Below are 72089 nucleotides of genomic sequence, written 5' to 3'. Positions count from 1 at the left end.
TATCACCACTTATGAGTTATCAGGACATCTGTAACTTGTGAAAATGATTCTCCTATCTCATTCCTAAATATTATGTATTTTCTCTTTATTTTTGAAAACATGTAAATATGCAAATGCACATATTGAGGGATATATTTTTCACATTTACTTAGTTACACCAAGGTGTTAAAATAGGAGTTAAAAAATCCGTTTGTTAAGACATGCCAGTGAAGGCAAAACTAAACATACCACCAAAATTATGTATGTCCTGGCTCCTTCATGGAAAAGGTCACTTTTACCTTTCCAGAAGCATAACAAACTGGCACATGGGGAAATAGAGAAACATCAATAAGGTCAAGTACATTTTTCACTTGTGTACTGAAGGTACAGTAAAAAGTGAGCATAAATTAAACAAAAAATTTGAAAAGGAAAAAATGGGGAATGGAAGCTCAAAAGCGTTAAGCAGATAAAGAAATGGAAATCTGTTTCTGTACAACCACTTCAAGAAGATGAGAGGCACTGTTTTCAAGAGGCGGGTTGGAAAGTCCAGGCTGACTTAAGGTGTGATTAGGCCGGTTGGCATCTGTATTGTGTGCATCACACTTGCTGCCTCACACCTGCCTGGGCCACTTTTAACGGCATTCTTTGCTGCAGTGACCAGTGGTGTACAGCCCTCACATGAAACAGGACTTGGTCTCAGCTGTACCTCTATATCCATGTCTCCGTGGAGTAGGGTGAGGTGGAAATGATGCCACCTGATGCCACATTCTATGGGGAAAACAGAGCAAGAGAGCACAAAAGGGTGCCAGTGTGTGGAGCAGGGTGCTTTGCAATTTTTAGTAAAAGAGCCTATGAAGACGTCACTGGGAAGATGATATAACAACAAAGACGTGAAGGGAGTGAGAGAGTGAGTCTCTCTGGGAAAAGGGCTTTGTGGGAAAGGGAAACAGAGTTCTGAAGCTCTGAGGCCACAGCATGGCTGGACGGTTCCTGAAGAACTCAGGAAGCCAGCATTCCTGGAAGACAGTGAGCCAGAGAGGCAGGGAAGCAGGAGCTGAGGTGGGAGGTGATGATATCGGGACATCAGGAGCCTCCTGGGTCACTCCGAAGATGATGGCTTGTACTGTAATAGGATAGGAACTTCATCGAAAATTTTGAGACAGGAACCTACATGTCTTGGCTGGTGTTGAGACTAGACTGGAGACTGTGGGGGTGAATGTGGAAGCATAGACTTTTTTTAGGAAACTATTGGAATCATTCAGTTGAGAGACCAGAGCAGCTTTGCAAAAGTTGGGAGCAATAGATGCGGGAAGATGAGGTGAGATTCTGGATATATTTGGAAGGTAGAACCAGTAGAATTTTCTAACAGGGAAGACGTGAAGCATGAGGAGACAAATGAAATAATTTCAAGGTTTAATTGAGATTCAGGAGGAAGAAGTGGCTATTAACTGAAACTGGGAAGACTTTGACTTGGTGAGTGTGTTTGGGATCAATTAGGGGGTACAATAAGCTTGACATAGTGATTAGACATCAAAATGGAAATATAAATTAAACAGTAGGCTGCATATATGTGTCTGGAATTCAGGAGAGTGCCTGGGATGAGCTGTGAATTGGGGAGTTATCATCATTTAGATCAGTGATCCCCAACATCTTCAGCAGCAGAGACTGGTTTCATGGAAAACATTTTTTTCATGGACCTGGGGAGGGGGATGGCTTGGGGATGATTCAAGCACATTACATTTATTTCTATTATTATTACAACGACTTCACCTCAGATCATTAGGCATTACATCTCAGAGGTTGGGGATCCCCTAATCTAGATAGTATTTAAAGCCATAAAACTGGAGGAATCCAGGAGGTAGTGTGTGCAGGAGAAAAGAGAAGAGACCTATGGGTTGAGCTGTGGTCACTCCAATGTGTAGAAGTATGGTGAGCTAAGGAGAAGCTTGCGAAGGACCAGAGGGGTGTGGACATTGAGGTAGAGGGTAACAACTTCTAAAGAGAAGACCAGAGTGGAGTCATGGCTGTAAGAGTACTGTGAGGTCAAGGGAAAGATTCTTTTGTTACTATTGGAGAGATGCTAACATGTGTATAAATGGGTTAGAAACTATTTGGTAGAAGGAGAAAATTGGTGATGCAAGAGAAAGGAAAGAATTGCTGGAGCTATGGCCTCAACCAAGCAAGAGGTCATGTGGTTTTGTGTACAGAGGACCTTAAACAGGAACACAGGTTGTGCAAAATGACAGCATAACAGGAAGCAAGCAAGAAAGGATACATGGACACAGATGCCAAGAGGTAGTTAGGTGCAATGATTCAAGCTTTCAAGCTTGTGAGAATTGTTTTTTTCATCATTGCTATTGTCCTATTAAATAGGAAGCGAGGTCAACAGTTGGTGATCAGGAGGAAGTACTGGGTGTAGTATGAGAACCCAGGAGGTTTGAAACGGTCCTCTGGAAGTGTGGGCGAGGGAAAGCATTAGGGAAACGTACTTTGTTTCTGAGTACATTAGGAACCCATTTGACAGTGGGGCATGTCACAGTTGTGTGCCTTTTCCGGTCATATTCAGCTGGGCAGAGGAGCAGAACCACAGAGCGCTGAATTTAAGCAGGATGGGGTTTTGCCAGTCTAAAATGATAAAATGAGAGAAAGGAGGGCACTGAGTGTATACACAAGGGAGGAATTTCATGCTAGCAATGGCATTTTAAATTAAAAACAATTTCAATTTGTGTATTTATTTTTGGCTGCACTAGGTAGGTGTTGCTGCACGTGGACTTTGTCTGGTTGCGGGGTGCAGCTTCTCATTGCAGTGGCTTCTCCTTTTGCAGAGCACAGGCTCTAGGTGCCTGGGCTTCAGTGGTTGCAGTGCCTGGGTTAGTTGCCGTGCCGCATGTGGGATCTTCCTGACCCATGAACCAGACTGGTGTCCCCTGCATTGCAAAGTGGATTCCTAACCACCGGACCACCAAGAAAGGCCTAGCAATGGTTTTATGCTGTAGCTTTTTGTTTTCTTTCTCATCAACTTTAACCTTTCTACTAAGGGTATCATCCCTTACTCATTCAACTTTGGGATTTTTGGAGTCATTTTTGTGTCTTCTTTCCTCTCACTCCCCAAATACAGCCAATCACCAAGCAGCAGCCAGCACATCACTCCCACCCCCACCAATGTCACTGTCACAGAAGATGCATTTAAGAGCTGCTGATGCATAGAAGGCAATGCCAAAGAATGCTCAAACTACAGCACAATTGCACTCATCTCACACGCTAGTAAAGTAATGCTCAAAATTCTCTAAGCCAGGCTTCAGCAATACGTGAACAGTGAACTTTCTGATGTTCGAGCTGGTTTTAAAAAAGGCAGAGGAACAAGAGATCAAATTGCCAACATGTGCTGGATCATGGAAAAAGCAAGAGAGTTCCAGAAAAACATCTATTTCTGCTTTATTGACTATGCCAAAGCCTTTGCTGTGTGGACCACAATAAACTGCGGAAAATTCTGAAAGAAATGGGAATACAGACCACCTGACCTGCCTCTTGAGAAACCTGTATGCAGGTCAGGAAGCAACAGTTAGAACTGGACATGGAACAAAAGACTGGTTCCAAATAGGAAAAGGAGTCGTCAAGGCTGTATATTGTCACCCTGCTTATTTAACTTCTATGCAGAGTACATCATGAGAAACGCTGGGCTGGAAGAAGCACAAGCTGGAATCAAGATTGTCGGGAGAAATATCAATAACCTCAGATATGCAGATGACACCATCCTTATGGCAGAAAGTGAAGAACTAAAAAGCCTCTTGATGAAAGTGAAAGAAGAGAGTGAAACAGTTGGCTTAAAGCTCAACATTCAGAAAACTAAGATCATGGCATCCGGTCCCATTGCTTCATGGGAAATAGATGGGGAAACAGTGGAAACAGTGTCAGACTTTATTTTTTAGGGCTCCAAAATCACTGCAGATGGTGATTGCAGCCATGAAATTAAAAGAGGCTTACTCCTTGGAGGGAAAGTTATGACCAACCTAGATAGCATATTCAAAAGCAGAGACATTACTTTGCCAACAAAGCTCCGTCTAGTCAAGGCTATGGTTTTTTCAGTGGTGATATATGGATTGAAAGTTGGACTGTGAAGAAAGCTGAGTGCCAAAGAATTGATGCTTTTGAAGTGTGGTATTGGAGAAGACTCTTGAGAGTCCCTTGGACTGCAAGGAGATCCAACCAGTCCATCCTAAAGGAGACCAGTCCTGGGTGTTCATTGGAAGGACTGATGCTGAAGCTGAAACTCCAATACTTTGGCCACCTCATTTGAAGAGTTGACTCATTGGAAAAGACTCTGATGCTGGGAGGGATTGGGGGCAGGAGGAGAAGGGGATAATAGAGGATAAGATAGCTGGATGGCATGACCGACTTGATGGACATGAGTCTGAGTGAACTCCAGGAGTTGGTGATGGACAGGGAGGCCTATCATGCTCCAACTCATGGGGTGGCAAAGAGTCAGACACGTCTGAGTGACTAAACTGAACTGAACTGATGCATAGAAGGGACATAACATAAGGTGGGGAAAGCAATCTAGTGTCAGAAGATGGAGGGTCTAGAAATCTGAATTAAAGAATACTATTTTTGATTCAATTCTCCATCCCAGAAGAACCAGGAAAAAGTGAAAGTCTTGATGTGTAATCACAGAAAGGATTCAGGGAAAGAAAAAGTAATAGGTTGTTGCTGCTGTTCAGTCACTAAGTTATGTCCAACTCTTTGCAACCCCATGGACTTCAGCATGCCAGGCTTCCCTGTCCTTCACTATCTCCAAGTTTGCTCAGACTCATGTCCAGTGACTCAATGATGCCACCCAAACATCTCATCCTCTGTCATCCCCTTCTCCTCTTGCCCTTAGTCTTTCCCAGTATCAGGGTCTTTTCCAATGAGTTGCCTCTTTGCATTGGGTGGCCAACGTATCGGAGCTTCACCTTCAGCATCAGTACTTCCAGTGAATATTCAGGGTTGATTTCCTCTAGGATTGACTGGTTTCATCTCCTTGCTATCCAAGGGACTCTCAAGAGTCTTCTCCAGCACCAAGAAGATAAAACCTGTCACTGTTTCCACTTTTCCCCCATCTTTTTGCAATGAAGTGATGGGACTGGATGCCATGATATTCTTTTTTTTTTTTTTTGAATGCTGAGTTTTAAGCAAGTGATAGGTAAGAAGTGCATTTATTTAGGAAGAAATACACTCCGCAGACAGAGTGTGGGCCATCTCAGAAGGTGAGAGACAGAAATTGTTGATTTTTATGGGCTGGGTAATTTCATAGGCAAATGAGTGGGAGGATTATTCCAGTTATTTTGGGGAAGGGGGAGGGATTTCCAGGAATTGGATCACCACTCAATTTTTGAGTTGGCCTCAGAATTGTCATAGTGCTGGTGAGTGTGCCATTTAACACACTAAAGTATTACCATGAAAAAACATTGAAGCTCGAGGTCCACTGGGAGTCAAATATTCTGCCGTCTTGAACCTAGTTGATTCTAAGCAGTTTTTGTCATGTCCTATGGACATCTGGAGAAGGCAATGGCAACCCACTCCAGTACTCTTGCCTGGAAAATCCCATGGATGGAGGAGCCTGGCAGGCTGCAGTCCATGGGGTCGCTAAGAGTCGGGCACAACTGAGTGACTTCACTTCCACTTTTCACTTTCATGCATTGGAGGGGGAAATGGCAATCCACTCCAGGGTTCTTGCCTGGAGAATCCCAGGGACAGTGGAGCCTGGTGGGCTGCCGTCTATGGGGTCTCACAGAGTCGGACACGACTGAAGCGACAGCAGCAGCAGCAGCAGCAGCGTGGACATATCATTCTTTTAAAGGTTGTGCCCTGCCCACCTCTATCCTCTTCTAGCTGCACTGTGCTTTCTGACCTAATCTCAGATATCTGAGTTAAAAAGTAACCTGCTCTTGTGAATAACTTTTGTTAGAACACAGTCACATCCATTTTATTTTACATGCTGTCTATCAGTTTTTACATTTGATCAGCAGTGCTGAATGATTGCAGGAGAAACTGTATGGCCCATGAAGCCTGAGCTCGTTACTATCTGGCCCTTAACAAGGAAAAGTTTGCTAACCTCTAATCTGAAACACAAAGGAGTGTCCTAAGTGGGAGCTTTCAAACTGACCAGTCTTGGCCTTTGTTCTATAACTGAACCTCATAACATGTGATGAAAACCTATAGTATTTGTAGAGTCATATCTACTCAAAGATCAAATTCCTCAGTGAGATTAGGGGGTTATCCCTTACCCCTCATTTCCCATCTCCAGAGATGCTCCTAAGACAAGACAAAACACATGAACTGCACCCAGATTTAAACATTAATTTTGGGATGTTTGCCAGACCAGATGGTTAGAAAAGCTAAATACCATTGATTTATTTCTTACCCTTTATGAGGCAACATTAGAGACAATGGACCTTATCAGAACAAATGAGAATAAACAACAGAATGCAGATCAGAGGAGAATTAAGAACAAATGCTATTGGATTTTATTATGCTATAATTAATTTGGTATGTAGAAAAGCACTAATAATGAGCAAATTGGAAACTGCACCAACAGAGCTTTACTTCACAGCAGCTGGGTAAGGATGGACTTTTCTGTTTCATGAATGTCATTCCTCCTTGTGTAGTACTGTGACCCTAATTTCCAGCACCCTGACAGTGCTCTCCTGAAAAGGCAATTCATCACCCATCAAGTGCCTTTTGAGCACTTAGCACGTAGTAGAGGCTGGCAAACAGAGATGAATAAGATCTGATTGCCACCAGCAAAATGTTGCAGTACAGTGGTGATTTGCACCCAGAACTGCAACAATTGTCTTGGCATTGTTTTAGGGTTTTTAGATCACAAACCCTTTGAGCTTGTGATCAAAACTGCAAATCCTAATTTTAGGGGGGAAAATGTGTCAATGCACATATAAGCAGAATTTTACATGTCATTTCAAGAGATATTTTATTTCCTGAAGGTCATTTATGAAAGTCCATATGGGAGTTTATCCCATGCTTAGAATCCTTGAGGTATATATGGTACAACTGAAAGAGTGAGCTGGTGTGTGTGTATGTGTGTGTGTGCGTGTGTGTTTGCATGTGCAAATGTCTGAGTTTCTTTAGGACATTAAGATGGAAAAATATTTTCTAGGTGGGAGGAACGGCTTATGCCAAAGTAATGAGACATGATAGAGCAGGGGAATTCAGGAAGTCAAGACAGTTTGGTCTGACACGTTCCTAAGCTGGGAGATAAAGCCTTGGGAGAAAAGCTGGAAAAAGACTAGAGACTGGATCACACCAGGTTTTGTATATTGTATGGGCAGACCTGTCACTTTTCCTGAAGGATCGTATGTTACTCAGGGGGACACAACTGAGGGACATGCTGTTTATCACAGAACACATAGAGAACATATTTGCCTCTAGCTGGTTGTTTATTGTGGATTTTCTCTCTTCTTGATTTTTTACTGCTTTCTTTCTTAAAAAAAAAAAAAATAAAGTATATGCCACAAAGGAAGGATCTTGATACATACTATATCATAGAATTTAAACTTTGTGGCAATCTTGCTAGACAAGTTTATCTATTTAACCACAAGGAAACTGAGATCAGAGAGGTAACTAATGTGATCAAGCCCACACAGCTAAACATGGCAGAACTGGTAACAGGACACCCCTTTTTTTTTTTTTCTGACTTCAGGTTCTATCTTTTCCTTCTAGGCTTACGACACTGAGACAGGTAAATTTTGTGTTGTAGGATAATTGATCATTTCTAGGCTAATGCAAAATACTCCCTTAGAATGAGTTAGATTACTAATTAAGCCCATAATTTTTAATTCAGTATTTAACCCAGTAATTTTTTGGGGCCAATAATTTTTGAGGAAATAGAACTTATTTCTATTTTTCACTGACCTTTCACTCTTACATACTCTGACTTTGGTTTTTATTTTGGTTCAGAGGGAGCTGGAGGAAGGCTTGTAGCTGGCGTTGAACTGAACAAGTTGGACAGACTGGTAAAGGCTTGGAAGGGCTAAGACATGGATTACAAAGCCCTGGGAATTCCTCCAAACACAAATTCCAAGCAACGGACAAAATGATTGCACATCATAAAGAGAATTACACATTAAGAAGTTTCTAAAAAATGTTTTTTTACCTTCTCCAGGGGTAGCAAAAATACGTAATGACATAGCCACAAAGCAGAGAGGGCAATGGTGGCCAAAGGACAGGAGAAGCTCTTGATATTCAAACAGAGTCCTCTCCAGCATCAAATGTGAGCTGACCCTTGCTAGCTTTGGTTTTGGTTTTTTTGACATAACAGATTATTTCCAGAGGTCTTTCCAGAACTTCAGCCCAATTAACACAGGAACTCCTATTGGGATTTACCAGTCAATTAAAGATTACAGGTTGTGAGGTGACAGAAAAATAAGGAAATGACAGCGCCTGAGTCCATGTTGGTTGTGGTAAGATTCAGGGAGAGTAGACTTAGACATGGCACTCTGACATTAGATGAAGACAGTTCCAGGGTGTTCGAAATCCAACAGAGAAAGAAAAGTGATTGAAGATGTGAAAGGGAGGAGGCTTCCGTAGATTCATCTGGCTTACTCCGTAACTGTGCTGAGGGCCTGCTCTGAGGAACCAATGAGGTTCCTCACTTGGTGAAATAATTTATAATGAGACATTGAATCATAGTCACAAGAAAGGGGGAAGAAACAGTCAAGGGCATCTCCCCGTGTTGCATAAATGACAGGGAAGCAGCCCTGGAACAGAACGTGTTGAGTGCAGTTTGTGGGCCCTCACAGGAAGAACAGTCTTTAACCCCATCAGCCCAGATCGGGTCAGGTCACAGTTCTGCTTAGGTGAACATTTCTGTGACCTTTCTGGCAGGCTTTCCCCTCAGCTGGATCCCAAGCACAGTCCCATTTCACAGCCTTGCATCATTTTCTCGGAACCGGGCCAGGTAGAGAGGGAACAGCTGGGAAGAGATGATTGTAAAAAGCCCCAAGGATTCTACAGAGGGTCCAGAAATCCCCTTCACTAAGGAAATGTAAGGAGCCTGAGGGCATTTTCATAAAACACGATGACAGTGTGAGAAGAGAGACACAAAATGCAAGCTGATTGGCGTGACCACATTGCAGGGCAAGACATTTGTTAAGAGGCTAAAAGTTTTTTGTATATTTCTTAACATTTGAACACAGACATGTTCACAAAAGCCCAGGAACGGATGATCTTGATTCAACCACAGGACATAAAGTCCCACAGCAAATACATAAACTCCTACTATATTTCATAATTGAAATACATATTTTAAAGACCCTTTCAATTGTTCAATGCCACTGCACACACAATGACTCATTTAAAAAAAGAATGTCACTTTCTACAATGACTCTTTAGTAGATTGCCAGTGGATCTATAACATGAAATGAAATTATTTTAAGAGGATATCTGTTGTTATCATTTATCCTATCGCTCTCAATAGAAAGCCATTATTACTAAAGCATATCTTGAAGAGATATGATGCCATTTCCCCCTGTATTTTGGTTATTTGAATACATTTCATTGCTGTTTCATGACTTATAAGCTGGGTATGATTGTGAAACTTTGAATTGTTGCTGAGCCTGTGTAATTGCAGCTACAAAAAAGAGAAATCATAAGAATCTACCTGACACAGTTGTTTGAGAATTAAGTGGAATTATATATGCAGTGCTTAGCAAAAAGCTGGGACATAGAAAGTGCTCAGTAAGTGCTGGCAATAATAATTTTATCATCACATCATTACTCATTTAAATTCAGGTTAGTCAGAGAATACACCAATTTTGAAATGAGAAATTTTACATTTGAAGATAGCTTATAACTTCTGATTATTAACTTAATGTAATAACACTATTGCCTAATTTGAAAACGTACAAAAAACCCTCCAAATCAGCTTGGTAAGTAAGTAAGTGAAGTTGCTCAGTAGTGTCCAACTCTTTGTGACCCCATGGACTGTAGCCTACCAGGCTCCTCCCTCTATGGGATTCTCCAGGCAAGAGTACTAGGGAGCCATATATACAGAGAGAGAGGTTCTTTAAATTATTTTTAAATTAAAAAAAAATTTAAGTTTAATTTTCAGGCATGATAATGTTTGACTTGTGGCCAATCTAAAAACTTCAATGATTGAAATTTCTTGACAGTTATATTTGCACTAAACATTTGATGTAATCTTTAAATCTAATATGCCAATATAGAGTCTCTGATGTTTTCAGTACAGTTCCATTCAGTCACTCAGTTGTGTCCGACTCTCTGAGACCCCATGGACTGCAGCATGCCAGGCTTCCCTGTCCATTACCAACTCCTGGAGCTTGCTCAAACTCATGACCATACAACCATCTCATCCTCTGTTGTCCCCTTCTCTTCCTGCCTTCAATCTTTCCCAGCATTAGGGTCTTTTTCAATGAGTCAGTTCTTTGCATGGCCAAAGTATTGGGGTTTCAGCTTCAGCATCAGTCCTTCCAATGAATATTTGGGACTGATTCTCTTTAGGATGGACTGGTTAGATCTCCTTGCAGTCCAGGGGATTCTCAAGAGTCTTCTACAACACCACAGTTCAAAAGTATCAATTTTTCAGTGCTCAGCTTTCTTTATTGTCCAACTCTCACATCCATAAGTGACTATTGGAAAAACCATAGCTTTGACTAGCTAGACATTTGTCAGCAAAGTAATGTCTCTGCTTATTAATATATGCTGTCCAGGTTGGTCATAACTTTTCTTCCAAAGAGCAAGTGTCTTTTAATTTCATGGCTGCAGTCACCATCTGCAGTGATTTTGGAGCCCAAAATATTCACTGTTTCCATTGTTTCCCCATCTATTTGCCATGAAGTGATGGGACTAGATGCCATGATCTTAGTTTTTTTAGTGTTGAGTTTTAAGCCAGCTTTTTCACTCTCCTCTTTCACTTTCACCAAGAGGTTCTTCAGTTCCTCTTCGCTTTCAGCCATAAGGATGGTATCATCTACCTATCTGAGGCTATTGATATTTCTCCCAGTAATCTTGATTCCAGCTTGCACTTCATCCAACTCGGCATTTCACATGATGTATTCTGCATAGAAGTTAAGTAAGCAGGGTGACAATATACAGTTTTGACATACTCCTTACCCAATTTGGAACCAGTGAATTGTTTCATGTCTGGTTCTAACTGTTGCTTCTTGACCTGCATACAGATTTCTTGGGAGGCAGATAAGGTCATCTGGTATTCCCATCTCTTGAAGAATTTTCCACATATTTTTGTGATCTACATAGTCAAAGGCTTTGGCATAGTCAATAAAAAAGAAGTCAATGTTTTCTGGAACTCTCTTAGTTTTTTGATGATACAATGGATGTCAGCAATTTGATCTCTAGTTCTTCTGCCTTTTCTAAATTCAATTTGAACATCTAGTTCTCGGTTCACATACTGCTGAAGCCTGGCTTGGAGAATTTTGAGTATTACTTTGCTAGCGTGTGAGATGAGTGCAATTGTGCAGTATAGTTTGAACGTTCTTTGGCATTGCCTTTCTTTGGGATTGGAATGAAAACTGACCTTTTCCAGTCCTGTGGCCACTGGAACACAAATTTGAGTGTTCCAAATTTGCTGGCATACTGAGTGCAGCACTTTAACAATATCATCTTTTAGGACTTGAAATAGCTTAACTGGAATTCCATCACCTCCACTGGCTTTGTTCATAGTGATGCTTCCTAAGGCCCACTTGACTTCCAACTCCAGGATGTTTTGGCTCTAGGTGAGTGATGACTCCATTGTAGTTATCTGGATCATTAAGGTCTTTTTTGCATAGTTCTTCTGTGTATTCTTGCCACCTCTTCTTAATATCTTCTGCTTCTGTTAGGTCCATACTGTTTCTGTCCTTTATTGTGCCCATCTTTGCATGAAATGTTCTCTTGGTGTCTCTAATTTTATTGAAGAAATCTCTGGTCTTTCCCATTCTATAGTTTTCATCTATTTCTTTTCATTGATCACTGAGGAAGGCTTTCTTATCTCTCCTTGCTATTCTTTGGAACTCTGCATTCAGATGCGTATATCCTTTCTTTTCTCCTTTGCCTTTAGCTTCTCTTCTTTTCTCAGCTCTTTGTAAGGCCTCCTCAGACAACTATTTGTCATTTTGCATTTCTTTTTCTTGGGGATTGTCTTGATCACTGCCTCCTATAAGTGTCATGAACCTCCATCCATAGTTCTTCAGACACTCTGTCTATCAGATCTAATCCCTTGAATCTATTTGTCACTTCCACTATAATTGTAAGGGATTTGATTTAGGTCATATCTGTATGGTTTGGTGGTTTTCCCTACTTTCTTCAATTTAAGTCTGCATTTTGCAATAAGGAGTTCATGATCTGAGCCACAGTCAGCTCCTTGTCTTGCTTTTGCTGACTCTGATATTTTAAACTTTGTTTATTCAAAGAAAACATATAAACATTTGTTTACCCATGTGGAATGCTTTAAAAAAATGTGCCACTCAGGGAAAGTTGGGAATGGTGTCTATGAGTCTCAAATCCATCCTGCTTGCTCTAGTTTAGGGCAGTAGATTCTCCAGCTTTATTGAGAAATGTTTAGAGATGAATAAAATGTGTTTTGAAATCAGAAAGAGAAGATGTGCGTCAGTGCTTATCTGCCACAACACAGAGACCTTCCTTCCCTTAAAGGCCAGCCAAGTATTATCTTTTGATCATTATGTACACGCCCCAGTGACATGAATGGGAGTGTCAGGTTGAAATCTTTTCAGACTTGGAGACATCATACACTGGATGTTTTGAACTTCCATAAAAGAATACTTTCCAGGCTTAGAATCAGATGTAATAACAATGCAATAGTTTTTGAAAAGCTTCAAATCTAATTTAATTGAGCTAAGTCCTGACATAATAAAGTTTCCCAGGTTCCTGTGTAGAAATAGAATGCCTTGATGTGGTTCACACTTTCATCTTTCAGAAGTTCTTCCATTCCAGCTTACCATGGCCTCAGTTTCTCTAATAGTAATCTGTCTTAGACATTCTCTGAAGGAAGATTTTAAGACAAAAGTTTCCATGTAGGTACTTGATCCATGGGTCACTGTAAAGCATGAAGCAAGTGATTCCAGAAAGCAAGAAGTGATGGATGGTTGGACAGGAAGGAGGAAAAGGCAATACAGGCACTGAGTTGGCCACAGTCAGTTCTGTGGTCCCTTCTGAAGAGCCTTCTGGTGTGTGTTTCAGAATTAACCAGCTGAATATCAAAAGGAACATCTATTCCTTAGCTTCTACCCTGCATTGGTCAAGGGAAGCCTTATTGATCCTCCCCTGCACTTCAGAATGACACATAAGTATTTACAGACATCCCAAGAAGGTGCAATGAAATCAACAAAATTTAAAACAAAAACCCAGGCAGGGATTGAGAGATATTAACACAGACCTGAGTCAAGTGCTGTCAGGTTGCACTGGTGGGAAGCTGGTTGAAACCTTCAAAGGATGGGCCAACACTGCAATTCTGGAATAGGATGTGGAGAGGATTTGAGGCAGAGCCCAAGAGGTATCTTTCATTCCCTTTAGAGTGCCCCTTTCAAGGTAGTGGCCAAACTTGCAAGGATTTACTGGGCACTTACCCTGAGGAAAACATAATTCAAAAAGACATGTGTACTCCATTGTTCATTGCAGCACTGTATTATAATAGCCAGGACATGGAAGCAACCTAAATGTCCATCAACAGAGGATTGGATAAAGCAGATGTGGTACATATATACAATGCAGTATTACTCACCCACAACAAAGAATGAAATTGCATTATTTGTAGAAATGTAGATGGACCTAGAGACTGCCATACAGAGTGAAGTAAGTCAGAAAGAGAAAACCAAGTATGGGATAGAAACACATATATGTGGAATCGAGAAAAGTGGTATAGATGATTTTATTTGCAAAACAGAAATAGAGAAACAGATGTAGAGGACAAACATATGGACATCAAGAGGGGAAGAGGGAGTGAGATGAATTGGGAGATTGAGACTGACATATATACACTATTGATACTATGTATAAAATATATAACTAATGAGAATCTACTATATAGCTCAAGGAACCCTACTCAGTGCTCTGTGTTGACTTAAATGGGAAGGAAATCCAATAAAGAAGGGATACGTATACACATATAGCTGATTCATTTTGCTGTATGGCAGAAACTAACTCAGTATTGTAGGACAACTATATTCCAATAAAAGTTAATTTTAAAAAAGAGGATTAGCTGAGCGAGCTTCAGGCTTTACTTTTATAACTAGTTCTAAAGCCATAATGGTACTTCTTTCTCCTCTGTGATCCATTGCGAATTTCCCTTAAATTTGGCAAGACAGGCTAGTCATCTGCCTGGTGGAGTGACCCTAGACCTTTATCCTCAGGGTTCAGAGAAACAACCACATTTTGGAGGCCTATGTGCCATCCTCACAAGATGCTATGCCAATTAATACTATTATATTCTAAGTCAGCAATTTTACTCATGCCAAGTGCTTCTGAGTGATAAGGTGTGTAATAAGTCTACTGGATTCTGTGAATATGGAACCATTCTTCTATCTCTTTAGCTGTAAAATTGGTCTGTAAAAAAGATTCTTCTTTTCAAGATGAAGCCAGCAAAAGAGGGCAGCTGTGCTGTGTTTAGTCAATCAGTCATGTCCACCTCTCTGCAACCCTATGGACTGTAGCCTACCAGGCTCCTCTGTCCTTGTGGATTCTCCAGACAAGAATACCGGAGTGGGTTGCCATTCTCTTCTGCAGGGGATCTTCCTAACCCAGGGATCGAACCCAGGTATCCTTCATTGCAGGCAGATTCTTTACCATCTGAGCCACCAGGGAATATGTTAAATATATGTGCAGCTTTCTATGTAATTTAAATAATGATTTTATGGTGAATGCAACCCACAAGGGTAACAGGATTCCTTTTGCAAATCATTCAGTAAACCCAAGCTCATGTGCACATGTTATGATGGTTAATGGTGATCAAAGGTTAGGGATTTTTGGTAAGAGAGCCATTTAGACTGGCGAGGAGCTGCCTTTTGGTTATGGGAAGAACCTGGTTGATGTTGCCAAGTATGTGGGCATTGAAAGAGAAATAGAAATCCTTAGATGTTTGCTACCTTCTCCTCCCCTTCTTTCTCCCTGGAACAGCTGTCTTAGCTTCAGGAAGCTCAAGTACTGTGGGCCATTTAGAAAAAGAAATTGAAGGTTGAAATTCTGAGTTTGCAAAGTTCTGTTAAGAATAGTCATGAGTTTAAAAAGCAAACTTTTTATGGATTTCTCACCAGCTGCAAAGTGTTTTGTACCAGAAAAAAATGGGCAAGAATGCAGTATGGTACATTTTGCAACTTACAACAAAGACTACTTGAATTGTGTAAGAGAAAGAGAGAGAGCATGAGCAAAGTGTGTATACAGGCCCTGGGGCAGGCACTGCACAGCAGGTCTAGGAAACAAAAGAAGTGAGTCTGTGCGGCTACTGGAGCTCAGACATTGAGTGCTGTAGTTATTCATCAAGAATCCAAAGCAACAGCTGGTCTACAATGATCATGAAGTAGCCAAAACAGAGGCTATATCATTCTTGATGAGAGAAAGTTTGTGCTAGGTAGTTCATGGATAGCCTCTGTCCCTGACACAGTGACCACGTCATTCATAATTCATTGCATCAGTACCACTGGGCTGAGTCAATAAAGTGATTGACACTCATGGGATGCGATGGATCATCTGGTCCAGTTGGTTACTGAGTATCTTTTTGGTGATGAACGCACATCAGTGGGCATTTATATGGGGCATAAATATTTGGATACTCTAAGGCCACTTCCATGTTCCATCTCTTCTCCAGACTTCCTCGTGTCTGAACATTGATTGCTGTGCCTTCAGGCACAGGAATCAGTGTACATTCAAACTCAAACCACTATCTTCTCCATACATGATAAGCAATAAGCTGTACTGTTCACAATTTTCAACAGAGAGAATTACTTCACCCTGGGTTTTTGGGGGGCCACCTCTGAGGAAGGCTGCAGGGTGACAGCAGTCCATGTCTTGCTAGTCTTGATGTAATACATTAAGATGTATTACATCTTCCCATCTGTGGACTGGACCCACATTCTTCCTCCTCTGTCAGTTCAGTTCAGTTCAGTCATTCAGTTATGTCGGACTATTTGCGACCCCATGGACTGCAGCACATCAGGCTTCCCTGTCCATCACCAACTCCCAGATGTTGGCAATTTAAGTTCACTCAAACTCCTGTCCATCGAGTCAGTGATGCCATCCAACCATCTCATTCTCTGTCTTCTCCTTCTCCTCCTGTCTTCAATCTTTCCCAACATCAGGGTCTTTTCAAACGAGTCAGTTCTTCGCATCAGGTGGCCAAAGTATTGGAGTTTCAGATTCAACATCAGTCTTCGCAATGAACACCCAGGACTGATCTCCTTTAGGATGGACTGGTTGGATCTCCTTCCAGTCCAAGGGATTCTCAAGAGTCTTCTCCAACACCACAGTTCAAAAGCATCAACTCTTCAGCACTCAACTTTCTTTATAGTCCAACTCTCACATCCATACATGACTACTGGAAAAACCATAGCTTTGACTAGATGAACCTTTGTCAGCAATGCAATGTTTCTGCTTTCTGATGTACTGTCTAGGTTGGTCATAACTTTTCTTCCAAGGAATAAGCATCTTTTGATTCCATGAATGAAGTCAACACCTGCAGTGATTTTGGAGCCCCCAAAAAGAAAGTTTGCTACTTTTCCCCATCTATTTGCCATGAAGTGATGGGATCAGATGCCATTATCTTAGTTTTATGAATGTTGAGCTTTAAGCCAACTTTTTCACTCTCCTCTTTCACTTTCATCAAGAGGCTCTTTAGTTCTTCTTCACTTTCTGCCATAAGGGTGGTGTCATCTGCATATCTGAGGTTATTGATATTTCTCCCAGAAAACTTGATTCCAGCTTGTGCTTCATCCAGCCTGGCATTTCACTTGATGTTATCTGCATGTAAGTTAAATAAGCAGGTGACAATATACAGCCTTGATGTACTTCTTTTCCTATTTGGAACCAGTTTGTTGTTCCATGTCCAGTTCTGTTGCTTCATGACCTGCATACAGATTTCTCAAGAGGCAGGTCAGGTGGTCTGGTATTCCCATATCTTTCAGAATTTTCCATAGTTTATTGTGATCCACACAGTCAAAGGCTTTGGTATAGTCAATAAAGCAGAAATACATGTTTTTCTGATATTCTCTTGCTTTTTTGGTTATCCAGTGGATGTTGGCAATTTGATCTCTGGTTCCTTTGCCTTTTCTAAAACCAGCCTGAATATCTGGAAATTCATGGTTCACATTTGTTGACACCTGGCTTGGAGAATTTTGAGCATTACTTTATTAGCATGTAGGATGAGTGCAATTGTACGGTAGTTTGAGCCTCCTCTGTCAGTTTCAGGGTGAGTTTCTCAGGATGCAGACTTTGTTAAAGGGATTTAATGTGAAGGTTTTTTTTTTTTTTTTTTTTAGAATAATACCTGTGGAAGGGGAAGGTGGGAGGCAGGATTGGGCAGAGAGAGAAGGGAACTGTGATGCCCTCTCTCTCTCTGGAGTGTCTCCACCAGCCTTGCAAGAAGACTGAAGACCAGGAGACTCTTGAGAGCTGTCCTGACTGAGACAAGAGAACCAGGTCTTTAAAAAAATTTATTTTTGGCTGTGCTGGGTCTTCATTGCTGTGAGGGCTTTTCTCTAGTTATGGTGAGCGGGGGCTGCTCTTCATTGCACTGAGTGAGCTTCTCATTGGAGTGGCTTTCCTTATTGTGGAGCACGTGTTCTGGGTGCATGGGATTCAGTAGCTGCAGCTCCTAGGCTCCAAAGCACAGTCTCAATAGTTGTGGTACATGGGCTTAGTTGCTCTGTGGCATGTGGGATAAGGGATGGAACCTGTTTCTCCAGCGTTGGCAGGTGGATTCTTTACCACTGAGCCACCAAGGAAGCCCCGAGAACCAGGTCTTTATATGCTTTTTCAGTGTTCACTGAAAGTAGGTGCTCAAGGAAGGGAGTGATCTTAGGAAAAGAAGCTCTGTCCAGCTAAGGCAAACTCTCAAAGGGCTGACAGCTGAGGGCTAGCTATTACAGTGTGTGATATAATGAATCCTTTATTCCTGAAGGGAGACCTGGGTGGCGAATATCAACATATACAAGAGCAGTCAACCTCTAGAAGGTATGATCTGAGGAAAGGCATTGATACAGGAAAGACAATTTTCAAGGGAGTCTGTTCTCATAATTTGCTTGTTCTTTCTGAACCTGCTCAAGTCTGAGCCCAAGTAAAACATTGTCCCCATTCATACACAGGATGGCTGCTGTGCCTAGTGGACCTTATGGCTTGGTTGATTATATAATACCTGGCTCATGGTGGGCAGCTCTGGCCCGATAGTCATCTGATGTCCTAGGGAAGGCTCCAGAACTGAATATTCACATTTTAATTTATAGGAGACAAGCAAGCTAAATCACCATTAGGAAATTTATCACATTTGTGAAGACCTTGTCCTTAGAAAACATCCGGCTCTGCTTTCAGTCTCTATGGTTTATTGATGACTATAGCAAGTCCATGGAGCACTGGGTTATTAGAACACTAGGGTACACATTAAAGTTGAAAGATACCATATGGTGGAAGAAAAAAATGATATACATGGTATAAGATATAAGATATCCTTACAAAATATCTTTGTTCTTTTGGAAACCAATATCTGAATATAGTCACAATTGAAGCTTCTTTGTTTATAATGTTTTCTTCTCAGGATGTAGTTTCATATAACCCTGAGGTTACTACAGATCTTAGTATCTTAATATCTAAATATCTTAAGGTCTAGTTAATGCCTTTATCTATAATTAAACATCTATGTTTAAAAATATTAATCCTCTAGAAGATATACCAATCTTTTAATTATCTATTTTAATACTTGACACCTGTAAGTGGAAACTCTTAATATCTACATCTGGCCAATAGATGCAAATATTAGGAGAATTTATGTATAAATTATATATATAAAATAAGAAGGATATATATATATATATCTATATCTAATATATTATATATACCTGATATATAAATATGAAAACTTAAGAGAAAATTAATGTAAATAGCATGGACTATGTATAACTCAAATCTGCAGGACTACGTGGTGATTTTAAGAGAAATCGTTTGAACTTCTTCCCATCAAGATTTGGGGGCTAAATTTCTCTCCCTTTGAAACTGGACCAGCTTTAGCGATTCTCTTACAATTGGGTAGAATTTAGTAGACGTGCGCTCTGTAACTTCAAGTTCAGATCAGAAAAGACTATGAAGCTTCCATCTGGCTCTCTTAGAAAACTCACTCCAAAAGTATTTAGAAACCGTGTAAATATGGTTATGCTGATATCTCAATGCTGGAGAAGACAGAAGTACACACTTTAGTCAAGAGCTAGGCCTCCAGCCTATAATCACCCCCAATTGTCAGCATTTGAGAGTCTTCTTTCACAGCCAACCTTTTCAGATGTTTTTTTGACTGAGTCTCCCAGCCAACATCTGAGAGCATCTATATCAGAGACCCTTAGGATGAATGTCTCAGCTAAGCATTCCTCAAATTCCTAATATATAAAATGAAAAGAAAAGTGAAATTTTGATTTCTATAGTTTTTTTTCAAGAAGCATTCCATTGTATGCATGCATTAATTTGTTTTTTGTTTAATTTTTTATCATTATTATTATTTTTTTTACTTTATAATATTGTATTGGTTTTGCCATACATCAACATGTATCTGCCACGGGTGTACACGTGTTCCCCATCCTGAACCCCACTCCCACCTCCCTCCCCATACCATCCCTCTGGGTCATCCCAGTGCACCATCCTCAAGCTTCCTGTATCCTGCATCAAACCTGGACTGGCGATTCGTTTCTTATATAATATTATACATGTTTTAATACCATTCTCCCAAATCATCCCCCGCCTCCCTCTCCCACAGAGTCCAAAAGACTGTTTTATACATCTGTGTCTCTTTTGCTGTCTCGCATACAAGGTTGTCGTTACCATCTTTCTAAATTCCATATATATACGTTAGTATACTGTATTGGTGTTTTTCTTTCTGGCTTACTTCACTCTGTATAATAGGCTCCAGTTTCATCCACCTCATTAGAACTGATTGAAATGTATTCTTTTTAATGGCTGAGTAATACTCCATTGTGTATATGCACCACAGCTTTCTTATCCATTCATCTGCTGATGGACATCTAGGTTGCTTCCATGTCCTGACTATTATAAACAGTGCTGCGATGAACATCAGGATACACGTGTCTCTTTCAATTCTGGCTTCCTCAGTGTGTGTGCCCAGCAGTGGGATTGCTGGTTCATATGACAGTTCTATGTCCAGTTTTTTAAGGAATCTCCACACTGTTCTCCATAGTGACTGTACTAGTTTGCATTCCCACCAACAGTGTAAGAGGGTTCCCTTTCTCCACATCCTCTCCAGCATTTATTGCTTGTAGACTTTTGGATCACAGCCATTTTGACTGGCGTGAAATGGTACCTCATAGTGGTTTTGATTTGCATTTCTCTGATAATGAGTGATGTTGAGCATCTTTTCACGTGTTTGTTAGCCATCTGTATGTCTTCTTTGGAGAAATGTCTATTTAGTTCTTTGGCCCATTTTTTGATTGGGTTGTTTATTTTTCTGTAATTGAGCTTAATTACTAGAGCTAATCAATGAATATAGTAAAGTTTCAGGATATAAAGTCAACACACAGAAATCCCTTGCATTCCTATACACTAACAATGAGAAAATAGAAAGAGAAATTAAGGAAACAATTCCATTCACCATTGCAATGAAAAGAATAAAATACTTAGGAATATATCTACCTAAAGAAAATAAAGACTTATATAGAAGACTGTAAAACACTGGTGAAAGAAATCAAAGAGGACACTAATAGATGGAGAAATATACCATGTTCATGGATCGGAAGAATCAATGTAGTGAAAATGAGTATACTACCCAAAGCAATCTATAGATTCAATACAATGCCTATCAAGCTACCAACGGTATTTTTCACAGAGCTAGAACAAATAATTTCACAATTTGTATGGAAATACAAAAAAACCTCGAATAGCCAAAGCAATCTTGAGAAAGAAGAATGGAACTGGAGGAATCAACCTGCCTGACTTCAGGCTCTACTACAAAGCCACAGTCATCAGGACAGTATGGTACTGGCACAAAGACAGAAATATAGATCAATGGAACAAAATAGAAAGCCCAGAGATAAACCCACGCACCTATGGACACCTTATCTTTGACAAAGGAGGCAAGAATATACAATGGATAAAAGACAATCTCTTTAACAAGTGGTGCTGGGAAAACTGGTCAACCACTTGTAAAAGAATGAAACTAGAACACTTTCTAACACCATACACAAAAATAAACTCAAAGTGGATTAAAGATCTAAACATAGGACAAGAAACTATAAAACTCTTAGAGGATTACATAGGCAAAATACTCTCCAACATACATCACAGCAGGATTCTCTATGACCCACCACCCAGAATACTGGAAATAAAAGCAAAAATAAACAAATGGGATCTAATTAAAATTAAAAGCTTCTGCACAACAAAATAAACTATAAGCAAGGTGAAAAGACAGCCTTCAGAACGGGAGAAAATAATAGCAAATTAAGCAACTGACAAACAACTAATTTCAAAAATATACAAGCAACTCCTGATTTCTATAGTTTTGAGATTATTTGTTAGACAGCAGTAATAACTAATTGGGGCTTAGCAGGTGGCTCAGTGGTAAAGAATCCACCTGCAAATGCAGGAGATGCGGGTTCAAACCCTAAATGGAGAAGATCCCCTGGAGTAGGAAATGACAACCCACTCCAGTGTTCTTGCCTGCAAATTTTCATGGACAGAGGAGCCTGGTGGGCTACAGTCCATGGGGTTGCAAAGAGTCAGACATGACTGAGCATGCACCCAATACTAACCGATTGATATTATCTGTACTACTATTCTGTTTTGCACACTCAATTAACTCCTTTAATCTTGACACAAAGGCAAAGTGAGTGTTATTTCATTTAAAAAGTGGCAGTGTTGGAAATGGTCATTGAGAAAAACATGACTGTAGGTTGACCCACAAGCTGCAGTTGGAGGCTCCCCATCCCTTCCCCATCCTCAGAATGTATGTTCTGTACATCACACCCTAAATGGGAGCCATTTTCAAGGTTGGACCCTTGAGAGAGCACTGTGTTTGTAAGATTGTCTGGACAGAACACATGGCTGAACCCTGGTAAGAACTCTATATAAGTTTTTAAGATTTTGGCATGTGGTTGTGGACATTTACTCTTGCTGTGGCCACACAAGACAAATCTTTCACATAAGTTCCCTTGCTTCTTAAACTGACCACCTATCAATATAGGTTCCCTTCTTTGGTCCCTCCCTGCCCTCCCTGGACAGGGGATAGTTTCAAATCAGCCCTGAACAACTCTGGAGGTTACAAACTGAGATGACAAAAGTGAGATTCAAAGAGGTTTGCACTCTCCTAATGGCATCCAGCTAAGAAGAGGCAATGTTGAAAGTCAAACCCAAGTCTGCCTAACTGTAAGCTAAAAAATGCGATTGAGTCTTCTATTTGTAGAGTAGGCCTATTCTTTTAGTGGTGGTTTCCAGGGTAGGGGGAGGATGGGGAACATATCTGATATTAATTGAATTAGAAATATCCATATTTAAATAAAACAATTAAAACATTTTCTGGAGTTCAGCATGTGCAGGCTGGAAATGAAAAATTTGGATGAGAGGGCCCTAGTGAAACAAATTTAACTATTACCATATGAACATTGTTGCCTGAATAGTGATGATGCCAAATGGCTGAGCAAAAGGTATTGGAAATAATCTGTAACAACTTTTGTAAAGATGTTTTGGCATAAAAATGAAGAGCAATTTTATTTTGAAATACTGAAAAGCATGAGTGAAATTATAATTAGTATCTATAAAAAGTGAATAATTATAGTGCTTTGATTTAAATGACCTTTGATGAAATGCTAGTTCTTCAGTATGCCATTACCCATTTAACCTAACATAAGAAAGGAAAAATCAGGGTTGTTTTTTTTTTTTTTTTTTTTTGTCTTTCATCTCCTTTATAAGTCTACTGTCAAAACAGAAATATCAACCTTAAACTACTGTATCATATGCCAAGACTGGTTGAGGGACTGTAATTATTCTGGTTCACACACTAAACATATTTTTCATTTGTTCTGATTATGTATGTGGTTTGTAATTCATTTATACCAAATAAAAGCTCTTTTCTATTTCTATATTCTGCTTTGCTTATGTAGTTTTTTACATATTAACTCTGAATACTGGTAAATAAATTTTCATCAGCGATTACCCCTTCACCTCTGTGATTGCTCTCAAGTCTCCTTCTGAGGTCTTATCCCTGTATGACAGTTGATATTCAGGGAATAAGTGGAATGTCTAGATTATCTTTACTAGGATTCGGTTGTTTAATCCATGGTTCTTGAGTATTCATACGTGGAAGTGTCACCCAGGGTGTATATGATTGACACTCTAGATTCCTGGGTCATGTTCCCAGAGATTCTAATGTGAAGGATGCAGAGTGGGGCTTAGAGATCTACACTGATAAGATCTTTTGCAGATGGCCTGCGTATCCTATTTGGATAAATGCTGTCCTGACTGTAATGCCAGTAATTTCAGGAACTCCTATCAGATTGTAGGGTGCCATTTATTATAATTTACTCAGTGCGTCAGGCTTCCCTGGTGACTCAGATGCTAAAGAACCTGCCTGCAATGCAGGAGATCCAGATTTGATCCCTGGGTCGAGACGATCCCTTGGAGAAGGGAATGGCTACACACTCCAGTAAACTTGCCTGGAGAATCCCATGGAGAAATGAACCTGGCGGGCTGTAGTCCATGGGGTCACAAAGAGTTAGACATGACTGAGTGACTAACATTTTCACTCTTTAAGTGTGTCAATCTCATCCATATAAGGTATATAGGTTCTTAAACATTTCTTTTTAAATTTTTCATACTTTAAAAATATTGCTCAAAATAAATAAAACCAAATATATATATTTTGAATTATTAATGAAAATATATACAATTCAGCAAGGGTTACAGTATACAACAAACTTACCACAGAATGTATCCTTTACAAAACTGATCATAAGTATATGTGGTTGTATATTTTATTACATAAAATAGAATATATATATGTATATATGTATAAGATATATATTCTATGACATAATTATCTACAAAACAAGTGCTCAGTTGTGTCCAACTCTTTGAAGCCTCATGGACTGTAGCCTGCCAGGCTCTTCTGTCCGTGGGATTTTTCCAGTCAAGAATAGTGGAGTGGGTTGGCATTTCCTTCTCCATGGGATCTTCTCCACCCAGGGATTGAATCCAGGTCTCTTGCATCAAGATATATATTCTATGAGACATAATTATCTAGAAAACATAACAGTTATAAGTGTATGTTAAGAAAAACAATCATTGTTTAATTTAATTTTACTTTCTAGAGTAATTAAAAGTTTCATGACAATTTGCAGATAACAAAAAATATCAAAGGTTTCAAGCTGGCTGCTTATTTATTCATATGCTTGCCGTTGTCTTGAAATATCAAAGGTTGATATAAAACCTATGAATGATCTTACTAACTGTTCTTAGACTTGATTTATCTTTACTTGTATACTCTTGTTTTTCAGATTATTTACTTCCAGTGTTTCTATGTAGAATTTTTCCTCATAATCTACAAATTGCCATATCTTATCTTAAAATTATCACAAGGTGAAATTAAAAATGAAAAGGACAAAGCTAGTAAAATTTCCTTCATCACAATTCATTTTTGTATTAATTTGGCAACAAGCTTATTAAGTAATCTGTACTACCAGACACTTCCTCGGTACTCAGAATATAAAACAATACAAGTTTACTGCTCACTAACAATGCCTACAATAATAGGTAACAGGTTTCTGCATTTCAAAATCTGTGTTTTCCCAAAGTAATCATTTATCTTTTATATCCCTTCTTTGCTATTAAATTAGTTAGTGTAATATATTAAGAGTAGGGGTTTTGAAGTCTGCATTTGTAAGAACTCTATTTGAATTCTTGCTCACGGATGGATTGTGATATGAAATAAGAATACTTTCTTTATAAAATAAGGATAATATTTAATTCACAGTGTTTATTTTCAAAGTATTTCAAAATTTCCCCAAAAAGCAAGGTAATGTGGAGGCTTTACCTTCAGTATGACAGCGTGGGGGGTTCTGTGAACCTGCTTTTCAGCAAAAATTTTAAAAAAAATGTAAACACACATACAACCGTTTAAAGTTTCTGGAAATGGGCCTAAGAGCATACAGCAAATGAAGAGTATTCATTCAAGAAAACCTGCTAAAATTTGGCAAGAACCATAAGAATCAATGGTATTTGAACCAAGACTTACTCCCTTCTTTGCTCTCCCATCTTAGTGAGATAGAAACTCTACTCCAAACTTGTGTGATCAAGAACACAGGACTCCCTCTCATTCAAGCTCCAAGTTAGAGGGCTGTTCTCTTAGAAGGGGCAGGACCACAGCATTTCTCATCCTGTTCTGTTGTTTCTTGCTGAACCTAAGTTACCAGCAAGTCTGACTGACAGGGGTGGGGGCTCCTTTCTTCTACTCAACCCCCACTCATGGGACAGGGGCTCTACCTTGAGTAAAGCACCACTGAGAACCCTGAAGCCTGTCCTTTCCTTTGACTGTAAGGTAGAGATTCCATACTGAGAGACGCAAGCTGAGAAGACCCGAGGTTACTGTTTGCTCACCAGCCCCCACCTTCCATTCGGCATGCAGCTCCAAAGCCGTATGTCTTAACATTGTCCTCACATTCAGCTCCAGAGCCATGGCCTATATATTTTTTTTTCTGGAAGGAGACTCAGGCTGTGTGTTGCATGTGTGCTAAGTTGCTTCAGTCGTGTCTGACTCTGCAACCCCATGGGCTATAGTCTGCCAGGCTCCTCTGTCTATGGGATTCTCCAGGGAAGAATACTGGAGTAGGTTGCCAAGCCCTCCTCCAGGGGATTTTCCCCACCCAGGGATCGAATCCGTGTCTCTTATATCTCCTGCAATGGTGGGTGTGTTCTTTACCACTAGTGAGATCTGACTTCATTTGCAAAAAAGTGTGAAAAAATTTAAACCCAGAGGTGTTCTCAAAACTAGCAGGAGTTGCGGCAGTAAACATTTGATGAGATTGTTAGATTCACTGGGAATACAGGCAAAACTGTTGGCTAACTGTTTGCCAGGGAGAACCAGGGGAAAAGACAGCTGTAAAGAGTACTCCTTGTGTCAGAACAAACCTCAAACAGAGATTTTAGGAGCTATCCTTTCAAAGCAGCTTAAATTTCATTGGCCTGTTAAACAATTCATCCCCAGGATATTGTTGAAAACAATAAAGCAATTAGCTGGCAATTGTTGCAGTTTAATAGGTAGGTGAAGGCAGAGAAAGAAACAGTTAAAGAAAGTGCTGCCAAACCACTGTCATCTGAGAATGATCTGGGCTCTCCAAGGCTGTGTGCCTGGATAGCATACGAGGCTTGACAGAGTGCTGGGTGGGGTGGGCTGGGTGATAGACTTCACAAAAACAGCATAGTCAGTAACAGTAACAAGCCCCAGAGGGAAGGTACTGTTGCAGGAAGGAGGACCCCTTCCAGGCCCCAAAACTGGGCTCTTGTCTAACACTTGAAATGAATTGTCTGAGGAGACATATGTGTTGACAAAGCAGGAGATTTTATTGGGAAAGAGCACCTGGGCGGAGAGCAGCAGGGTAAGGGAACCCAGGAGAACAGCTCTGTCACATGGCTTGATGTCTCGGGTTTTATGGGGATGGGATCAGTTTCCGGGTTGTCTTTAGCCAATCATTCTGACTCAAGAGTCCTTCCTGGTGGTGCATGCCTTGTTCAGCCAAGATGAATGCTAGAGAGAAGGATTCTGGGAGTGGTCGGACATGTGGTGTCTCATTTTGACCTTTCCTGAACTCTTCCAGTTGACGGAGGCTTATTAGTTCCGGGTTCCTTACCAGGACCTCCTGTCCTAAAACAACTCATGCATATGGTTACTATGGTGCCTGGCCAGGGTGGGCAGTTTCAATCAGTGTGCTTCCTCTAACAGTAACAGTACCAGAATTGCTTCAATGTATTATCTACAATGTCATTTCCAACAAATAATTCTGAGACATGCAAATAAACAAGAACATATCACCTATACATTGGGGGGAAAAAAGCAGACTGTAAGTGACTAGATGTCAGGTTTAATAGAGAAAGACTCAAAGTAGCATTATAACTATGCTTAAGAAACTAAAAGGAAACTGACTAAAGAGGTAAAGAAAGCCATAATGACAATGTTGCAACAAGTACAAAGTATCAAGGAGCTATAAATGATGAAAAAGGAACTACATGGAAATTCTGGAGTTGAAATTTTCAATGAAAACTTCATTGGAGGAGCTCAACAGCAGACTTGAGAAAGCAGAAGAAATAATTAGCAAAGCTGAAAATAAATTGATGGAGATTTTGCAACCCAAAGAGCAGAAAGAAAAAAAATGAATGAAGAAAACTAGACACTCAGAGGAATATGAGACAGTACTAAGTACATCAATGCACACAAAGTGAATACCAGAAGGAGAGGAGAGATAAAAGCAAAAAAAAGTGTGAAGAAATAGCAGTTGAAAATTCACAAAATATATTGGAAAACATTACACATCCATGAAGTTCAGCAAACTCAAAGGATAAATGCAAAGAGATCCACAGACAGACAAGTCAGAGTAAAAATGGTGAAAGTCAAAGGCAAGGAGAAAAATCTTGAAAGTAGCAAGAAGAAAATAACTCATTACTTACAGGGAACCCCACTAAAATAAACAGGCAAATTCTCATTAGAAACAGTGGAGGTCAGACATCAGGGAGAGAACAACCAAGAATCCTAAATGCAGCAAAGTTATCATTCAAAAGTAAAAGTAGAAAAAAGATGTTAAAAGATAAGCTAAAAGTGAAAGAATGCATTAATCTCAGCCCTATCTTTGAGAAATCTAAAGAAAGTTTTTCAGGCTAAAAGCAAATGATCTTTTTTTTTCAAATCCATACAAGAAAACAAAGAACACTATAAAGGTAATTATGCAGTTGTGGAATTACATAATATAATTGTAAAAGAGAGTATAAAAGTGTATTTCTTATCTCTTCTTGTCTTTTAACTAATTTAAAAATCAATTGTATAAAGCAAAAGTGAAGTTGCTCAGTCGTGTCCAACTCTTTGCGACCCCATAGACTGTAACCTACAAGGCTCCTCTGTCCATGGGATTTTCCAGGCAATAGTACTGGAGTGGATTGCCATTTCCTTCTCCAGGCGATCTTCCCAACCCAGGACTTGAACACCGGTCTCCCGCATTGTAGACAGACACTTTACTGTCTGAGCCACTTGTTGAACTTATGATATATAGAAATGTAATATATTTGCCATTAACAGCACGAAGGAGGTGAGTGCGAACACAGCTTAGCTGGGCTTAGGAAAATTCCAAATGCTAACTCAAATTCGTAGAAACAAAGCAATACATCCAGAAGCAGTAAAGGATGATGATTCATGGTCTTTCCTATAACCCCTCTTTGCTAAATGTGATACTGATTTTATGTGCTCTGTTTTTTACCCTCTCCTGGAATCCTAGGTAGTTCCCCTGCTTGTACTCTTTTGTGATGCAGGAGGGAAAGAAGAGAAAGAAAATTAAGAGGCAGGAGCCAAGGATCAACAAGGGGTCCCTCTGCTGCATTTCCCAGGGGAGCTGAACCCTGGGAGTTAAGAGAAGTTATATGTAAGAAAAGAGAACTTAAAGAATGGCGGTGGAATTTCATCAGGATATTCGATCAATTTACATAGAAAGGAGAACTAATTTTGACATTACCTTTGGTTTGCTGATCTGTGCTTTGGAAAGGAAGCTTTCTGAGCTATACTATTTTTAGGGAAAAAAATACCTACTACAGTCTCTACTAGCTTTTCTCACATTTGCTTCAAGTTTTCCATCAGTGATTTTTTTCCCCATCTTATATTTTAGACATTTTACCACTTGGTCCGAATGATACTTTTTATTTTTTACATCAGTGATGTTAATGCTGATGCTGAAGCTGAAACTCCAATACTTTGGCCTCCTAAAAGGAACAGCTGACTCATTGGAAAAGACTCTGATGCTGGGCAAAATTGAGGGTAAAAGGAGAAGGGAGCAGCAGAGGATGAGACGGTTGGATGGCTTCATTGGCTCAAAGAACATGAATTTGAGCAAACTCCAGTGGATAATGGAAGACAGAGGAGCCTGGTGTGCTACAGTCCATGGGGTCACAAAGAGTTGGGCACCACTTAGCAACTGAACAACAACAAAGTTAATTAATAATCTTCTTTATTATTTCATTAATGATATTAATTGTTAACATTTCCTAGCCAAATAAGAGGCAGTTTGAAATAGAGTAGTTAAGTGAGAGATTGTGTTTTAGTATACTTTCTGTCATAAATACCCTGGTGGCTTTGGATTATGTATTTAAATCCTTTGAGTATCAAGTCTTTAACCTGTTAAATGATGGGGATGAATTGCTCAGAAGTTGCAGGGGTAGATTTCAGTAGGTTTGTGAACACCCAGAAACTGTATGTACAATTTTCTCAGTGTATATGTTTAGTTTTTGTTTGGTGGTTTTAATCAGGAAAGAGATTCTATAACTTTCCAATGATTTCCCAATGATGGAATGATTTCCCAATGATAGAATGATTTCCCTAGAAAGGTTAAAAAAAGCCCTCTGGACTGTGTTTCAAGATCTCTTATAGCTTTAAAATTATGTAATAACATTAACTAAGCCTTGCATTTTTCCAATCTTGAATATTCTAACTTTGTTTACCTATTGCCAAGCAAAATGCGATTGCTTCTCAGTTTATTCAGTGTCTCATTGTCTGTGAAAGGACTGGTTCAAAAATGAAAAATATTTTGTTGGCCTCTCCTATTATGTATTCCTACGTCAATACTCCTTGATTCACAAAGGCTGTGTGACTGCTTTTGTATTGGAATCAAAAGAGAGGTGTCACCAGTTCTGCTTTTTGTTTGTTTAAATCTATCTTTTCAGCTGGAGTCTTAACAGATCATTTAATCCAGCCCATTCCTGAATGTTGAAAATAAGGAGCATGAAGGGAAACTAAGCATTTCACTGATTTAATTAAGACTACACTTCTAGTCCTGAGCAGCCGTGGGGTGAGTATCTTTCCACCAGTCTTTCCAGTCTTTTTAGAGCCTTATCTTGCTTTTTAGGTTGTTTGTTTTTTGCTTGTTTTTCTTTTTTTCCAATCTTTTAGAGCCTTGTTTTACTTTATGTTGAGATTTTACACCTCTATTTTATACTCAGTCATGAACTATACTGTCCTTTTACAAAAGTAGAAGACAGTGGGAAATAGTCTCATGTGATTCAATCAGTAGTGGATGAAGCATGAAAAAAAAGATTCCTTTAAAAGATGTTTGAGGAAGTATAGCTTTGTTTCATTTCTAGTGAAAGGGGTAAAGTAATTTAAATGGATCTTGTTTATTAATTGACACATAGATTGAATTGAACTTAAGAGCACACACTGCAACTTTAATCACAGTTTAATTCTTGCCTTTAGAGTCTTAGCTATTAATAACACTTTTTCTATAGATGATCGGGATGTGACTCAGTACACAAAATGAGGGAAAGTGAAAAGCCTATTTTATGTGTAATGTTAAACACAGAGAACACACTTATTTTCCTTGATGTTTGTGAGCTAGTCAAAATCATCTCACCTTTATTTACCCCAGAAGAAAGCTAAATGACATTCCTTCAAGAACTGGGGGAATACACTATTTGAATCTTGTTTATAGAAAACAGTGGAATATTTTCCAGGTGACTGTTTCTAATAAAAGCATGTAAAGCTCATTAAAAAAAAACAATGAACATACATAAGCAACTTTACAAGACCCGCTATGGAAGGATATAGGAAAATTTCATATCCTAGAAAATAGTTAAAGAAGGCACATTGGTCAGGGTCCTGCCAGAAAAAAAGAAATTATTTGAAGTCCTTCAAACACAAGAAAGTCGATAAAAGGAATTTCTGATACATGAATAGAAGAACAGCTGAACTGGTTTTGATTGGAGTAACCCAGAAATTAGGTACAGCAGGAAGCCCTTACTTTCCCAATGGAGAGTAAAACAAAGGGAGAGATGATATTACTAGAACCCAGAAACAAGGGCATCTGAAGAAGGTAGAACCACAGCAGTGGCTGCCTAGCAAGAGATAAGCCATGGATAAAATACAGTACCTGTAAGAATAGTCTCTGGAAACAGAAACACCCCAGCTTCTCCTCCCCCTAAACTTCCATGAGTTTCTCTCAATGCTAAACTTACTGGGAAGCTGAGAGTAGGGAGTCTGGGAAATATAGATTAACATAATGCAGAGTAGAGAGGAGAAAGAGTGGTGAAAGACTCTGATAGCAGACAGGGAGAGGACAAACAACTGGAAAGGTAGTCTATTTGCAGAAACAATACCAAATATTCAATGATTATATGGCGGTGTAAGAAAATATGTAACCAGGTGCTTAAAATTAGATGGATACTTAACTTTTCATTAAATATGAGACATGTCTCTGGTTGGAAGGTACATAGAATCAGGAGAAGCTGAGATGAGATGTGACTTGTCCTGTGACAAGATTTGATGTGCAGAAAAAGTAGGGAGCTATAGAGGGAAGAGATGTAGTGAAAAAAAAAAAAGGCAATGAATTATCTAGAAGTATATATATGAAATGGGGGTGGAGAAGGAAATAGGTGGTGTGCTCAAGTGAGGAGACCAGGAGAATAATTCCTTCCTCCTCTTTCCCTTCCTTTTGTCCTTACTTCCTTTCTCCATTAAATCAGTAAGTGTTTATTGAGCACCTTCTATTTGCCTTTTAAAAAACTTTTTAGTTTATATTGGAGTACAGTCAATTGTATTAAATAGATAGCATATTAAAAAGCAGAGACATTACTTTGCCAGTAAAGGTCTATCTAGTCAAAGCTATGGTTTTTGCAGTAGTGATGTATGGATGTGAGAGTTGGATAATAAAGAAAGCTGAGCACCGAAGAATTTATGCTTTTGAACTGTGGTGTTGGAGAAGACTCTTGAGAGTCCCTTGGACAGCAAGGAGATACAACCAGCCCATCCTAAAGGAAATCAGTCCTGACTATTCACTGGAAGGACTGATGCTGAAGCTGAAGCCCCAATACTTGGCCACCTGATGTGAAGAACTAACCCATTGGAAAAGACCTTGATGCTGGGAAAGGCTGAAGGTGGGAGGAGAAGGGGACGACAGAGGATGAGATGGTTGGATGGCATCACCCACTTGAAAGACGTGAGTCTGAGCAGGCTCCAGGAGTTGATGATGGACAGGGAATCCTGGTGTGCTGGAGTCCATGGGATCGCAAAGAGTCAGACATGATTGAGTGACTGAACTGAACTGATAGTTAACAATGTTGTGACAGATTCAGGTGGACAGCAAAGGCACTCAGCCATACATATACATATATCCATTCTCTCCCAGACTCCCCTTCCATCTAGGATTCCAGATAACATTGAGCAGAGTTCCCTGTGCTATATAGTCGGACTTTGTTGATTATCCATTTTAAATATAGAAGTATACATGTCAATCCCAAACTCCCTAACTACCTTTCTCCCTAACTTTCCCCCTGGTAACCAGAAATTCAATCTCTAAGTCTGGGAGTCTGTTTCTGTTTTGTAAATAAGTTCATTTGTATTGTTTCTTTTCAGAGTTCACATATAAGGGATGTCATATGATATTTCTCCTTCTCTGTCTGACTTACTGCACTCACTATGATAATCTCTAGGTCCAGCCATGTTCCTGTTAATGGCATTATTTCATTATATTTGCCTAGTGTCCCATCGCTCAGTCATGTCCAGCTCTTTGCGACCTCATGTATTGCAGCACGCCAGGTTTCTCTGTCCTTCTCCATCTCCAGAAGCTTGCTCAAACTCATGTCTATTGAGTCTGTGATGCCATCCAACCATCTCATCGTCTGTTGTCCCCTTCTCCTTCCTTCAATCTTTCCCAATATCAGGGTCTTTTCCAAAGAGTCAGCTCTTCGCATCAGGTAGACAAAGTATTGGAGCTTCAGCTTGAGCATACAATAACCTATAGTAGGCACAAGATACACAGTGAATAAAAAAGCCTGGCTCTTGCCTTTGCGAGGTTTACAGTTTAATTAAATAAATAATAAATACATCATTAAACAAAGAAATGTGTCATTTCAAGCTGTGGAAAGGCTATAAAGGAAACAAACATGATGACATTAAACATAAAAATGTTCCATAATAAGAAACAGATCAGATCTTTTGACCCTTCATGCAGAAAGTGTTAAATAATATTTTGGTCATACTTCCTGATACTATGGAAAATGAATGATTCATTGCAGATTCTTGACCAAGGAAGTGGCATGGGGGAAAAAATGCTGTTTTTTGCTTTTTGTGATGGAGTAGACTCAATATACTAGGCTATGACAGCAAGATAAAATATAAATTTAAACTGTGTCAGCAGTTGTGGACAGAAAATAGCTAGCCAAGATATCTCAACTTAATGACAACTTTGATTTGGGATTTAAGAAGAAGTCAGTTTGATGAATTTAACTTGGATGTTAGTGTTAGCTGCTCAAGTTGTATCTGACTCTGTGCGACCCTATGGACTGTAGCCCTCCAGGCTCTTCTGTCCACGGAATTCTCCAGGCAAAAATACTGGAGTGAGTAGCCATTTCCATCTCCGGGGAGCTTCCCGATCCAAGGATCAAACCCTGGTCTCCTGCATTGCAGGCAGATTCTTTACCGTTGGAGCCACTTGGGAGGTCAGAATAATAACGATGTCATTAATATGAAAAGAAATGTTGGGAAAATAAGCAAATCTACAGAAGAAAGAACTGTTTTGAACACATAATCTTAAAGATGATTTCCATTAGAAAAGTGATGCAGATAATTCACCTGATGTGAGTGATTTATTTGTAAATAGTTAATAAAGAGAAACTTCAGTGCGGGGATGGTCAGGGTATGCTCATAGAAATTTGGAGTTTTGTAATATGCTTTTAAGACAATCACAGAGTGTAATACCAGCTACATGACCATTGCTTTTATGCTGTCTTCTAGACTTCCTAGGCTTGAAATAAAGATAATGTACTACTGTACTAGACACAGTATTGCACAGCAAGGTCCACAAACGCACAACCACTTGCAGAGCTGAAAGGAAACAAATAAATAATTTTTAAGAAAGCTTGTGGTAAGAAAAATCAGACTGTTTTCTCAGACCAGGCACTATTCTGCCCTGCTCAAACTGTTGTTAGCTTCTGTCTTTTTGAAAACTGGAGGCCCAGAAAAAGTCACATTAAGATAAATTACATCTGTTTCTGACTTGTTTGGTCAATCTTGCTTCTGTTAATTATTTGTGTCCTTGGCTAATTAAGTTTGAGATTTAATCTAATCTACATGTATCTGGGGAGGGTAGGGAGGTCTATTTTTGCTTATCCACAATCCCAACACAAAAGACTGTAAGTTCAGCAATGAAAACTGTAATACACTATTTTTTTTTTTTTTCAGCTTGGAAGTTAAGAATAAAAAGTGTGAGCAATACTTCTTTGCTAGTGATTTCTTTATCTCAGTGTTCAAGAAGAGGTTGCATGGCAACTGCTTGAGGATATTGCAAAAAGAATTCAAAGTGAAATTTGAAACTAATATCATATTGTGTGTTAATTATAACAATAAAAAAGAATTCAAAGTATGATGAGGATGAGAATTAGAGGAGATTGTGTCTAAAACATCTTCTATCATATGCTTTATTGTAATGATATCAACACAATGAAGTTAATAATAATTTGAGAGCTGTCTTTACATTACAGTATAAGTCAAACAAGTTGCCATTGGCAAAGTAAAAAGATGAGTCTTATCTGCAGCAAATATTTCCCACATCCTGACCAATGAAATAATGGAAAACAGACTGGGAAAGAACAGAATTCTGAATCATATTACAAAGGAAGCTTTAAAGTTTCCAGGAAAGTTTGGACAACTCTCCTTGGGAGACTCTTGTAAGGTGTACTGAGCTATGAATTAAGTGCTCATGAGAAAGAGGATTTTTAGAAGCCAGAAGATAGATGTTTAAATATGCTTATGCTATTTTATTTGAAGCCAAAAAAGGAGACACTGGGATTGTTTGTCATATCTTAACTGTTGCTGAGAAACTAAGAAAGGTATTTCCAAACTAAGATGCCAGCTAATGCTGGAAAACCTTGGGGGCTGCTTGCCAAGACTATAAACTCCATTTGTCACAGAGCCTGTGTAGTACAGAGCTTCTTCTAAATTTATCGTTTCCATTTGTTTTTGTCATGGGATTATAAACAATGTGAGGTTAGACGCATGAAATTGCTATATGTGTTGCTTCTTTTAGCTCTGTCAGAAGCAGCTTTGTTTAATATCAACTGCACTGTTAAAATCTATAAGGACTCAAATCCACTAGATCCTAAGGTTTTAAAAGGTTTAGGGATGGTTACCTTGTTCTTTTCTGTAAGCTCTACATTGCTACGGATGAATGAATGAAAGAAGAAAATGAATAAATTATGGACTAAAAATCACCTAGAGGTGTTTATTCAATGTTTTGTGAAATGTGCTATTGAGTAGATATGGTAAATAGGACAATATGAAATTGCTGATATATTATTATTGATCTATAGAAGTGGTGATTTCCTGTGGTTCATCTGACTAGTTAGTAGTTCATTTTCTTTCCTTCTCCACAGTATCATAATCAGGATAAATCAGTTTGTTAGGCCTCTATTAAGGGCTGGATATTCAGATAAGTGTTTTTCCATGTTATCTTGTTTCTACTGCTAAGTTGCTTCAGTCATGTCCGACTCTTAGCGACCCATGGACTGCAGCCTACCAGGCTCCTCTGTCCATGGGATTTTCCAGGCAAGAGTACTGGAGTGGGGTGCCATCGCCTTCTCCGCCATGTTATCTTATTTAACCCTTAAAGCAACCCTCCATGAAACCTCCATGAAGTTGCTCAGTTGTATCCAACTCTTTGCCACCCCATGGACTGTAGGCATCCTCCATCCTCCATCCATGGGATTTTCTAGGCAAGAATACTGGAGTGGGTTGCCATTTCCTTCTCCAGGGGATCTTTCCAAGCCAGGGATCGAACCCGGGTCTTCCGCATTGTGGGTAGACGCTTTACCGTCTGAGCCACCAGGGAATCCCTAAAGCAACCCTAGTAGACAGAATTCTAAAATGGCTTCTGAGATCTCCACCCCAGTGTACATTTTTGTATATTATCACTGGAACTGTGAATCTTGTAGATTTTATGTATATAATTAGATTGTGTTATGTAGCACTGTTGACTTTAAGAAAGTGAGATTATCTTGGTGGGCCAGACCTAATCAGACAAACCCCTTAAACAGTATGGGTGCATAGATGGAGCAAAGAGGAATTCAGAAGTTTAGAGCAAGAGAAAGATTTGATGTGAGGGAGATTTTTCCATTGCTGGCTTTGCAGATGACCAGATGTCAGGGAATGTGGCAGCTTCTAGATATTGAATGGTTGTCCACTGATAGACGAAAGGATAAAGAAGATGTGGGACATATATATATATAATGGAATATTAGCCATGAAAAGAAATGAAAGTGGGTCATTTGTAGAGATGTGGATGGGCTTAGAGTCTATCATCCAGAGTGAAGTAAGTCAGAAACAATAAAGCAAATGTTGTATATCAATACACATATGTGGAATCGACAAAAATGGTACAGATGAACCTAATTGCAGGGCAGGAATAGAGATACAGAGGTAGAAAATGGATGTGCGAACATGGGGCAGGGGAAGTGGAAGGCAGGATGAATTGGGAGATTAGGTTTGATATAAATACACTACCACATGTGAAATAGATAGCTAGTAGAGAGCAGCTTCCAGTACAGGGAGCTCAGCTCAGTGCTCTGTGTTGACTTAGATGGGTGGGATGGGAGAAATGGAGGTCAAAGCCGGTGGAGAGGGGGTGGTCCATGTATATATATAGCTATTCACTTCATGGTACAGCAGACACTAATACAACATCATACAGCAATTATATTCCAATTAACAAAAAAGGGTGGTCCTACACCTACAGTAATAGGAAAACAAAAGACTCAGTACAGCAAGAGCAAGGACATACATTCTGCCAACAGCTCGTGAGCTTTCTGCACGCTCGTGTTTAGTCACTCGGTCCTGTCTGACTCTTTGTGACCCCATGGACTGTAGCCCACCAGCCTTCTCTGCTCATGGGATTTTCCAGGCAAGATTACTGGAGTGGGTTGCCAGTTCCTCCTTCAGGGGATCTTCTCGACCCAGGGATGGAACTCTCATTTTCTACATCTCCTGCATTGCAGGCAGATTCTTTACGGCTGGAGCCTAAACCCCAGATGAAAATTATAAATGTAGCTGAAACCTGGGTTTTATCTGGTGAAGCACTGAACAGAGAACCCAATCATGTGCAATCCACAGAAAGTGAGAGTATTTGTGTTGTGTTTCAGTTCAGTTGAGTCACTCAGTTGTGTCCGACTTTTTGCGACCCCATGAATTGCAGCACCCCAGGGCCTCCCTGTCCATCACCAACTCCTGGGGTTCACTCAGATTCACGTCCATCGAGTCAGTGATGCCATCCAGCCATCTCATCCTCTGTCGTCCCCTTCTCCTCCTGCCCCCAATCCCTCCCAGCATCAGAGTCTTTTCCAACGAGTTAACTCTTCGCATGAGGTGGCCAAAGTACTGGAGTTTCAGCTTTAGCATCATTCCTTCCAAAGAACACCCAGGACTGATCTCCTTTAGAATGGACTGGTTGGATCTCCTTGCAGTCCAAGGGACTCTCAAGAGTCTTCTCCAACACCACAGTTCAAAAGCATCAATTCTTCAGCGCTCAGCCTTCTTCACAGTCCAACTCTCACATCCATACATGACCACCGGAAAAACCATAGCCTTGACTAGACGGACCTTTGTTGGCAAAGTAATGCTGTGTTTAAGTCCATATGTTTGTAGTGTTGGTTTTACAGCAATAGAAAATGAAGGCAAATCGTCTAAACCTTTTCATTTCATGTTACAAAAAAGGAATGAAGACTTGATAGTAATGCCTAATTTTCTCAAGGACAAACATAAAATGTTTTAACACGAAGATTTTTGATTATATGGCTAATATATATATATATATATATATATATATATATTTCTAATGTGCCCTTATGCAAGAGGTTTGGAAGAAGTGAGAATTAGAGTTCTGTCAAGTTCATGGTAAATTCTCCATAGATGAGAGGGCACAAAAAAGTCCTAGGGAAGGTCCCTTACTTGTGACTCTACCACGCATTTGATATTTCTGGGTGTTTTTATGAGGAAGGTAAAGAGCCTCTGTGAACGCAGTTTGGGTCGAAAGATATTTGGCAAGAAAGAATCGCATGTGTCAGGTGAGCTTTAATATCTTTTTAAAGTTGAAGATGCATTTGTGGTTTGTGGCAACTTGCAGAGTTCATGTGATTCTTGCTGAGAAAACAGCACAACAAGTCCAGCATGTGATGAACTATTTTCTTATAAATCACATTATGCCATTTCATCACATGTTGCTGTTTTCTGTGGATATCCAGGACTAAGAAAAGCAGCATTTAAAAAGATCACCCAGTAAGCTCCGTATCTTATTACATTAAACATTGTGTGTGCGTGGGGTGGGGTGGTGGGGGGTTGTGTGACTATGTGATATCATTCTGATTTCTAAAACTGTGGCATGGGATGGTCATATTTCATATAAATCATGTAACTAAAAAAAAGTCCTAAGGAGTTTTTTTTCCAAGTTACTTATAATCCCAATATACAGAAACTTACTGTTTTTTTTAAAATCAGCTTTCTTCTAGACATAGAGTATTTATTTGCAGATAAAAGGTAGAACAAAGATTAATACACTATAATACCATTTTAAAATAAATAAAATAAAATTTTACTTGGGAGAAAAGAAATTAAAGGCATGCTGAACTTTAGATAATTGACTTACTAATCCCATGATATGTTAGTTCTAGAAGAACTCTCTGAAGCAGAAATGGGAAAACTTCTTATGTAGAAGACCAGTTAGTAAGTATTTTAGTCTGTGAGCCACACGTGTTCTCTCACACATATCCTTGTGTGTGTTTATAGGGGAAGGAGGGCATGTTTTACAACCTTTTATATATTTAAAAACCATTCTTAGATCTGGGGCTGAACAAAACCACAGGCCATAAGCCAGAACTAGCCCAAGCAAAAATAAAATATTATGACAAACATTAAAAGATTAGAGTGATTTTTTTAGGTAAATTCTTTTATTAAAGCACAATATGCTAAGAAAATACACAAATCATGAGTGCACAGCTCAAACCATTTTCACAAAGTGACCTCATTTGAGGAATAAACTGAATTGGAGTAAAGAAAAGAGACATTTTTAGCAGCTCAGAAGCTACTCTTCTGCCCTGGCAGCCGTGGAGGTGTGGCCAATGTCTGTCCTCGAGAAAAGACTTGCTTTTCAGCCGCCTGCAGTGTCAACAAGCTGACTGCCCTGAGCTGCAGCTCTTTCATGTGGCCACTGAGGCTCAGGTCTTCTAGGGCAACCTCGGCTAGTAAACAAGTCCAGGGGGTTGTTACAGCCTGACCACTTCTAGCCAAGGTATTGATGAAAGTGAAAGTGTTAGTTGCTCAGTCATGCCCAACTCTTTTGCTATCCCATGGACTGTAACCCTCCAGGCTCCTCTGTCCCTGGAATTTTCCAGGCAAGAATACTGGTGTGGGTAGCCATTTCTTTTTCCAGGGAATCTTCCTGACCCAGGGGTCAAACCTGTGTCTCTTGCACTGCAGGCAGATTCTTTACTGTCTGAGCCATCAGGGAAGCCCCAGTGTAATGATAGAACTCCTATATTTGACAATCATTTTGTGGAACTTCCCATTGGATTGGCTGAGACTTTCTCTAGCCTGTGTTATACTTGGAGGATTTTTTTGCTCCATTTTGTTTTCTTGCACAGATGTCAGAGCAGCACAGGGTACAGAGACAGTCATTTCTCAATAAGGCTTTCACCCACTTGTATTTTTCAACTGTTACTTGTTAAGAAATTTATTGCTGTCTTAATCTGTCTCAGCACCTGCTTCTTAGAGGACTCAGAATGACATCTGTCCCCTTCCATCCTCTCCTCCATGGTGTCAAGCATAACCACTACCCTCACTTTTAAACCTTAGGTAGTTCCCTGGATTGAATTGAGTATAAGTTGAATCATACACTAGATAGTCGTTTGTAACTGGCTTATTTTGTTCAGTATTTTGTTTGTGGGATTCATCTTTCTCATTCTTAAGGCTATGGATTGTTCATTCTTATTTAGTTTTCCATTGTATGAATGCACCATGATTTATCTACCCATCCTACAATAGATGGACATTAGTTGATGGGGTTATTATATAGAGAGATGTCACAAACATGGTTGCATGTGTCTTTTGGTAAACACTAGATTCATACCTTTTGCTTGGGTTTATACCTAGGACTTTATTTTTTGGGCTCCAAAATCACTGCAAATGGTGACTGCAGCCATGAAATTAAAAGATGCTTACTCCTCGGAAGGAAAGTTATGACCAACCTAGATAGCATATTCAAAAGCAGAGACATTACTTTGCCAACAAAGGCCCGTCTAGTCAAGGCTATGGTTTTTCCTGTGGTCATGTATGGATGTGAGAGTTGGACTGTGAAGAAAGCTGAGCGCCAAAGAATTGATGCTTTTGAACTGTGGTGTTGGAGAAGACTCTTGAGAGTCCCTTAGACTGTAAGGAGATCCAACCAGTCCATTCTGAAGGAGATCAGTCCTGGGATATCTTTGGAAGGAATGACACTAAAGCTGAAACTCCAGTACTTTGGCTACCTTATGTGAAGAGTTAACTCATTGGAAAAGACTCTGATGCTGGGAGGGATTGGGGGAAGGAGGAGAAGGGGACGACAGAGGATGAGATGGCTGGATGGCATCACTGACTCGATGGACGTGAGTCTGAGTGATCTCCGGGAGTTGGTGATGGACAGGGAGGCCTGGTGTGCTGCGATTCATGGGGTTGCAAAGAGTCGGACACGACTGAGGGACTGAACTGAACTGATACCTAGGACTGCGATTACTAGGTCATATGGTGCACGTATGCTCAGTTTTAGTCAATTTCATCAAACAAATTTCCAATGTTCTTATATAAATTTACAGTTTCATCAGCAATGGTAGCTCCAACTGCTCCATGAAAAAGTCTTTCATATTTTAGCCATCCTAGTGGATGTAAAGTTAATTACATTATATTTATAACTTGAATGTTATTGAGAATTGAATGCAGTTTGTATGTTTATTGGCCACTTGGATGTTCTCTTTTGTAAAGTGTCTCCAAGTATTTTGCATATTTCCCCTTCTACTGTATTCCATTGTACACATTTTTCATATTGATTTTTTGATGTTCTTTATATATTCTGGATAGTAATTATTTGTTTAATATATATATATTTCAAATATATTCTACTGTTTTTACTCTTTCAATGGTGTCTTTTCATGGAAATAAGTTTTTAATTATGATATAGTCTAATTTATTACTTTTTCTTTATGGTTAATACTTTTTGTGTTTATTTGCCTGCCCTAGGAAATAATGTCATGAAAATGTTTTCCAAAGTCATCTGCATTGTTTCAACAGTTAGCTTTTGACTATATTTTTTGTGTGTAAATGATGTTGTGGTCATTATTCACTTTTTAATAAAAACATTCAATTTTCTAGCACATTTATTGAAAAAGCATCTTTTCAGCAATGCATTAAATAGACATCCAGATCATAAAATGAAATGATGCTTTCTCTACTTTCAATTCTGTTTCATTGATCTGTTTCCTCTTCCTTGTCTTATTATAATATTTTCCTAATTATTAGAGCTTTGTACTGTATCTTGATATATAGCACTGCAACTTTCAGCTTTGTTCTTCTTCAAGAATGCTTTGGCTATTCTTGGGCCTTTAAATTTCCTTAACTATTTTATCACCATCTTGTCAATTTTCACTCAGTTCAAGAAATTAAATCTATGGATCACACTACCGCACAATTGTACTCATCTCACACGCTAGTAAAGTAATGCTCAAAATTCTCCAAGCCAGGCTTCAGCAATATGTGAACCGTGAACTTCCTGATGTTCAAGCTGGTTTTAGAAAAGGCAGAGGAACCAGAGATAAAATTGCCAACATCTGCTGGATCATGGAAAAAGCAAGAGAGTTCCAGAAAAACATCTATTTCTGCTTTATTGACTATGCCAAAGCCTTTGACTGTGTGGATCACAATAAACTGGAAAATTCTGAAAGAGATGGGAATACCAGACCACCTGATCTGCCCCTTGAGAAATTTGTATGCAGGTCAGGAAGCAACAGTTAGAACTGGACATGGAACAACAGACTGGTTCCAAATAGGAAAAGGAGTACGTCAAGGCTGTATATTGTCACCCTGTTTATTTAACTTCTATGCAGAGTACATCATGAGAAACGCTGGACTGGAAGAAACACAAGCTGGAATCAAAATTGCCGGGAGAAATATCAATAACCTCAGATATGCAGATGACACCACCCTTATGGCAGAAAGTGAAGAGGAACTAAAAAGCCTTTTGATGACGGTGAAAGTGGAGAGTGAAAAAGTTGGCTTAAAGCTCAACATTCAGAAAACGAAGATCATGGCATCTGGTCCCACCACTTCATGGGAAATAGATGGGGAAACAGTGGAAACAGTGTCAGACTTTATTTTTCTGGGCTCCAAAATCACTGCAGATGGTGACTGCGGCCATGAAATTAAAAGAGGCTTACTCCTTGGAAGGAAAGTTATGACCAACCTAGATAGCATATTCAAAAGCAGAGACATTACTTTGCCAACAAAGGTCCGTCTAGTCAAGGCTATGGTTTTTCCTGTGGTCATGTATGGATGTGAAAGTTGGACTGTGAAGAAGGCTGAGCGCCGAAGAATTGATGCTTTTTTTTTTTTTTTTTTTTTGAGTAAAAAAATTGAATTGATGCTTTTGAACTGTGGTGTTGGAGAAGACTCTTGAGAGTCCCTTGGACTGCAAGGAGAACCAACCAGTCCGTTCTAAAGGAGATCAGCCCTGGGATTTTTTTGGAAGGAATTATGCTAAAGCTGAAACTCCAGTACTTTGGCCACCTCATGCGAAGAGTTGACTCATTGGAAAAGACTCTGATGCTGGGAGGGATTAGGGGCAAGAGGAGAAGGGGACGACAGAGGATGAGATGGCTGGATGGCATCACTGACTCGATGGATGTGAGTCTGAATGAACCCCGGGAGTTGGTGATGGACAGGGAGGCCTAGCATGCTGGGATTCATGGGGTCGCAAAGAGTAGGACACGACTGAGTGACTGATCTGATCTGATCTGATGGATCAAATAGATATTTTTACAATACTGAATCTTCCACACCTTCATCATGGAATAGCCTTGCATATATTAAATCTTCTTTAATTCCTCTTACTCCTTTTTTGGTGTGAAGGTCTTCTACATGTTTTACTGTATCTATTTCTAGATGTCTATTATTCAAATACTTTTTCTGCCTTTATGATGCCCTTCCTGCCTTCCCTTTCCCTACTTGTAATTGTTAGTCTGTTCTCTATATCTGTAAGGCAGTTTCTGTTTTGTTATAGTCATTCAGTTGTTTTATTTTTTTAGATTCCACATATACCTAATAATATAGAGTATTTGCCTTTCTCTGACATTTCACTAGGCATAATACCCCCCAGGTCCATCAATGTTGGTGCAATTGGCAAAATTTCCTTCTTTTTTTGGCTGAGAAGTATTCTATTGTGTGTGTATGTATGCATTACATATATATATATAAATATACACACACATACCCACAAGATTTTTATCCATTCATCTGTTGGTGGACTCAAGCTGCTTTCATATCTTGGCTGTTGTAAATAATGCTGCCGTGAAAATTGGGGTGCATTTATCTTTTGAATTAGTGTTTTCATTTTCTCCAGACATACACCTAGGTGTGGAATTGCTGGATCACAGTGTAGTTCTAATTTTAGTTTTATGAAGAGCCTCCATACTGTTCCACAGTGATTGCATCAATTTACATTCCTACCAACAGTGTACCAGAGTTCCCTTTTCTCCACATCCGTGTAAACATTTGTTATTTGTAGACTTTTTGATGATAGCCATTCTGACTGGTGTGAGGTGATATCTCAGTGTGGATTTGATTTGCATTTTTCTGATGATTAGCAATGTTGAGCATCTTTTCATGTGCCTATTGGCCATCTGTATGTCTTCTTTGGAAGATTGTTCAGGTCTTCTCATTTTTAAATAAGGTTACTATTTTTTATATTGCGTTCTAGAAACCACATATATTTTAATATTACCCCCATATGAATATTAAATATAATATTTAATGTTTAATTTTAATATCAAATGTTGACATGATGTGCAAATATTTTTTCCCTTCAGTAAGTTAGACATCATCATTTTGATGATAGTTTCCTTTGCTATGCAGAATACTCTCATATAAATCATACCAATATTTCCTTGGATCTGTCTCTGAGGCAAAGGAAACATGAGCAAAAATAAACAAATGGGACCTAATTAAACTTAATAGCTTTTCTTCTTCTTATTTTGAATGAAGCTAATTGTTTGTTAAAGAATCATGTGGGGATAAATGGAGGTAGTGAAATAAACCAGTCAGCTTCTTCATAGAATTACTATTGCAAATGTACTCAATAATTTGCTATTTCCTTGCCCTAGGGACAACTTTCTTGTCACAGTTATTGTTGTTGTTAGTGTTTAAGAGGGTTGTTGAGGAAGTCTTTAGGTCATAGCTCTCTGTGTTGCTACCAGACAACCACTTTATGCTTTTTCTCCTTGATCCTGTTTTACCCACTAGTGGCTCCCCAGGCAAGCATGATGTTCATACAAATACTTAATCAACACACTTGCTCCTCTAGTTTCACTTCCCTTTACATTCCTTGCTCTCACACAAGGGCTGTAACAGGGTCTCATCCATTTCATCATGTAATACACATACACCCATGGTTCTTGTGTCTATCAACAAGAGATATTTGTATAGGTCACTTGCCATAATGCTGCTTAACTTTAAGAAAATTATTAAAAAATTGATCAAATCTCATTTTTCTTCTGCATTTTGGTCCAGATATTATAGAAATTTGCAAGTGTGCTTTTATTTTCAGATTTTATGTGTTTTAAATATTTATTATTTTTCATGAATTAAAAAAAGAAATTAGAAAAAAAAAATAAACTTCATTCTGCTATATTTAAGGGTCCAGCCAGTACATTTTGAAGTTCTCAGGTTACATTATACCTTTTAGGTAAATGAGATGTCAAAGATTTGTGATGCTTCCTTTGTGCTTTGGGTATTTTAGGATTTCTTGAGTCCTATAATACAAATGTTACTGCATCTTGAATAAAACCCTCAGCTAAGTGGTACTTATTAAAGGGGATGAAGTAGTACAGAGGCTAATGTCATCGAGTTGAAGTTGCAAAAGCCTGGGCTAAAGTATTAGATCTACCACACACATGTTGTACAATAGCTGAGAAAATTGGTTAATCTCTGTAAATTTTAATTTCTATTTCTGTATGTTGATGATGAAAATACCCACCTCACAGAGATGTGGCAGGAATTAAATGAGATAACACAGACAGAACGATTGTTACGTAATTGTTGCTAAATAAACTATTGACAAATGTCCGTTGTCAAAGTTATGTTTTTTCCAGTAGTTATATATAGATGTGAGAGTTGGACTATAAAGAAAGCTGAGCACCGAAGAATTGATGCTTTTTAACTGTGGTGTTGGATAAGACTCTTGAGAGTCCCTTGGATTGCAAAGAGATCCAACCAGTCCATCCTAAAGGAAATAAGTCCTGACTATTTATTGGAAGGACTGATGCTGAAGCAGAAGCTCCAATGTTTTGGCCACCTGATGCGAAGAACTGACTCATTGGAAAATATCCTGATACTGGGAAAGATTGAAGGCAGGAGGAGAAGGGGATGACAGAGGATTAGACAGTTGGATGGCATCACCAACTCAATGGACATGAGTTTGAGAAAGCTCTGGGAGTTGGTGATGGACAGGGAAGCCTGGCAGGCTCCAGTCCATGTGGTCGCAAAGAGTTGGACATGACTGAGAGACCAAAATGACTGAAACAGTGACAATTATGATTATTATTCTACATAAAGATGTTTGACTGAATCAAACTGTGAAATTGTTATGAAGTTTAATTGCAGAATTCCATTTTCCATAATCCTTGGATAGAGAGATACATGTAATTCTCCATATACAAGTAAAATCATGTTGCTGGAGAAATAGAAACTGGTAGGCAATGATTCCTATGTTCTAGGACATTCATATCTGAGGGTTGAGCTTACTGGGAGAAAAGTTTTGCACATGGAAGTGTATGCCAGCTGGTGGCATGTTATCTTTGCCTTGTCTACACCCTGACCTTTCAGCTTTATAACTTCCAAATGTTTATATAATGAGAACTGCCCTTTTAAAATTGACACAGTGATTAAAATTGAAAATGAGAGCTGAGACTGTTCTCTAATAAATAGGCTGGATCTGAGCATACATCTGTCCAGCAAAAATCTTCTAAGCAAGCAGGCACACATTTCTTTGCTTGTATCTAAAAAGTGAAGGTGACATTTATACCGTTCAATAATTTTTCTCTCCATCTGTTTATTCAATGGTGAGATTTAAGTTGGCAAACGCTACATTCACATTGATACTATTCCTAGGCTATCTTTCAAGTATTCAGCTTTTAGAGGGATGCAGCCAGAGCCTTGTTGACACATACATCTCATAAATTTCAACTTATAAGAAAACACTCCTTCAAGAAGAGAACTGTAGTCCAAGCAGAACCTACCCTATTCTGTTGGCAGTTCATCTTGCCAATGGATCTCCCAGTTCCATCAGTTTCCCAGATCCTCTAATGGGTTGTTTTAATGACTTTCCACTCATATATATAGCTTTCTTCATACCTGAATAGAGATGTACTGCAATTATGCAAAACCATCTTTCTCAGTGACTAACAGGTGAATTCCCCAAAGCATATTAAGAATATCCACAGTAACTTCAGCTTTATACTTTTAAAGGAGAACAAACATGAATGAATGAATGAATGAATGAATGGTATTGTGCTCAGTTGTGTCTGACTCTTTGCTACCCTTTGGACTGTAGCCCACCAGGCTCCTTGGTCCAGGGGATTTTCCAGGCAAGAATACTGGAGTGTGTTGCCATTTCCTCCTTCGAGGGATGTTCCTGACCCAGGCATTGCACTTGCATCTCCTGTGTCTCCTTCACTGAAGGCAGATTCTTTACCTGCTGGATCATCAGGAAAGCCCATAACGATTCATGCTGCTGCTGCTGCTGCTGCTGCTGCTGCTAAGTTGCTTTAGTCATGTCCGACTCTGTGTGACCCCATAGACGGCAGCCCACCCGGTGCCCCCGTCCCTGGGATTCTCCAGGCAAGAACACTGGAGTGGGTTGCCCTTTCCTTCTCCAATGCATGAAAGTGAAAAGTGAAAGTGAAGTCGCTCAGTCGTGTCCAACTCTTAGCGACCCCATGGACTGCAGCCCGCCAGGCTCCTCCATCCATGGGATTTTCCAGGCAAGAGTACTGGAGTGGGGTGCCATTGCCTTCTCCATAGATAAGAATAAATACAATAAATATTTTTATTCAAATATAACTAAAATCAAGTCACAGACGTCAATTGGATAAAGGCATTTTATTTTTTTTATTTTTTTTACCCAGCTTTCCTCTACCTAAATTCTAGTCACAGTGGCCTTCTGATGCCTTCATCAAGTTAGATCCCTTTAACTCGTATGTAGGGCCATTATCACTAGCTGATTACTTTCCTGGGAATACTCCTCCATATTTTCATATCTCAATTCAAAAGTCACTCAATTCAAGAGGTCTTTCCTGACCATACTGTTTAACCTAGAACCTTGTTTTATTTTCTTCAGAGTGCTTAACATTATATAAAATAATTTTATGTTTCTTTCCTATGAAAACATCCTCCCTCCACTAGAGTGTAATCTACATGACAACAGGTACTTGTGTTTTGCAGTGTTTCCTCTTGTAGAAAAGCTTGTAATACAGTAGGTACTCAATAAGTATTTATTGAATAGGTGAATGAGTGACTACTATCTGCCAACCAGATTTCAGCTTTCTTCTAAGCTTCACTGAGGTTTGATTCCAACACATTTTGTTTTAAGCTAGGATCCCAAACTAATCAAATTAAGTCATGGTGACCACATTATATTATATTCCATGATACATTTATATCCCATGATACACACTGTTCAACTTTATTTCTGGTTACCAATATCATTTTTTTTACATTCCTATTGTGAAACAGCAAAGACCTTTTCAATTAATGTATGCTCAGTTGTGTCTGACTCTTTGCAACCCCATGGACTGTAGCTTGACAGTCTCTTCTGTTCATGGGATTTTCCAGGCAAGAATACTGGAGTGGGTTGCCATTTACCTCTCCAAGGCACTTTCTGCATCCAGGGATTAAACCTGGGTCTCCTGCAATGCAGTATATAAAAAATGACTCCATCCCCTAGCTCTACTCTCTAGAAACATCCACTATCGAAATTTTCTTGGGGATTCTTTGAGAAAACTGTCACCCCCCAAAAAAACTATATATATATATCTTATATAAGTTATGAAGATTAACTTATAAGTTATAGATATTTTATAAGATTCAGATATAAGTTATAGAGGTTTTAAAGTACAGATTGCAATGTAAAATACTCACTACTGTGACTTGTTTTTTATTTTACAATGGATTTTGATTTTAAAATGTACAGATCTACTTCATTCTTTCATTAGGTTCAGAGTATCCCATTGGAAAAATCCTGATTGGTATCAGTTTACATGCATTTATGGGGCTGTATAGGATACATTGTCAATAAAGGGTTTATTGGGGCAATTTTTCTTTTATTTCTGGGCAAGAATTTTGCTCTTTTAAAAGATAGCTAATTATTTCTTTGTTCTAAAGTAACATAAAATAGTTACTTTTTTTCAAGTTTCATAGTAAATCTTCTCTTTGATAGGAAAAAGCATGAGATAAGTATGGTAACTTCTTTCAGTTTTAGAAAAACAAGATGGTATTTTTAACATTGCTTTTGGTTAGTACCTTTAAACCTAGCAAGTGAATATATAATATATATCTATGTATGATTTTACTTTGAGAATAATAGCATGTCTTTACAGTAGAATTGTGAGAGATTAGTTGTTAAGGAAGTGACTGTGTTATTTTATTGAACTTCAAAGATAAATGTCTAGAAATACATCTACCTACTGTTCTATAATAAAACCTTTTTATTTTGAAATAACTTTAAACTTACAGAAAAGTTGCAAATCTAATACAAAGAATTCATACACACCCTCCACTTAGATTTCTGGTGGCTCAAATGGTAAAGAATCTGCCTGCAATGCAGGAGACTTAGGTTTGATCCCTGGGTCAGGAAGACTCCCTAGAGAAGGAAATGGCAATCCACTCCAGTATTCATGCCTTGAGAATCCCATGGACAGAGGAGCCTGGCAGGCTACAGTCCATGGTGTCTCAAAAGACTCAGACATGACTTAGTGATCAAACCAACACCATCCTTGAGGATGTCAGTGCATTTCAGATTCCCATGATGTTAAACCATAGTTCAATGATCAAACCAGGAAATTAACATTAGCAAGCTCTTATCAGCTGAACTAAAGACTCATTCAAATATTAGTTTCCCCGTTATACTCCTTTTCACTTTAATAATCCAGTTAGGATCCCAAGTTACATATAGTTGCTGCATCCTTCATCTTCTCTAAGCTGTGACAGTTCCTGAGTCTTTCCACTTCTATTGTGACTTGGTACTTTTCATCTCATGGTTAGTTATTTTGTAATTCTGATGTTTTCTCATGATTAGAATGAGGTTTTATATTTTGGCAAGAAAACTGCAGAAGTGATGTATCCTTTTCACTGCAGTATACCAAGGGGAAAATTATTTTTATAATGTATGCATTATAGCTAGTGCTATAAACTTCAGTCACACGGCTTATGTGGTGTTTGCTAGGTTTTTCCAATGTTTACTACGTTCTAGGTTTACTATGTTCCCTTGGAAACTGATAAATATCTTGGGAGAGATATTTGAGGTTATGCAAATATTCCATTTCTTCTCAAACTTTCATCCACGGCCTTCTTTATCCATGGGTGGATTTTGCTTGATTCAATTATAACTGTGGTGTTTACCTAATGATAATTCTACATTCCCCTCAGTACTTCTACATTTATTCATTGAAACTCTTTGTAAAAAAGAGTTTCTACTTCATTTATTTACTCAATTACTTATTTATATTAATAAGACTTATGGATATTTATTTTATTCTACAGATTTTAATTAAACATTGTCATTATTTTTTTATTCGAATTGTTCCAAATTTGGCTATTGAGAATGTAACAGAATATCATAGATTGGGTGACTTAACAGAAATCCATTTCTCACAACTCTGGGGAATAGAAATCCATCAAAGTGTAAGCAGGTTTGATTTCTACCAATACCTTTCTCTTGGGATTTGCAGATACCTATCTTCTCACTATATGCCTACTGTTTGTGCATGAACATCCTTTGTGTCCCTCTTTTTATAAGGACAACAGTCTTAGGATCCCACCCTTATAATCTCATTTAACTTTAATTACCTCACTAAAGGTTCTATCTTCAAATGTAGTCAGATTGGGAATTAGAACTTCAAGATATGAATTTAATACATAATAGCCTTTATTTAAGTGCCTAGTAGTCCGTTGGCGGCCACCCACAGCCTCTCCTTCTATACTTGCAATCTGCTTCTGCTGAGGCTATCATGGTGTTTCCTTGATTCTTCATTCTGCCTTTTCTTTCTGTTTCTCTAGTATGAAAAGGGCTATGGTGAAGCTTGTACTTGTTCAGTCTCTTAATTCTTACTGCAAGTATGGTCATGGTTTGAGCTCTTCAGGCCTGGCTAATTATAGGGAGACTGCATATGAAAGGTCATTAGCTGTCAACATCCTTTCAGAAACCTTTTAAATTTGCTATTAATTCCATTGGATTTGATATCTCTTAGTCATAATCTCAGAGAAGGCAATGGTACCCCACTCCAGTACTTTTGCCTGGAAAATCCCATGAACGGAGGAGTCTGGAAGGCTGCAGTCCATGAGGTTGCTGAGGGTCAGACACGACTGAGCAACTTCACCTTCACTTTTCACTTTCATGCATTGGAGAAGGGAATGGAAACCCACTCCAGTGTTCTTGCCTGGAGAATCCCAGGGATGGGGGAGCCTGGTGGGCTGCCATCTATGGGGTCACACAGAGTCGGACATGACTCAAGTGACTTAGCAGCAGCAGCAGCAGTCATAGTCTAAGATCTACTGTGTGGATCACAACAAACTGTGGAAAATTCTTCAAGAGATGGGAATACCAGATCACCTGATCTGCCTCTTGAGAAACTTATATGCAGGTCAGGAAGCAACAGTTAGAACTGGACATGGAACAACAGACTGGTTTCAAATAGGAAAAGGAGTACGTCAAGGCTATATATTGTCACCCTGCTTATTAACTTACATGCAGAGTGCATCATGAAAATTGCTGGGCTGGAAGAAGCACAAGCTGGAATCAAGATTGCTGGGAGAAATATCAATAACGTCAGATATGCAGATGACACCATCCTTATGGCAGAAAGTGAAGAAGAACTAAAGAGCCTCTTGATGAAAGTGAAAAAAGAGAGTGAAAAAGTTGGCTTAAGGCTCAACATTCAGAAAACGAAAATCATGGCATCTGGTCCCATCACTTCATGGGAAATAGATGGGGAAACAGTAGAAACAGTGTCAGACTTTATTTTTTTGGGCTCCAAAATCATTGCAGATGGTGATTGCAGCCATGAAATTAAAAGACACTTACTCCTTGGAAGGAAAGTTATGACCAATCAAGATAGCATATTAAGAAGCAGAGACATTACTTTGCCAACAAAGGTCCGTCTAGTCAAAGCTATGGTTTTTCCAGTAGTCATGTATGGATGTGAGAGTTGGACTGTAAAGAAAGCTGAGCACCGAAGAATTGATACTTTTGAACTGTGGTGTTGGAGAAGACTCTTGAGAGTCCCTTGAACTGCAAGGAGATCCACCCAGTCCATCCTAAAGGAAATTAGTCCTGAATATTCACTGGAAGGACTGATGTTGAAGCTGAAACTCCAATACTTTGGCCACCTAATGCGAAGAACTGATTCATTTGAAAAGACCCTGATGCTGGGAAAGATTGAAGTCAGGAGGAGAAGGAGACGACAGACAATGAGATGATTGGATGGCATCACCAACTCACTGGACATTAGTAAACTCCAGGAGTTGGTGATGAACAGGGAGGCCTGGTGTGCTGCAGTCCATGGGGTTGCAAAGAGCAGAACATGGCTGAACAACTGAACTGAACTGCACTGAGTCATAGTCTATGGTTTCTCTGTGCTTTTTAAATTTTCCTGCAGTTGTTTCCCCCTCTGTTTTCCATCCTCTTTATTTTTTTTAGTTGGCTTTGAGAAAGTGAAATGGGATGCCTTTCTTTGGCCATTATCTTTAATTACAGATAAACTACTGGGGAATTGGGAGAAAATGGAGAAGGGCATGGCAACCCACTCCAGTACTCTTGCCTGGAGAATCTCCTGGACAGAGAAGCCTGATAGGCTACAGTTCAACAGGTCACAAAGAGCAGGACATGACTGAGTTACTAAGATCTCAAATAAACTAAGATATTCATTGGTATTATTAGTATTACAGAAGTTCTAAAAAGAGAATTGTGACTGTTAATGGAGGCTACATTCTGATCAATTTTAAGACTTTTCTCAAAATATTTGTCTGTGCTCTTTATAATAATAAGTAAAATAAGAGCCACCAACATGTATTGAACTCTTACACCATGCCAGGTATTGTGCTAAGTATTCATAATAAAATCTAATTAACTCTTATAACCACTCTAAAACAGAGATAACAGTGTTAAATTTTACAAATGAGAATACTTGTTCAAGGCCACACAAGTGATAAATATGAGAGCTGGACATCAAAAGCTTGTCTATCAACATAAATTATATATTTTCAACTACTATTTTGTAGAGATTATCTTTGGAAGAAAAAAAAACACAAAGAAACAAATACAAAAGAAACAACAATATCAACAAAACATACCTCAATATCTTATAATACCATTTCATTTACTGAATATTTCCAATAACTTCCTTACAATGTACATTAATTCATAAATGTACTCATCAATTAAAGCAAACACATACATGCCACGGTCATTATTATGTATAATTTTTCACTTACAAAAGCAACATATTGCCTCTGTTCTGAGTAGCCCATTTGTTTCATAGTTACTTACTTCCTTATACACCAGTTCTACATAGGAAATGAGTCCTGGCACTGGTTACTTTGTACTAATATGGCCAATACAGATTGATGCAGTTTTCTCTCCATGCCCAAATATCTATTAACATGGAGAAAATCTGGATTATCTGGTACTGAATGTGCAAAAATGAGTTCAGCTTTCTGTGCTGGATGATTGAATGCATCCCTGGATCAGCCTATCAAGGTTTAATTGAACTACAAATCCAGTGATAATTGGAATAGAACTTGGGTCCAAATCAGGACGCAAATAGTCTAAGCTTTAGTTAATGAACAGAAGCAAATAGAGACTTCTGCTTGCATTCATGGCATCCTTTGATTTTATCAGCCACTCAGGAACCATGGCATTGTAATATTTAAAATGAGCAGTTATATAACAATAATTTTGAAGTCGTCACTTTGTGCTCATAAATCAGATCAGATCAGATCAGATCAGTAGCTCAGTCATGTCCGACTCTTTGCGACCCCATGAATAGCAGCACGCCAGGCCTCCCTGTCCATCACCAACTCCTGGAGTTCACTCAGACTCACGTCCATCGAGTTAGTGATGCCATCCAGCCATCTCATCCTCTGTTGTCCCCTTCTCCTCCTGCCCCCAATCCCTCCCAGCATCAGAGTCTTTTCCAATAAGTCAACTCTTCTCATGAGGTGGCCAAAGTACTTGAGTTTCAGCTTTAGCATCATTCCCTCCAAAGAAATCCCAGGGCTGATCTCCTTTAGAATTGACTGGTTGGATCTCCTTGCAGTCCAAGGGACTCTCAAGAGTCTTCTCCAACACCACAGTTTAAAAGCATCAACTCTTTGGCGCTCAGCCTTCTTCACAGTCCAACTCTCACATCCATACATGACCACAGGAAAAACCATAGCCTTGACTAGACGAACGAGGCTAGAGAAATACAATATAACAATAGGACATTTAAAAATACCTTCATCTGTATCTTAGATTCCTCAAGACTATACATTTCTTCCTACAATATTAAAGCAGCATTAGGTGCTTGTGCTGTGCTTAGTCACTCAGTCCTGTTGACTGTTTGCGACCTCGTGGTCTGTAGCTCGCCAGGCTCCTCTGTCCATGGGATTTTCCAGCAAGAATAATGGAGTGGGTAGCCATGCCCTCCCTCCTCCAGGGGATCTTCCCAACCCAGGGATCCTACAATATGAGTGGATTCTTTACTGTCTGAGCTATTATGCACCAGGTGCATAGTAGTTGCTAAACACATGTTTGATTTGCATGTATAAATGGTTAGTCTTTGGAGGAAATAGATTAGTAAGTGAGATATAATAGAATCCATTCATCATGGAAGTTATATCTGTCGATAAAAATATTTGGTCACTGAATAAGAGGATGTATATCTAGTTAGTACAGTAGTTACCACTGTCAACATTTTCAACTGACATTTTGAGTGAGTTTATTGTTTTAAAAATTACCAAAACTAGATAAGCTGCAGGCAAATTCACCTAACATTGTCACCTTCTCAAGGTTTGAGAGCTGTGATGCTTGGTTCTGAAATACTTTTGAAAATGTCATTACTTTAGAAATGCACATTTACAAATGCCCAAGGAACTAAAGTTAAAAGTGATTGAGTAAATCACAATGACAAAATTGTAAAGATGGAGAAGAGATTAGAGGTTGCTAGGGGTTAGACATGGAGAAGGCAATGGCACCTGCCTGGAAAATCCCATGGATGGAGGAGCCTGGTAGGCTGCATGGGGTTGCTAAGAGTCGGATACTACTGAGCGACTTCACTTTCACTTTCATGCATTAGAGAAGGAAATGGCAACCCACTCCAGTGTTCTTGCCTGGAGAATCCCAGGGAAGGGGGAGCCTGGTAGGCTGCCGTCTGTGGGGTCACAGAGTTGGACACGACTGAAGTGACTTAGCAGCAGGGGTTAGACATGAGCTGGAAGAGGGAGAAGGGTGTGACTAAAGAAATCTCGTGTAAGATGGTTGTGGTGATGGAACCTTGTGGTAGCTCTAAGAATCTGCATCTGTAATACACTTTTTAAAAGGCACTTGTAATAAAGTGGTACAGACATATTGTATCAAAATGAATGTTCTGTTTTTCATATTTTTCTATTGTTACATAAGATGTAATCATTCAAAGGAACTGGGTGGATGGGAACCTCTTCACTATGTTTGTAACTCTTTGTGAATCTATAATTATTTCAAAGTGAAAAATGTAAAAATGATGGGGCTGAATTAATCTTGACTTAGTATAATAGCTGTGAGTTGTTTTCCCTCACTGCTTCCATATAAAAGTTTTGTACATTATACTCTGAATGATGCTATTTACAAGCTGTACATACTAGAGCTTTTGACAAGCAGTTGCAGGTGGCATATCAATGTACCAGCTGCATCATAGACTCTTGTTGTTAAGTGACAAACGCGTGGCATTCAACATGATAGTTCTCTTTAGAGGGCAGACTATCTCAAGTGTTTGGTTCCAGACATTGTTGTGACACTTACTGGTTTCTACCTTTATTGCATATATGGTTTTATATATTTCACCAGTATAATAAAAAATGTGAAATACTGGAGTTGTATTGATTTTATAGGTTTCTCTGTCATGTCAGTTATACTTTGAAGCAATATATCAATATTCTGTTATTTGCTGATTCTTTCTTGTGTTCATATATACATATATTATGCTTAGCTGAGTGGTGTAGATCTTTCTTATAATACGTAAGCAATGCTGTGAGACGCATAGCTGGAATCTTAGTATATATGTATGAAAGTGGATGAGAAGAATATTAGAAATCTCTTTCCTTGTCATCAATGCTGCTGCTGCTGCTGCTAAGTCACTTCAGTCGTGTCCGACTCTGTGTGACCCCACAGACGGCAGCCCACCAGATTCCCCCGTCCCTGGGATTCTCCAGGCAAGAACACTGGAGCGGGTTGCCATTTCCTTCTCCAATGCATGAAAGTGAAAAGGGAAAGTGAAGTCGCTCAGTTGTGTCCGACTCTTTGCGACCCCATGGACAGTAGCTTACCAGGCTCTGCCATCCATGGGATTTTCCAGGCAAGAATACTGGAGTGGGGTGCCATTTCCTTCTCTGGTCATCGATGCTAGGAACCCCTAAAAGGCAAATATACCATCTCATTGTTTTAGTTTGCATTTCCTTAAAAATTAGTGAAATTGAGCATAATATTTACTTCTGTTTGCGTTTCCTAGTTTATGAATTGCCTCTTAGCGGTGATTTGTCCATGATTTTTCTACATAGGTAAGATTCTTTCCCCAGTTGACTTAAGAAGCTGCTTTGTCTACATGGAGCTTTAGTTGTATGTGTTGAAAATATTCCTCCTAAGTGTGTCTTCAATGGGAGGAAGGTAAACACTCTGTATTCAAGAAATTGATGAAAAAAGAAAGTAAACAAACAAGCAAGCTGGGTGTGGCTGATAGAAAAAGAGTGAAAGGCAGCAGGAGTGAAAAACAGTGAGAAGTATAGAAATATGGAGGCTATGTAAAGGATTTTAGCTTTTATCCTGAAGGAAGGAGAAGCCTCTGAAATGTTTTAAGTTAGGTGTGGGTAGGATGAAGTATGGAGATGATGGTGATTTTGTAAATGAGGTTTATTATAAGAATTCTTTAAAAATAATCAATCTAAAACTCTTAGCAAAGAATGGAACATGGTAAATATTTAACAAATGTCTGTTGTTCATTGTTAATATGAATATAATGATGACTATTAACATTTCCGTCAGAAGGAGACTGAAGTCTGGTGAGGCTAAATGATTATTCCAATGACATGGCTATAAAGAATCACAGATAGATGTTTCTAGGCTAGATCTCATTCTCATTCTGATATCCAGAGTGTGAGTATGTCTACAGCAAGCAATTCAATGAGCTCACAACACAAATCTAGGCAAGAGAGTGATCCTGTTACAGAGTAAACATTAGGAGTATTAACAAAAGCGCAATCGTGCATTCGGTCACTCTCACAGGAGTCATACCACATGAGTGTGATCAATGTATTGGAGGCCAAAAGACTCAGTTACAATAATATTTACACAGAAGAGGTCTTGGGAAACAATATTATCCTCATTATAGAGTTAGTCGGCCAGGATTTACAAGTGCCATTTTTTAAAATTAAATAATCTGCAAGCTTCGTGTTCACAAACACGTACATACTCTGTGGGCCCTCAATAAATACTAGCTGACTGACTGACAGATAAACATCCCCATAAACAGATAAACACTTCTAAGTGAAGTGCAGCCATATATTTAAAGAGGCAGTATCAGATCTACGTGTATAGAGATTAAATATATGAGGAACAGAGCGAAAATGCAATAGTGAAAATCTCTTTCTAAATTGTGATCTGCTTAAAGAGCAAATGAATATACACTACAGCAATTATTCACGTGTCCCAGATGAAAGTTCTATTAAAATAGCATTAGTCCACAAAATAGATGCTCTTCACCAACTCTAATCAAATCCATTTTTGTTACTTAAAATCTTTACTCCATCTATCAATTAACTTGCAAATAATGCTAACAGTGACCTTGTTAATATGTGTGGTATATCTTGAGAAGGAGATATAGTATAAGGAAACAGGAGAGTCAGAACTAAAGATCAGGAAGTGGGCATTTCATTGGGACCCCCTGGCAGTCCAGTGGTTAAGACTTTGCCTTCCAATGCAGACAGTTGGGGTTCCATCCCTGGTGAGGGAGCTAGATCCCACAGGCTTCATGGCCAAAAAACCCAAACCCAAAACAATATTGTAACAATATCAATAAAGACTTAAAAAATGTCTCCATTAAAAAAATATTTTAAAAATTCTTTTTTTAAAAGCAGGCATTTGATTATATCATCTCCTCTCAGTTCTTAGTATGCTAAAGTCCTATTAAATATCCTTACCTAAATTAATGAATAGATCCTTAATAATATAACTGAAATGCAGCAACACAGACTCACAATCTTGATGTTAGTACTTAACTAGTTCAATGATCTTAAGCAAGATTTAACCTTCTTTAATATTTTTAATTTCAATTGGAATAATTTAGTAAACCATTTCTTTACATGTTTCCTTAAATATGTGTAATATCTGGTACAGTGCTTGGCTTTTAATAAGCAAGATATGTCTTCTTTGCTGATATTAGTTACTGACTGATAGTGAAAATGACAATTTCCCCAGTAACAAAGGTCTATTTAGCATCAGTCTCTCCTGATGATGGGACCGTAGTGAGGAGTTCCAGGTATGAGAGCTGAACTCACAGGATCAGACTGCTGATGGATCTCTGGAGGACAGGACAAGTCTGGTCTAAAGATGGGTCCTGCTCCCCGGGTTAGCATAGGTTTGATGCTTGAATTGTGTAAGTTATTCTGGCCAGACCCAAAGGAGAAGCTGAAGACCACGAGCTCACCTTAAGAGGGAAGATAAAGGATATAAAGAACAGTAAGTACGAGTGAAGAGAAAACTCTAAACCCTGGAATAAGGACATGAGCCAGCCAATTGGATTAAAGGGCCAAAAAAAAAAGGGTCTTGTTGTGGTGGCCATTCGTTTGTTTTTTTGTTTTAAGAACTTGTACTCCCCATTCCTTCAAGTTATATGGTGTATTGATTTCAGTCATGCCTAAGACTAACAATATTTTTCAGCAGCCCAGTCACGGCTTCATTTTTTTTTTAAACTTTATTTAAACTTAAATGCATATTGTCACAAACATTACTTCTCATCATTTTATTTCTCAACAAAGACAAGGTCTTGCTCTAACTTCTCCTTCCCCTCACCCAAGCTTCTGCTAATTTTTCAATGTTTAACTGAAATGGTTGCGTCATTTGCTTATTAGAGTGTATTGTCTAATCTCTGGGCTTTTGGAAAGCTAAATTACTGTGAAAATAAACAGTAGTGAGTCTTGGGGTTGGCAACGGCTTCATTTTTTGCAGAGGTTAGAGGTTCTTTGTAAGAAGGACTGAAAATATATAGTGACACATTTTAAAGATTCCAAGTAGTACAGTTTATGAACACTGTATTAATAGGGTACTAATGAATACTGTTGATAGTGTAGAAAGTGGCTTATAAAATGCCTATAATTATGCTCTTCCTATACCTATTTCTTCACTTCCCTCTTTTGCTTGAAAGGGGGCTAAGATGGTCTGCAGTGCTAGGCATTCAATTTATCTTCTAAAATGACATCGAATGTTTTCTTCTTAGAGTTTTTAGTAATCCTGTAAGAAGCTATTTTTAGGCCAAATTTAACTGAGAAAATGTTTACAGGACAAAATTAATGAGCCTAATATTAAATAATAAGAGGTAGAATTTGAAACTAAGAACATTTAAAATTCAGGAAGGCATACCACATTTCTGGTGGGAAAGACAATATTATATAGAAGGATGTAAAACAATTCCAACCTATATACACATTAAAAAAAAATTGTAGTCAAAACTCCAAGGTAGCTTGCTTTAGCTGATCAAATAATTTTTGAAAATATATGGAAATATAAGAGTGTACGAATTGACAAGAAATTTTGAAAAAGAAGAATATGAGGGAAGAACTTCCCCTATTAGTTAATAAAACATTATAAAGCTGTAAACAAAACCATATGACAGGGGCATAAGAATAAGTGGATAAATGACTGATTTTGGCTATAAACTCCTACTAAAATTACACAAAGAGTAAATTTCCTAAGGACTGAATACCTCTACTTAGCTCTTTATCTGTATCTATTCCTAACCCTCTCACTGCTCCTACTCCACTCATAACTCTAGATCTCTATTTTTGCTTCCTTTTTCTTGTTTTTGGCCACACCATGTGGCATGTGGGATCTTAGTTTCCTGACCAAGGATTGTACCTTGTTTTGCCCTCTATTCTGGAAACACAGAGTCTTAACCACTGGACTGCCAGGGAAGTCCTGCTCTACTTTAGGATTCTCTGCCTCTCTCTCCTTACCTATTTATGTCTGTCAGGCTATTTATCTATCTATACATATATCTATTTATATCTATACATAGATATGAAGCAGGCAAGAACATTTTACCCAAGATAACACAGATATATTGAAAAAAGCTGAGAGGTTCTATTACAGTGAATATTTTCAATGTCTTTAAAGAAAATATATCAGCAATAGAATCAAAAGATAAATAATATAATTGAAAACATCTCCAACACATATGAGAATGGATTATCCCTAGACCACAAAGAGCTTTTACTAATGAATAAGCAATAAATCAATTGTAAACTGTATAAAGGAAATAAATAGGCACATCACAATCTACATGGGATGTTACTACACAGTAATGTCTGCCAGGGCTTCTCAGGTGGCACAGTGGTAACGAATCCACTTGCCAATGCAGGAGATGCAAGAGGTGCGGGTTCAGTCCTTGGGTTGGGAAGATCCCCTGGAGAAGGAAATGGCGACTCACTCCAGTATTCTTTCCTGGAATATTTCATGGACAGAGGAGCCTAGTGGGCTACAGTCCATGGGTCACAAAGAGTTGGACACTAATTGGACCAACACACACACATAATGTTTATTATTCACTAAGACACCTTTAGAACCTCTGTTGAAAATTAAGTAGTCAAAGTTCTCACCTCTACTCCTTACAATTTTTGTTTAGTTTCTCCTCTTAAACTATAACTAGAGAACTCAGTACTCTACAAAATTTGTTCTTCCTTAAAATTCTTTCTCCTCCAAAATTTCAAGACCTTCCAATTAAAATCCTCAGTTGATTTGAGCTATTAATATCAGCTAGATACTGATTTTTTAAAAAACATATACTAAGGTAAAAGGCTTATGTCTTCTAAGGTATCTGCATTTGTACAAGTAAAAGACACAACTGTTTGATATTGTTTTATAGACTGAAGATGCAGAAGGCTTCTACTGATTGGTGTTAAAAGATTCTGGAATGGGCTACAATTAATATTAGAATATTAGAATTAGAATACAATTAATATTAGAATTAAAATTCAGAGATAATTGTGTTCTGAAGAGGTTAATCCTTATCTTCAGATATATAAATACTCAATATGAAGTAAGTCAACTTATCTTTTAAAAACATCCAACAATTATCAGAGAAGCCCCAAACCTAGAGTTAATATATATACTGAAGTTAATCCTATATTCTGGATTAACTTAATACTGTCACCAAGAGGAAAAATGCCACAGCAGTGATAAATGATACTGCAGATGATAGTGAAGTTAGAAGAAAGCAAATAGTAAAAAACTATCACTAGGAGTTGGGCACGACTGAGTGACTTCACTTTCACTTTTCACTTTCATGCACTGGAGAAGGAAATGGCAACCCACTCCAGCGTTCTTGCCTGGAGAATCCCAGGGACAGAGGATAGAGGGACAGGGACAGTGGGCTGCCGTCTATGGGGTTGCACAGAGTCGGACACAACTGTAGCGACTTAGCAGCAGCAGCAGCAGCATGCAGTTAGAAGGCTTCCCAGGTGGCACTAGTGGTAAAGAACTCGCCTGCCAATGCGGGAGACATAAGAGACCCAGCTTTGATCCCTGGGTCAGGAAGGTCCCAGATCCCTGATATTGGGAACGATTGAAGGCAGGAGGAGAAGGGGATGACAGAGGGTGAGATGGTTGGATGGCATCACTGACTCAATGGACATGAGTTGGAGCAGGCTCCGGGAGGTGGTGAAGGACAGAGAGGCCTGGTGCTGCAGTTCATGGGGTGGCAAAGAGTCAGACACGACTGAGTAGCTGAACAACCACAAATGGGTGGGAAAAGACTGAGTGGTGAACAAGGCACATAGACAATTTTAACGGCACAACGAATTAGAATTTAATTTTATTCCATATTTTTTGTCAAAATACTTTTATGAATTTCCCCATAAGCAATAAACCACATATCATCTTAAAAGTCTGAATGTGTCAATGACCTTGTTGTTAAAAAGAATAAGCACTTTTACATGACACTTATCTTCTAACCCAATCATCCATCTCAAAATATTGAAGTGAAAGATGTACAAACTTCCTCTACCTAAGAAAAACATTATTTTGAAAATAATTCCTGTTGATAAATGCTGATTTCTTCCCTCCCTAACTCTCACTTCTCTCCCTTCCCTCGTTTTATCTTTTCTTCTCATTAGTAGTTGATGGAAAAAATATTTTTTTTTTCCTGGTTTACTACTGTTGCTATCTTTTGCTATCTTTAGGAACATCCTAAAAACATATTTACTTTAGTTTTTCTTTACTGCTGTCTTACATTTTTTGGTATCTGACATAATGGATATATAATTAACATCACTGGTGAGTAGAATGGGGAGGGAGGAGGGAGGAGGCTTCGGGATGGGGAACACATGTATACCTGTGGCGGATTCATTTTGATATTTGGCAAAACTAATACAAATATGTAAAGTTTAAAAGTAAAATAAAATTAGAAAAAAAAAAAGAAAATAAACTTTATAAGATCAATAGCCAGTAATAATCTTAGAGAAATTATTTCATGCTCACTGTATGCCAGGTTTTATGTCAAGGACTTTATGTTTTACTTTTATCACAGTTTATGAGCTTAATCTTATGACTACCCTATTTGTAAAGGAGGAAACTGAGGCTTAGAGAGATTAAGATTACAGGGTTAGTCACAGCTAAAGATGAGTGATTCCTGAAGGCAGAGATGTCTGAGTCTAAACTAGAACGTACACCCTACCCCACTGCGAGATGGGTCCTGGAAACAAGTTTTAACTCTGTGGGGACACCATATTTCAAAAATAGTTTCGAACAATTTGAGGCATTTAGAAATAACATGACATTGTGCAGTCCAGTGGTGAGTTAGTAAGTGTGCCAAGTCCTGGGAGAGAGGCAGAGGTTTTCTATCTCTCTGCCTCCTGTTTCTCATTTCCTTATACCTGTTTGTAAGATCAAAGGTAAATTTATGAAATATTTAGTGAACAACCCAGCTTCATAAAGAATATGCACAGCCTGCTGGTTTTGTAGATTTTTCCAGACAATAATTTTTTTTTGGGTATTTACTCTTTTGCTATTATAGTGGATAAAAGTGACCCGATTGAAACTCAGTCCTCATCTTCATCTCCTGGTTGCGACTAGGGCAAATATACGTTCAGGTCTTATTCAACAGAAAAGACACATCCAATCTCATTCCAATAGATATCTGAGCAACTATCAAAGATACATTATCTTTAGAAGGAGAGGGAAGAAATGAGTATCAGGTTACTAAAGACATGACATCCTAATTAAAAGAGCCTGCGTAGAGCGCCAGAGTGGGTCTAGACAGAGCCAACGTGATTGTGAAATCTTGTCGCTGAAGATGTCAGTAGCCTCAGAGCAGTTCCTTTAATTAGAATCTTCTTTTATTTTGTTTAAGCTCAAGACACAAAACTCATTTCAGTCACCCTGCCTAGAAACTGGGTTGCTTAGAACAAAAAGACTAGTCCTGGAAAAGAGAAAATCAGGGTCGTAACAGTCCAAGTATATAAATATGTATATGGACCATCACTTTCTTGTAACAAATGGTAAGAAGATATGTGGGTGACAGTGAGAGAGGCATGTGGAGGGTCTGCTTTATCACCTACCTCTGACTATGTTTCCCAGCACAGCTCCTCGCCAATCCCAGGCCCCGGGCCATCATTAGTCCTCGCGCATGGAGGCAATGAAGGTGTCTCTTCAAGTAAATCATCTGAGGATTTTTATAATCTCAAATAAAATTTTCTAATATTTTTTTCTAAGTTTTCCAGGTTTAAGGTTTTAATCTTTTATTATTTATTGAGCAGCAGTTTGGAAGAGCATGGTGAGAAACCTGGGATATATAGTTGGATACAAAATCTGTGCTGTCCAGTGGTCTATTAAAAACTAATAAGTTCTTTCTTTTTCATATTATCACTGTTCTCTCCTCCGGTGCTTAAAAATTAATAGCATGTGGGTTTATAAACCTTTGGCTGTCGATCAGTAAAATTGTTGATAAATGTATTTTAGAGATTATATGGGAAATTCTACATATAAATTTTCTCTTCAACCTCTAGAAAGACCATAGGCAACTATTTCAACTGAACATATTTTCCAGTGTTTTTTTTTATGATATCAGGATAAAGAAAATTACATGTCAACATAACCAAATAAAATAAATCTATTTCAAACTGCAACTTTGAAAATTAATCAGAAAAGATGTAAATAAGTAAGGTAAATGCTGTGGAATAAAGGTAAATGTTTCTTACTTACTAATGAGGGTCTGATAAAACAACAAATCATTGCAAATAATGTCTTCTTGTTAAAATTAATGAGAATAAAATCAATAAGGGGACAGGACACTGTTCTGACTTCTTTTTGGCAAGTCTTAAGTCTCTGTGTTTATTTCTGGTATTAAGTAGAATTGATTTGCATCTGCCTGTTAAGTCTTAGCTATGGATGTGGTTAGAAATTTATAAAACCTGAAAGGGTCTGACCCTTATCTAATGAGGGAAAAATAGAAAGCAGGCACACTCGAATCAGTTCAAAATGTGAAGTCATAATGACATTGACTATTGAATTATTATTCTTGTATTATTTATGCATCTGTAAATCCAACATATATAAGAATACAGGGAGGAAGAAGAAAAGAAGGCAAGAATGAAGGGAAAAAAGGAAAGGAAGGAAAAAGGGGGAGGGGAATGATTAATGGTGAATGTATGATGAGGACTAAATCAAATATAAAAAGGCTCTAAGTCCTATGCTGTTTATTTAACGTGCTTCTAGCTGTATTTTTTTTAAATCAGTTTTATTCTTTCAAGATAAGCATCATTCTTCCTTATCTTAGACTATGATTTTGAAAAAGCTTTACTCTAATTTTGGATTGTGTATGCCATTTGGACCTTCAATTTATTTGTGGCAGCAAGCACTCTGATGAAAGTACTGTTTGTCCTGTAATTGCTGTCTTCCAGAGAGCGTTTTGTTCCACTAGGATCTCCTAGAACAGTTTATTCTCAAAAAGATGTGGCACAGACTGATTCTTCATTTTAAGGATGCTCCTTTAACTTCTCCAGGTTTTAAACTAAAATATTATCTTGAACAATAAAAAGTCGGGGGAAAAATGATCAGGACCGGGGACACATTTCAAAATTTATACTGAATATTTCTTTTATTTTGGAAATGAAAATATATTATGATATACAACCTAACGCTTACAGACAACTCACTCATGGCATGGATCAATACTATAACTATGTGGATGAAAACAAATTTTGTTGTAGAAATATAGAGTGCTTTTTAGCAAACTGTATTTTTTAAAAACTTTCCTAATGCAAGCTTCATCATGAATGCAGTAATGCTGATTTTTAATAAAGACTATCAGTGTAAAGTATTGCTGACTTTTTGATAAGCAAAGAATAATGACTTTATATGTTTTATGAATGCCATATTGTTGCTCACAAACTATCTTTGTGACTTTTGAAAACTAGGAATGAATAATCAGGAGAATGTGCATTTTATTTCAAGTATATTAAGTAATCTAATTCTCAGTCTCTCTCTCTTTTTTTTCTTTTCATTAGAAAAGACCCTGTTCTGGGAAAGATTGAAGGCAGGAGGAGAAGGGGACAACAGAGGATGAGATGGTCAGATGGCATCACCAACTCGATGGACATGAGTTTGAGCAAGCCCCAGGATATGGTGAAGGACTGGGAAGCTTGGCATGCTGCAGTCCATGGGATTGCAAAGAGGTGGAAAGGAATGAGGGACTGAACAACAACAAATTTTCAGTAACGTTGTATCAAGGCCCAAGTGATAATATCTGGTAGGAATTTACTAAGGAAATAAGTGTTTACAATATATACATACTTGTAAAAAGATGATCTGAGGTGACACAGAGCATAGCAGAATGGTTGGAAATAAAGTTAGAGAGGTCAAGAAACATATTCTTCAACAAAACGTGGTTGATGAAAAAAAAAAAAGCTTGTAACAGGAGCATATGACAAGGTCCAACGATTTAGCTTTAAATATAGCTCTGGGCTTGCAGATTGCCAAATCAAATAAGAGTATATTTCTCATTGTATGACAAAGAAAACATACCAAATCTTCTGACAAGAAAGAGTATCACTATGCAAATAATATGGTAAATAATTCTTTGAAGAAGAAGCCAATTTTCAAGACACAGGTTAAAGATGGACTTTCAGCAGTATTTAGATAGAAATTTCCTAGATGTTTCAGAAGGAGGAAGTGTTACTGTTTCTCATGACTTAACTTTTCACATCCATTTACAAATATAATATTACAAAAACAGTGTTGTAGAGTGGGGCGGGCAGCATCTTTGTCACTTGCAGTTAGTTTTCTGCCTGAAATGCTCTCCTTTTATAGCAAAGCTTTCTCATAGCACCCCAGTGTGGTGCTTCTCATTCTATATTGTAATAATTGATCTACTTTCTCTCACTAAACTATAAGGGCCTCCCAGGTGGCGCTAGTGGTCAAGAACCTGCCACTGGCGGGATGTAAGAGATGTGGGTTCGATTCCTGTGTTGGGAAGATCCCCTAGAGGAGGGCAGTGGCAACTCACTCCAGTATTCTTGTCTGGAGAATCCCATGGACAGAGGAATCTTGTTGGCTGCCATTCACAGGGTTGCAAAATGTCGAAGACAACTGAAGCGACTTGGCACACACTAAGCTATAAACTTCTTGAAGGTATAGATGATTTGGTTAATATTTTATTCCTGTTACTTAACATGGCCTCTGACACCTAGTAGATTCTCAATAAGTCCTTGGTGGATGAATGAATGGATGAACGAGTGAATTTGGGGTTGCACTGAGGAGTCTTCCTCATCAAGAAAAATCCTTGTCATCAAGGGTTTGGGGTCAGACAATCGAGTGGGGAGAAAGGAAAGGGGAGAAAGACAGGACTATATATGGAGAGGCGTGGGTGTGTCTCAGCTCAGAACTCAGGTGTCACCTGCTCTTTTGAGCAGCTTCCCAATCATTAAAAGTCAGCATGGATATTGATTCTTCTGAATTAGGTGAGGGATGAGAAAAGGTGTTGTTTACTCAGAGTTCCAAAGCTCGAGCTGCTGTACACTTGGGGGCTGAAGGAGAGAATCAGAGAAAATCTTGATACAATTCTATTCTAGAAAATGGCTTTTCCATGCATTCATTTTTAATAGTATATTTATCATAGTTGCCTTTGAGGAAGGCAATTTATATTTAGCAAGAACTGCTATTAATTAGTATTCATGGGCATAGCCTTTCTTTCTGTTTGTTCTGGTGTTCCAAAATTGCAAGGAAAAAGTGCCTGCCATTTAATTATATTAAATCAGATATGTGAACAACAGAATTCTGGCGTCAAGGACTGTATTAGCAAATTGTGCCAATTAGAAACACACAGCAAGTACCATGCACTTTCCTTTCGCATTAGTGGCTTTTAAATCATATAGTGGCATAGTAACAAATACAGCTAGCATGGTATGACTGTCACATTTTCCACACATTCATTTTTAGCTACTTTGCCTTTTAAAGAAAACATACAGTAGGCTGTAGGCCTACACATAAAATGCTTCCCAAAATATGAGATAATTATATGCTTAAGGAGTAATATGCAAACACTCTTCTTCAGATAATTATGAACACTTATTTTTCCACATGGGAAACTAGCCAAGAAGTAACGACATACTGCACTTTGGGAAGTCATCCATTTTTAATACATGAAGCAGTGCCCCATCAAGTATTACAAAAAGAAAGTTAACAGATTTCTTGCAATCAAATGAATAACCAAAAGTAAAGAAAAAAAAAAAGAATTCTAAAGTGATAGTATCCATCACTCAGTGCCCCATTAAAAAACAATTCTATGAAGGGACAAAAATCTGCTATAAGAATAAATGTTGGCAGTCATAAATAAATATTCGATTTTTAGTAGATTCTGAAGATATACCTTCCTCCCGGAGTATTCTTTGAAAATTGATAGAAATCAAAAAGTAAGTTTGTGTAAGCTGTAATTTGGGGTATTTTTTATTTACAATTAAGTAAATCTTGATTAATTATGGTAATCATAACATCAAATGAAGAAGATGGATAAGTGTTGCTTCAGTCGTGTCCGACTCTGTGCGACCCCATAGATGGCATCCCACCAGGCTTCGCCCTCCTTGGGATTCTCCAGGCAAGAACACTGGAGTGGGTTGCCATTTCCTTCTCCAAACTGAAAATATACAAGATGCTAAATTATATTTTTGTCCATTGCTTAAGCATTCTAAAATCTAAAATTTTGCCAGGTCTCCATAATGATTTTAAACTAATTTTAGTATTAAGAAACTTTAAATTATATTGCCTTTGAAATTTAATTTATTTGAGGGCAAAACAAAGTGATGATGAACTTTAGTTTCTTTTAAGGTGTTTTTGTACATATTATTAAGAATTTATTGTCTATTTGCTAATACTGTAATATTATCTGCTAAAGAAATTTTAAAACTTCTTTTATTATTTCAGGTAAAGTTTACACAGATTCACAGCCAGTAATTGTGTACTTTAGGGAGTCTGACAAATTCACACAAATATATAACTGACACCCCAATCAAAGAACACTCCTCTAACCCAGAAAGTTGCCTCATCCTCCATTCCATCAGTCTCTATCACCCTCAGGCAAACACTGCTCTGTTTCTGTCACTAAGAGTATAATATGTTCTTGAACTTCAAATGGAACCACCCAATATGTGTTTACTTGTTTTCACTGCTAAGTCGTGTCTGACTCTTTTGCAACCCCATGGACTGTAGCCTGCCAGGCTCCTCTGTCCATGGGCTTTCCCAGGCAAAAATACTGGAATGGGTTGCTACCTCCTTCTTCAGGGGATCTTCCTGACCCAGGGATCGAACCTGTGTATCTCCTGCATTGCAGGCAGATTCTTTACCACTGAGCCATCTTATGCTATTTTTTTTTTTTTTGAGAGATTTATCTCTGTAGTTGCATGGAACAGTAGGTAATTCTCTTTTTTTATTACCTACTGGTGTTGCTTTGTATAATATGTAGCTATTTATCTATCTTCCTTCCTTTTGGTACATATTTAGATTGTTTCCAGTTTGGAACCGGGAAACCTGGCGGTCTACAATCCATGCGATCACAAAGAGTCAGTCGTGACTGAGCACTGAACACACATGCTGGTTTGGAATTATTATTAATGAAGCTGCAATAAAAAATATTTTTACAGGTTTTACTAGACTTATGTTTTGATTCCGTTTAGGCAAATACTTGGAGTTGAAATGCTGGTTCATGTGAAAAATATTTAAGAAACTGCCAAGCAGTTTTCCAAGTTTGGGTCAGTTTACACTCCCACCATCAGTATATAAAAGGGATTTCTTTGCTCCACACCCTTGCCAACATTTTGTGTTTTCAGTCTTTTCAGAAGTATGTTGCATACTTTTCAAATATTGGGGCATTTTCTAGATTTCTTTCTGTTACTAGTTTAAATCCGTTATGATCTTAGAACATTTTTGTATGAATTAGTTTGTTTCATTGCTTACCTTGATGAAGACTGAGTTTATGTTCAAATATTAATATTAATAATACTATACTCCCCTCACACTTAGCAGGGCTTCCCTGATAGCTCAGTGGTATAAAGAATCTGCTTGCAATGCAAGAGACTCAGGAGATGCAGGTTCAGTCCTTGAGTCCTGAAGATTCCCTGGAGCAGGAAATGGCCATCCACTGCATTATTCTTGCCTGAAAAACCCCATGGACAAAGGATCCGAAGGGCTACAGTCCAAAAGGTCGCAGAGAGTCAGACACGACTGAGCGACTGAGAACCGCACACGCTGTAAGTTCTAACAGTGTGTTCCCAGTCCCTTCCTGCCATCCTTTGTTGCGCTGGCATAGATTTTAACGTTTGCGTCTGCTATGAACAGAAAATATACTATTATCTTTCACTCCAAACAGTCATCTCTAGAGCAGTAAAGAAAAACATACATTTAATTTCCTTAATTTATTCCTTTTCAAATGCTCTTCATATTTTGTGTAAATCTAAATTTCTTACATCCTCGCTGCCTGAATACCTTTTGAGTATTTCTTCTCAAGATAGTCATATACTCATTAATTTTAAAAACTTCACAGTTTTTTGCTTGTTTGAGAAAATAATTTATTTCTCTTTAATTTTTGGATTATACTTTACTAGGTATGGAGTTCTAAATTGGTCGTCTTTCTGTTTCTCTTTCTTCCAGTACTTGAAAGGTATCACCATTGTCTATTTTCCCACATGGTTGCTGATGAGAAGTCTACTGTAATTCTTGTCATTGTTTCTCTATAGGTAATATGTCTTTTTTTCTCTGCGAGATTTTCCTTTTGTCTCCAGGTTTTAGCAATCTAAATATATATAGGTGTTCCCTTGCTGCTGCTGCTGCTGCTAAGTTGCTTCAGTCGTGTCCGACTCTGTGCAACCCCATAGACGGCAGCCCACCAGGCTCCCCCATCCCTGGGATTCTCCAGGCAAGAACACTGGAGCGGGTTGCCATTTCCTTCTCCAATGCATGAAAGTGAAAAGTGAAAGTGAAGTCGCTCAGTCGTGTCTGACTCTTAGCGACCCCATGGACTGCAGCCCACCAGGCTCCTCCATCCATGGGATTTTCCAGGCAAGAGTACTGGAGTGGGGTGCCATTGCCTTCTCCGAGGTGTTCCCTTACCCCTCCTAAACTAAATGTTTTTCTGAGCTTCTTATATCTGTAGTTTAGTGTCTTGCCACTAACTTTGGAAAATTCTCAGCCATTATTTTTTTCAAGTCATACTTTGGCCCCGTTTGCTCTCTGCTCCTTCTAGGATTCTATGGATGTTAGACTGCTTGATATTGTCCTGCAGCTCATAGATACTCCCTCTGCTTTCACTTTTTTCTCTTTGTATTTCAGATTGAGTGATTTTATTGACTTACCTGTGAGTTCACTGATGTTTTCCTTGACTGTGTAAAGTGTACGGATGAATCCACTGAAGGCAGTGTTCATCTCTGTTATTTTATATTCCTAGCCTTTCAGTTTGATTTTAGTTTTAGTTCCATTTCTTTTTAGTTTGATTGCAGTTTCTCTTTCCCTCATGAAGATATCTATCGGATCTAACATGTGGTATACCTTTTCATTAAGAGTCATTAACATAGTATAGTTATTTTAAATCCCTTGTCTGATATTTCCAACATTAATGTCATATTTAACTCTGGTTTTGATGATTATGTTGCCTTTTCAAACTTTTTTGCATTTCATAGGCTTTGTATGTTTTTGTTAAAAGCTGGACATATTCTATAGAATAGTTTAGATATTGAAATAAATACTTTTCTACACTTGGGTATATATATGCCTGTCATTAGTCTGACAGACTTCCCTGGTGGCTCAGATGGTAAAGCATCTGTCTACAATGTGGGAGACCTGGGTTCGATCCCTGGGTCAGGAATATCCTCTGGAGAAGAAAATGGCAATCCACTCCAGTACTATTGCTTGGAAAATCCCATGCACAGAGGAGCTTGGTAGGCTGCAGTCCATGGGGTCACAGAGAGTTGGATAGGACTGAGTGACTTCACTTTCACTTTTCATGTATATGCCTGTCATTAGTCTAGCCTGATTGTTCTTATTTGAGGGCATACTGAAGTTGGAGGGTGTTTTATGTTGTGGTGAGGAGAAATTGGGAGTTAAGATTCATAAGTCTTGTATCTGTTTCCGTTTCACTAGCTATGAAATGAAACCAAGATTTTAAACATTCTG

The 72089-nt window shown here is 38.6% G+C and overlaps 1 long non-coding RNA gene across 1 annotated transcript; it reads left to right on the top strand.

The window, feature by feature from the left end:
* The first annotated feature begins 30096 nt into the window (after nucleotides 1-30096).
* On the top strand, nucleotides 30097-69541 carry LOC138988318 (uncharacterized). The gene is made up of 3 exons (XR_011464628.1): nucleotides 30097-30233; nucleotides 65939-66180; nucleotides 69426-69541. It is a non-coding gene; the product is annotated as an uncharacterized lncRNA (long non-coding RNA).
* Nucleotides 69542-72089: the final 2548 nt, after the last annotated feature.

Source organism: Bos mutus, chromosome 6 (genome assembly GCF_027580195.1).
Source record: "Bos mutus isolate GX-2022 chromosome 6, NWIPB_WYAK_1.1, whole genome shotgun sequence".
Classification (NCBI taxonomy): domain Eukaryota; kingdom Metazoa; phylum Chordata; class Mammalia; order Artiodactyla; family Bovidae; genus Bos; species Bos mutus.
Note: the sequence above shows the minus strand (reverse complement) of the source record. Positions and strands in the feature narration are given on the sequence as shown.